General features: G+C 33.9%; 2 protein-coding genes across 2 annotated transcripts; both read right to left on the bottom strand.

Moving 5' to 3' along the window:
- Positions 1-12,715: 12,715 nt before the first annotated feature.
- LOC132800510 (uncharacterized) lies at positions 12,716-13,771 on the bottom strand. The gene is made up of 3 exons (XM_060814409.1): positions 13,604-13,771; positions 13,442-13,522; positions 12,716-12,943 (listed from the first exon to the last, which is right to left on the bottom strand). Exons 1-3 carry the CDS (start codon positions 13,769-13,771, stop codon positions 12,716-12,718), a joined length of 477 nt encoding a protein of 158 aa, XP_060670392.1.
- Positions 13,772-34,103: 20,332 nt separating this feature from the next.
- Positions 34,104-47,879, bottom strand: LOC125419777 (uncharacterized). The gene is made up of 4 exons (XM_048466261.2): positions 47,265-47,879; positions 46,658-47,098; positions 46,385-46,558; positions 34,104-34,436 (listed from the first exon to the last, which is right to left on the bottom strand). Exons 1-4 carry the CDS (start codon positions 47,877-47,879, stop codon positions 34,104-34,106), a joined length of 1,563 nt encoding a protein of 520 aa, XP_048322218.2.
- Between the last annotated feature and the right edge of the window lie 24,210 nt (positions 47,880-72,089).

Genomic DNA, 72,089 nt, shown 5'->3' on the forward strand with positions numbered 1-72,089 from the left:
TATAATTGTGTAATAGATTGGATTACTCACTGAGATGATTAGCATCTCATGTTTTTAAATTCCGTTCCCCTATGCCTAGGTTGGGAGACGTTGATCGTTCGAGGCGAGCCCAACGTTTCAGTTCCTTGCCGAAAGTCCAAGAAGCATTTCCTCCCTTTTTCCTATCCATCTTGTATTGCTTCATTTGTCATTGTATTAATTTCATATTTATTTGTATAATACTCTGTATACAAATTGGACAGATATTTGTTTAATTGCTTACTGATTCCCTGTTATTATTTTAGAGTGTTGTAAATTTATGGAAACAAATTATAGTAAGGTGGGAGAAATAAGGGGATGCTTCTAGAAGTGTTTCTTGTGCAGAAAAATTTTGTGGTAAGTTCAACCTTTACGGGAGGTTCCGTCGGATTTTTCATTGGAGGGTCCAGTAGGGTTTCCCTAGGATCAGGGCTTGTCTAGAGTTCCGGTGAAGGATCTTGGACGAATCCCTGGGTGGAATAATTAATTTAAATAAAATACATTGAATCAAAGATCTAGAATGCATAATAAGAAACAAGAATAATTTTAATAACAATTTTTAAATTGCACACAAAATGTCATAAATAAAATAAGCAAAATCACAACAAAATTTACATAAAAAAATAATCAAGGAAATATCAAATTAAACGGAATGCAATAATTTAGAATGCACATAAATACAAATATTAATTTAGAACTCAATATATACATTGAAAACATTTTAAAAATCCAATAATTAAATTTATAATAAACATCGCCAGATAAAATAAATAAAATCGTAAATAAACTTGTATTAAAGAAATTTGGCATAAAACAAAAATAAACTCAGTATATAAATTATAAAATTTGTTGTTTAAATCAATGAAATAATCAAGGAGATATTTTAATAGATTTTAAATCTCAATTTAAAATAGATAAAAGAATACAATAAAATTCATGTTAAAATCTCAAAATTTAAATAAATAATATCAACATGGTAAAATAAAATTCTAAAACACCAATTTAAAATAATTAATAAAAACATGAATAAATACATTTTAGAAAATACTAATTGTAAATAGGTGATAAAACAAGTTACATACCTTTAATTCAAATACGACTTTAAACTTTAGGATTTGAAATTTATATCTGAAAAATAATACTTAACGCACCACACTATATACCAGTGATGCCCTATGATACCCAGCGTCCCGAGCACCGTCAGGCGGAAGGTTAAAGAGAGAAACTTGCATACGGTCGCTTCGGTGTCCTGACAGTGCCACTACTTAAACTATCAACCCGGCCATGGAGGGGGGGGGGGGGGGGGGAAGGGGGGGCAGCTTATGGCCAATATCAAACTTACCTGCCTTCGGTCCGATGGCAATTCATGGGAGACATTATAACTTGCGCGTTCATCCATATACACAGTATATAACACCAGTACTGTATGAGTGCGTCTAAAACAAATAACCATATTATTTTTAAAAATAACAATTTTTCCAAAACTCACCGTGGGAATCATACTATTTTTCAAATTCACCATCCTACATTTTTTTTAATATCACCAGCATAAATCCATCGATAATGTATAATTTTTCTCATATCATAAAATCAACTAGATAATATTTCAAGTGCATAAATATATATTTTGAGAGCACTATAAATTAAACTAATATTTTTCTTGAAATCTTTAAAATCAAATTATGCCAAAAATATTATTAAAACCACATGAAATTCATATATTCTCAAAATAATGTAAACGCATTTGTTATGCATTATAAGATCAATATCAAATTCAACAATAATTAATTGAAAACCTTAAACCATAATTCCTTTAAAATCTCAAATATATTTTTGGCAACAACACATATATTAAAACCATTATAAGACGGCATTGTAAAATTAAATGGAAATTCCTTCAAATATTAAACATATATTAAAATTCACATGAAAGCATTTCTAATTACATAATATTCCAACAATAAAATTTAACAATTATTAATAAAATTCCATATCCATAAATTCTTGAAATCAAAATATTTTTTTTGATGCACAAATAATTATAATTCATTCAATTTTGGCATCAAGATTCCAAATATAAATGTACTAAATATTCAACACATCAAACATATTTTTCAAATAACCAATTAACACAAAATATATATATTTTAACATCCCAAAATAATTTTGAAGGTGGATCACTCACTTCGAGCATGCAATCCAACCAAGATCCTCTATAGGGTCAATTCTACGGCTCACACGTGCTCCTAAAACAACAATATTACACAACTCAAATAAATTAATATTTTATTCGGGTAAATAATACTCGGTATCCGGGGGAGCTAACGCAAACGGTATCTAAAATTCACAAATAAGGTGTCTATGGAAAGCTAAGGAGACGAGGATCACATTACCGGCCTCCATTGACCCCAATTTCGCTGGTGGTGGTCGGAATTTGCCCGGGAGGTACAGGCCGAACTTCACCTCCTCATAACTCGCGAACCACTTCGAAGTTAAACAATTGGAGACCATATTTGAACTTGGAAGACGCAAAATAGGGGGAAAGGGGTGGAAGATCGGACTGGGCTGGTCGAAAATAGCGAGAATCGCCCGAAAAACAAAATGAGCCGTCGCCGGCTTCAATCGCCGATTTGGGCGCGTCACCGATCGGTTGGCCACCAAACTTGGCACTTGAGCTCGCTGACGATTGGGCTTCACCGGTGGTTGGCACATGTGGCCGTTCGGTGGCCGAAAAAGATGCAGCAGAGAGAGAGAGATATTGACGGGAAGGAGAAGTGAAGAGAGAAGGAGAAGAAGGAAGGAGAAGAAGAAGAAGAAGAGGAAAGAAAGAAGGAGGGGCACATGGGCCTTTTTTTCCCACATGGGGGAAGGAAAAAAAGAAAAGAAAAGAAAAAAAAAGAAAGAAAAAGAAAATAAAAGAAAATAATTAAATAATATTAAAATAATATTATTGTATAGAATAATAATAAAATAATATGGTATTTAATCATGGTTGAAATATGGCATCTCATCGTTGTGACATATGGCATCTTTTATTAAGTCACACGTGACACATTTTTCACATATTTAAAAATAATATTAAAATAATATTGTATTTAAAAATTTTACAAATTCATAACTTTTCAACGAAATTCCATATCAGGTGTACCGCTAGTCCACAGACTCGTGTCGATGAGTAATTTACATTCATACATGAGTCAAAGCTCATATCCCCAAAAATAAAAAGTCAACTTGGTATCCTTGGACAATTTGGACCTCAATTTGTTTTACTCATAACTTTCAAACCGTAGCTCCGTTTTCGACGTACTACTAGTCTATGAACTCGTGCCAACGTGTACTTCGTAACGGGACTCGGTCAATGTGAAATTCCACAGGAAGCAAAAAGTCAACATTTGACCCCTTCTCGATCAATGATGGTCAAACCTAGTCAACCTCGGTCAAATTTGAGAAATTTTCGGTGTGTTTCGGGACAGGGTGTTATAGTGCAGGGGAGTTTCAGAGAATTTGGTCAATGAAATCTTAGACATAATTAAAGGGTCGTCGTTGATCAGTGAGTTTAAAGCCGGTATAGATCCTTCCATTGATGCCTCATAAAGCCTTGTTACTGTATTAGCATCCATTTTGTATACTTCCTTAACGATCACTAAAATATTTTTTTTACCCTTCATCAACAAAAGTTTAATTTATTAAGAGTTGCAAGCCGAAGGAAAGCTAAAGCGAACGAGAAAGACGAATATATATCTATATATATATATATGTAGAACAATATCTTGATGAAATTATCGTATGGATAATCCTCATTATTATTGTATTAAGATATTTTAATAATAGGATAACTACATATATACATATATTAATTTGGTTAAAATTATAATATTTTAGGATAACTATATATACACATATATATATATATATATATATATATATATATTAATTTGGTTCAAATTATAATAATATTTTCTTTCAAAAATGAAAAATACTATATGATAATATTACTGTGGGATCCACGTTGATGTGTCAACTATTTATCAGCATGTGGAGTTAAATTCCCAGGATGGAGCTTATAGTTTTCATTTGAATTTAGTCATTTGAACTGACTTATAAATATGAATCCCATAAGAGAGTTCACCATTACCCTTTTTTGAAATTTTTTTTTTTTTTTATGAAACAAATTTCCTCTTACTGATTTGATGCCTTAGCACGTTATTGACTCTTTATTCTGCTTAATTATAAAATTAATAATTTTTTAATTATTTTTATGGCGGTTGACTTAGTCAATCAACCTATTAATTTTGATAAAAAAATTAATTAATTAGTTTCTAATTATTGATAGTTTCTATTCCGTCCAATTCTTTTCTTTCTTCTTTTATATTATGGTAATCACTATTGGTGAAAACTTTTAGGTTTTAGATTCAAAATGTGGTGGTGAAGTTCACTATTCCCAATTAATCAAAAATAAAAAATAAAAAATTACATGTTCAAAATATTGCACTTGTACAGCATCGTCATTTTACATGCGGTTCTATTTTTCATTTTATTTTAATTTTATTATGTCTAACCAGACGCTGCTGAATTTGTTTGGTATCTTTTGAAAAAATATTCTTAATTTGCAGAACTCGCGATCACTTTAAGTTACTGACTTTAGTTATAAATTAAAAAAAAAAAATGTTTATTATTTTATATTGTATTAATTTTATTCGTTGTTCTAGTTTCCATGAAAAATAAAAAACAAAAAAAAGAAAAAAAAGAAAATATCTGTACATCTAAACAAGCTTCCTGTTTATTGTTTAGAGCATTACTGACTCTTTTAATTTGGTTAATTACGAAATTAATAGCTTGGAATTATATAAAAATTAGTATCTAACTATTGATAGTTTGAAATTACTTATGGCTGTTGAGTTCGTCAATTTTTATATAAATTAGTATCTAACTATTGATCAAGTTTCTATCCAGTTTCTTTCCTTTCTTCCTACATTATTGTCAATTTCTTCTTGCTACATGTTTAATGGAAATTTACGGTGCATCATCCCTCATATCACCATTTCGGTAATTGTTTGATTAATTAAGGTATATTTTCTTAATGATTAGTCGTTTAATGATGATAAGATAATAACATTTGCAAGCATGGTTTAACTATGATTGGTTATTGACTCTAGTTAATATTCATTGTTTATTCTATTTTGTATTAATATTAGTATTTTATGGTGCTATGATTAATGATTTCTACAGATCCTTCGAACATGTCTGAAGATAATTTAATTGATGCAGAAAGAGTGGAGACATATTATATTGGGGACAAACCAAAGTTTGAAAACTAGTTGCCATATCCCATCATAATTCATATATAGTTAGAAAATATTCTGAAAGACACAGTCGAAGTATAGACTTTTTGACTTCTCTAAATTTTGACTTCTAATTACCACAACTAATTAGCCAAATTAAAAGCTAGCTAGTACAAAACATATATAAACACTATCAACTTCACCTTAGCTACTCTGCTTAGTTAACATGTATGTACGTAATTAACATATTAATTGTTTGAACTGTGATTAAATATCCAGGGCCGTCTCAACCACTATTGCCCTAGGCAAAAATTGTTCTAAGGCTTTTTATTAAATATTGCTAATAACTTACATAGATGGTTTATTTTTATACAATGATTGTAGTAGAATCGATAATTACAAACATGAATTCATAAAAAACAAAAAATGCAAAATAAGAGAGAACCATATAAATTTAATAAATAAATAATAACTAAATAAATTAATATGAGCAAAATCAAAATCAAAACAAAAACTAATAACTAATAAGATTATTTAGTTCTAGGGCCATTTGGATTGAAATTTTTTGAAATTTTTAGGTTATTAGAATGTGTGAGCAAGATTATAAAATTTACATATAGAAGTTTTTTTTTATTATTATTATTTTAGCTTATAATTTACATATAAAAGTTGAGTGAAATGGCAAGAGATGAGAGTTAGATGGGAAACTTATGAACAAAGATGTTTTAAACTTTTGTTTTCATATTAATAAAATATTAAACACTTAATATAGATATAGAAAATAATTAAGGAATTTAATAGTTTTATTAAACAATCAAATTTAATAATGAATTTATGTTATTTTCCAAAAATAAAAGATAATTATAATTATAAATAATTGATTAGAGTTAATGTAGCATTTTATGCAAATTCAAATATTTTTACAAACAAAAATTATTCCATATTATATTACCCAAAAAAATTTATATATATATATATATTATAATAATATACAATATTTTTAAATTTCAATAAGGAAAATTTATTTTAGGCCCCAGTAGGCATAGGCTTTAGCCTAAAGCCTTAAGCCGGCCTTGAAAATATCTTGACTTGATGGCACATAAGGAGTAGGACGGAGCGCTGAGATCTTTTGTTTTTTGCTGGTGTGGCAAGTCCCCTGGCACCCAACGTCCAGACTCGAACCCCGCCCTCAGCGTGGGTTATGGCGTGCTCTGCCACTTGCATGTCTTTAATTTGAGACATCGGTTTGATAAAATCAAACATGTGCAATATATATTAGTAACAGTATTAGTAACATATGTTTATGATATCCAGTTCGAGCAAAAAAAAAAATGTTTATGATATCCAGAAGTAGTAGTTCGTTTGGCCCTCATCCTTGTCCATCGACATGATTTGAGCTGGCCTCACAACTTCTTCACAGCCCAAAAGACAAAGCTCAAAATGTATGGATCAAAATGACTAGCCCAACTACTAGAAGTCCAAGTGAAAATTAGTGGGTCATAGATCATCGTTACCCTCTGATCAATAGACAAAGTTGGAACCAAGTACAATCCTTGCATTGAAGGTAAGTGACATAAATGTCAGATCGGCTTTACCCAATCAACCTCGTACTTACCGATGTATCTTTGGCATTTGCTCCATCCACTTTTGCTACTTGCTCTTGCATCTGAGTTCCTTTGATTTCTTTCCATTTATATTTATTGATGATGATGATGATGATAATGCAGGTACAACATTATGATCATGTTTTTGTGTTTGCTGACCTAGTACATGATCTTGAAGAATATTAAGGATTTTGATGCTTTTGAAGTCTTTTGGAAGTTGCCCAATCATTCCAAAGGCTGTCAACCCGCTTTTGTTCAAGCCACTTGCTCCCTTTTTCACTCCAGGTATCGAAACCAAGCATTTTTATAGTTTGCACACGACGATCATATCATTAACATTCTTTTAATGGAGCTCACACCTAGACCTGCAAGTGTGGCTTCCTAACATTAAGATGTGCGAGAGGAAATAGGGAGAGTTATTGTAAATGATAAAAATAAAAAAATAAAAAGTGTGGACATATATGTACGCACCTCAATTTGCTTTAATGAATTAAATATGCCAAAAAAAAAAAAGATTAATTGATTTATACATATCTTCAAGAAGTAGCCATAGATATATAAGGTTTGAAATGTAGCTAGCTCGCATTAATATTAATTTCTGTCAAACTTTAGACACTTAAGATGCCAGTCATCTTAAGAATTAAAGCTTTTATGCTAGACACTTAAGATGCCAGTCATCTTAAGAATTAAAGCTTTTATGCAATTTCCATATAATCATGCAATTAATTTACGATACAATTAATAACAGTTAATGTAACAGTCCAGACCACATGCATACGATATTGTTCTCTTTGGATCTGAAAAATCCTCTTACAATCCAGCCCTCAAGGTTTTAAAAGGCCTCGCAAGGGAAATGTATCTATACCCACTTATATGGCATGCTTTGTTTCTCTTTCCAACCGATATGAGACTTCACAATCCTTCCCCCTTGGGACCCAGCATCCTCGCTGGCACATCGATCCGAATACTGGCTCTGATACCATTTGTAACAACCCAGATCACCCGCATGTGATATTGTCCTCTTTGGGCCTGGGAAATCCTTTTACAACCCAGCCCTCAAGATTTTAAAAGGCCTCATAAGGGAAAGGTACACCCACTTATATGGCAGGCTTTGTTCCCCTTTCCAACCGATGTGGGACTTCACAATTAATATTTTAATATTTTTGTGTGTGTGTGTATGATGTATTTATACAAATTCACATAATTTTATTAATTAATTAAATTTATATGTGTTCAGAACAAAATTTCGGTCCTCTCATAGTTCGATCATTTTTTTGGTTCCGCCCATGGTTTTTAGGGTTATATATGTAATTATAGAATAATTCAAAGAGGTTTAATGTATTTTGCCCTATTTTCTAAGTTTAACAATATACATGTCTATGTATAACCAGTGAATGCTGCTGAATTTGAATTTGATTAGTCATTTATTAAGAAGTTGTTTATGTGGTAAGAGTGAGACGCATAATTTAAGGATAAATTAAAATTTGAAGACAAGTCTCCATCCCATCATATATATAATTTAGAAAGTCAGGGTCGAAGTAAACTTTGACTTGTTATCGTACCAAATTCTATAATAACTTAGATTGCATAAGAGAAAACAAAAGCTGCTAGCTAGTGCTAGCTAGCTAGGCTGAACGAGCATAGGGATTTAAAAAAATAAAATTAAATAAAATAATTTACCACAACTAATTATCCAAATTAACATCAACAATTAAACATGTGTACTAGTATATAGTGCATGGGAACGTTTGAGATGCTTGAGTATCTTCCTAAAAGCCCAATTGACAAAGCGAATTGTATGTTGCAGAATGACAATCCCAACGATTGCAATCCAAGTGTAAAATAGACGGTCGTAGATCCTCGTTACCTAATCCTCATTTTTCAAAGGCACCACCAAGGTCATTCCTTCCATGAAGGTAAGTGCCATAAATGTAATATTACCGGCAATGGAAAGATTCAAAAGCCACATAAAAGGCTTGTACTTAACTAGGAATCCGGTAAGAAGCAAAAATATTTTGCTAATTGCTGAGAGGAAAGCAATGCTATTATAAGCTAAAAATAACATATATCGGTCTTTAAAGATATGGGCTAATACTGAAGTTCTAGCAATACATATTTGATTTGGCCGGGGTCGCAATATGTAACACCCCATCCCGAAGTACGTTGGAATTTTCTCATGTTGACCAAGATTGACTGGGTTTGACCGTCGTTGACCAAGAAGGATCAAACTTTGACTTTTTGACTCGGTAAGAATTCTAGGTTGATCGAGGCACCATTATGAAGTACGCATCGACACGAGTCCGTAGACTAGTAGTACGTCGAAAACAAAACTACGGTTTGAAAGTTATGAGCAAAACAAGTTGATGTCCGAACTATTCGAGGGTGCTGGAGTTGACTTTTTATTTTTGTGAAATTGAGTTTTGACTCATATATGGTTGTGAAGTACTCATTGATACGAGTTTGTAGACTAGCGACACACCCAATTCGGACATATGGTTTTAAAGTTATGGACCTGTAAAGTTTTTCAAATATCGTCTTATTTTAATATTATTTTTAAACATGTGAACAGTATGTACCACGTGTAACGTAGTTAATGGTGCCATGTATCACAATGAGAAAATGCCACCTGTCAGCCACAAGTAAATGTTATATTATATTATTTTTGTTATTATTTTATATATTATATTATTATGATAAAATTTTATTATTTTAATATTATTTATTTATTTATTTTTAATTCTCTTTTTTTTCTTTTTCTTTATTTTTCTTTCTTTCCCCACGTGGGAAAAAAACCTCTCCTTTTTTCCTCTTTTCTTCGCTTTTCTTCTTCTTCCTTCTCTTCCTTCCTTCCCCCCCGCCCCCGCGGCCCCGACGGGATCCACCTTCCTCCTCCCTCATCTCCGGCAAATTGACCACTATGCAAGTGGTAGCAGGCCGCACGCACTGGATAGACCGGCAACCCACAATGGCACGATCTCAACCACTCAATGTCCGGCCGGTGGAGTGGCTAACGCTATGGGATCGGCGTATAACATAGGTAGTCGGCTTCCTCCCTGTTGGCTGGTTTTACGAAGGCTAACAGCCATGCAACCAGTCCCTTCCCACCAATTTGAACCCCTTGATTCCGTTTCCAAGCTCAAATTGGCTTAAACCTCGCTCGTTTATGGGATATTGTGGAGTTCAAAACCGACTGTGACTCCCCGATGGGATTCCAACCATCTCTGGCGGCGGTGGGACAAATTGAAGGTATATTCTTGACATCCTTGTCATAAGCTTCGATTAGGTACCTTATTTGTGAATTATGATTGAGTATTTGAAAGATGTCATTTTTGGATAAAATATTATTATTTTAATATGGTAGTCTAAAAGATGTACTGTTTAATTTTGGATAAAATATTATTACTAAATCTATTGTTGATTTAAATGTTGAGATTTTAATATGTAAATAATGCATTATGTGATTTAAATTCTGTATGAATTTTTATGCATCTTTTATTATTAATTTGGTGTAAATCAATTTTATGGATTTAAAGGAAATATTTAATTAAAAGATATTTAAAATGTATTTATGTGTTTAATAATTATGTATGCTAGGACTTGGTATTCTGGTAATAGGGATTGAAATATTTAATCTGATGTATTTGATGATGGATTACAAGAGAGCATGAAATTTTATGAAACTGGTAAGGGTGTACGATTTGATTATATTTTATAATATTATAAAATATTTTTATCGGTTTTCGATGCACCATACACGTACCGGTGTTCTGTAGTTGTGGATATGATTAGTGCACAGGTGGATGTGGATGTGATTAGCGCGCAGGTTGTAATGTCTCTCATGAGTTGCCATCGGACCGAGGGCAGGCAAGTTTGATATTGGCCATAGCCGCCCCCCCCCCCCCCCCAACTGGCCAGGATGACGGTTTAAGCAGGACGCGGTGGGACGCCAAGCGACCATATGCCGGTTCCTCTCTTTAACCTCCCCGTCAGACGGTGCTTTGGGATGCTGGGCACCATAGGACACCACTGGTATATAGTATGTGCATCAAGTATCTTTCGTATGTATATATTTTATATTTTTTATGGATCACAACGTACGGGGATAGCGATCCGATGTGGTCCATGAAGAGCTAACCTCGTAACTATATTACCTACGAGTTCAAGGGATTGGACGGCCACTCTAGGCAACCATCCAGGACTGTATTGGTAGCAGAGTGCCGACGACAGCTGGAAGCATGGATTGCACAGCATGTTGGAGGGTATCGTTTGAACCCCTGATACAAGTGCATATTTCATAATATATTTTGAATTTAAAATATTATTTGGCCTCGTACTATTCTATCTATTCATAACCTGATTTTCTAACATTATACTTAGTTGCTTTTATTATCATTACTATTATTAATATTATTCTCATTATTAATATTACAATTATTATTTATCAGAATTATGTTTACAATTATTTTCATTATTACTGATATTATCATCATCATTATGATTATTATTATTATTTTTATTATTATTGCCATTATTTATTTTTATTTTTATTATTTTTATTATTTCTATTATTATTATTAGCATATGATATATCCAGACAAGTACCACAGCCTACGGGCAAGAAAGATAGCCATTGGGCAAGTATAATAGTCCTTGGACAAGTGGTAGTCTTTAGGCAGGTGAGATAGTCCTTGGGACAGCTGTGATTATGTGATAGTTTTTGGACAAGTGATTATCTTCGAGTAAATATGACAGATGATATTAGTACTAGTTTTATCATGAAAACGATTGCTATTATTATTGTTGTTGTTGATGTGATGATTGTTTTACTTTTCTTCTTATATTACGCATCGGTATATGTTGTAACACAATATTTGAAATGTAGTTGAAATGTACGGCAATCAGTGGGCGGTGTAGGCGGACGTGAATGATTAAAGGTATAATTGGTTGTTTATTTAGTTGATTATTCCTATTGCATATATATACGTATGTGTTTTATATAAATTGTTATTGAAGTGCTGCCACTGTGGAAATTATTGTAGTAAGGTAGGAGGGATAAGGTGGTACCATATAGGAGTGTAATTTTGTGCAGGTAAATTTTGTGGTAAGTCCTTCCCTTAGTGGAAATGCTGTCGAATTTTCCATTGGAAGGTTCAGTGGTGTTCCCTGGGATCAGGGCTTGTCCAGGGTTTTGGTGAGGGGTCTTGGACGGGTCCTGACAAATAAGTATTGGCATTTATGGTGTAAATGGTGATGTTGGCATCTTGTTGCCACACACCACCGGGCGGGTTAACTGCAATTTGGAATGTCATTGATGCTGTTATAGTAGCTGTTACCATGAGAGATCCACTCCTATCTTTTACCTAATTAACATTGTACTTACCTATGTACCTCATGCATTTTCTCCAACAACTTGCATATGATGATTCCTTTGTAGGATAGTAAATAACATCCTTACCATTATCATCATGTTTTTGTGTGAGATCCTTCATCGGTTGGAAAGGGGAACGAAGCATGGCTTATAAGCGTGTGGATACCTTTTCCTTCAAGACACATTTTAAACCCGTGAGGGGCTAGGAGGGCCTTGGGCCTGAACCCGGTGAACCCAAAGCGGATAATATCTTGATGCGGGTGGTCTGGGCCGTTACAGATGGTATCAGAGCCAGTACCCGGATCGGTGTGCCAGCGAGGATGCTGGGCCCCAAGGGGATAGGATTGTGAGATCCCACATCGGTTGGAAAGGGGAACGAAGCATGTGGATACCTTTTCCCTTTAAGACGCATTTTAAACCCGTGAGGGGCTAGGTAGCTGGGGCTAGGAGGGCCTTAGGCCTGAACTCGGTGAACCCAAAGCGGACAATATCTTGATGCGGGTGGTCTGGGCCGTTACATTTTGTGTTTGGGGATCCAGTGCATCCTGAAGAATATTGAGGATTTTGATGCTTTTGAAGTCCTTCGGAATTTCCTCTATCATTCCAAAGGCTATCAACCCCATTCTGTTCAAGCTACTCACCCCCGTTTTCACTTCAGGTATTGAAACTAACTATTTTATTGTTTGCACACGACAATCATGCCATTAATATTTTATGTCCCATGTCGATCGATCTCTAGCTAGCTAAATATATCTTTTATACAAATAAAAATAAAATTATTTTAAATATAAATGATGAATGGGACTCTTAATTAGCACCTGTCAAATAAACATATGATAATATAAGGCAACAAGTTATATTATTATTTAAATTTCATAGAATATAAGTTCAGTTATTCGATTCCCAACTCACCTATCAATACTTATAATGTAGAGATTTCTTGTCCTAATATATATTTGATTGTCGAATATTTATGTTCATGAATCTTGGTTAGATGTTATTTATACGTATATACTTTATCAAGAATTGATATATTAGTATAAAAACCCTTGCTGTACGTGCAGATTTATACTTTTTGCTTTCAAATTTTTAGTGACCTTTGTTGTGCATAGATTATATATATATATATATATTAATTAATTGCAGAGCCGGTGGATATGTATGTATACCTTAATTTGCTTTAGCATCACAGCCAAGTGCAAAATGGTGTTGCCATATTCCTTATCTTTGGAGTTGATGAGCTCATCATTCTGAATGTCACCCTCTAATATTCATCCAACCAACACTTTTAAAGCCTTCAACTGGTTGTATTGAACACACAGGTGCAACACCGTTTCTCCTTCATTAAGCTTCTCTTGAATCGACTTTGGTTCTACACTGATAAGCATTTCTATCACTTTGACACGTCCTCTCATGGCAACGTAGTGAAGACGGATTTTTCCATCTTCATCTCTAACCAAGCACATATCTTTGTTCACTTCTATTAGTGCCTTCACCATCTATGTGTGGCCCTTGGTGGAAGCCAAGTGAGAAGGTGATCGCTTGAGCAAATCCAGCTCCTCGGTAAGTTTTGGGTTCTGAGCAACAAGTTGTTTGGTGAAATTTAAGTGGCCAAGTGAAGCTAATATGTGAAGAGGAGTTTTGTAACACCCCGTCACAAAGTACATTGGAATTTTTGCATGTTGACCGAGGTTGACCGTTGACCGAGGTTGACCGTTGACCGAGTTGGTTAAAATTTTGACTTTTTGTTTTAGTTAGAATTTTGCATTGGAAGGGGTACTGTTGTAGAGTACACATCGATCCAAGTTCATAGACTAGTAGTACATAAAAAATGAAGCTACCGTTTGAAAGTTACGAAGAAGACAAGTTGAGGTCCAAACTGTCCAAGGGGTGTCGGAGTTGACTTTTTGTTCATGCAAAGTTGAGCTTTGACTCATGCATGGTTGTGAAGTACTCGTCGATATGAGTTCATAGACTAGTGGTACGTCCGATTTGGACATGTGGTTTGAAAGTTATGGCATGCAAAGTTTTAATACATTTTGACTTGAGTGAACAGTATTTGCCACGTGTCGTATTTTAGCCAATCCGTGAGTGAGCAGTGTCACCCATGGGTGGCTTTTATTTTGGCCAAAACACATGTGGGCCAGGGGGAAGAGAGAGAAAGAGGGGATGAGAGAGAGAGAGAGGGGAGAGACCACCACCACTGGCCACCACCATTGACCGCCATCTGGTCAGTTCCCACCTACATGCACCACCCCACCTTGATGCCCACCTGAAAACCGGATGGCCAGCCAAAAATTAAGGCCAACCGACCTCCGACGTGCCCAGATTTGAGGTTTTTCCGATGGTGGTGCCGATTCCTTCAAACCCAGATTTCTTTCCATTCTGACCTCCATTTGCCTTACTGTCAGTCCCATCCGTTCACCCATTCTTTGATCTACCTGTCCTCTAAAAATCATGACCAATGGCCACCGGACGCGCCGTCGGCGGTGATGGTTTCCAATGACCATGGTGGCTTTTCTAAAAACCTTGATTCCGGCGAGTTTCCAATCACACCGCCCATCCTTTTCCATTAATTTCGACCCCTTGAACCGAGATCTGAGGTCGATTTCCTCCAACTCGCAGCAATTTGTGAGATCCGGGGATCCGAAACCTAAAACCTTCCCAATAAGATTCCGGCCACCTCGGGTATAATCTCCAAAAAGTAAGGATCAATCCTTAATCCTCATGTTGTAGGCTTCATTTCGGTATATTATTTGTGAATTTTAATTACCGTTTGTGTTAGCTCCCTCGGATACCGTGTGTTGTTTATCTGAATAAAATATTAATATATTTGATCTTGTGTAATGTTGATATTTTAAGAGCACATGTGAATTGTAGGATCGATCCTATGGAGGATCTTGGTTGAATTGTGGGCTCGAGGTGAGTGACCCACCTTCAAAATTATTTTGGGATGTTAAAATATATATATTTTGTGTTAATTGGTTATTTGAAAAATATGTTTTATGTGTTGAATATTTAGTAAATTTATATTTGGAATTGATGCCAAAATTGAATGAATTATAATTATTTGTGCATCAATAAATATTTTGATTTCAAGAATTTTATGGATATGGGATTTTGTTAATAATTGTTAAATTTTATTGTTGGAATATTGTGTAATTAGAAATGCCTTCATGTGAATTTTAATATATGTTTAATATTTGAAGAAATTTCCATTTAATTTTACAATGCCAAATTATGATGGTTTTAATATATGTGATGTTGCCAAAAATATATGTGAGATTTTAAGGGAATTATGGTTTAAGGTTTTTAATAAATCATTGTTGAGTTTGATGTTGATTTTATGATGCATGATAAATGCGTTCTCATGATTTGAAGGTTGTATGAATTTTCATGTAGTTTTAATATTATTTTTAACATAGTGGTTTTAATGATTCAAGAAAAATATTGGTTTAAATTAAGGTGACTTCAAAATATATATTTATGCACTTGAAATATTATTTGATTGATTTTATGATTTGGAAAAAATTATATATCTATTATTGATGGATTTAGGCTAGTGATATTAAAGAAAAATGTGGGATTGTGAATTTGAAAAGTGGTATGATTCCCACAGTGAGTTTTGGAAAAACGTGTTATTTTAAAAATTATTTAGTAATTGATTTTAGATGCACTCATATAGTACTGGTGTTCTGTACTGTATATGTGAATTAGCGTGCAAGTTGTAATGTCTCCCGTGAGTTGCCATCGGACGAAGGACAGGCAAGTTTAATATTGGTCATAGCCGCCCCCCTCCATAGCCGGGATGACGGTTTAAGCACCGGCGTTGTCGGAATGCCGAAGCGACCGTATGCAAGTTTCTCTCTTTAACCTCCCGCTAGACAGTGCTCGGGACGCTGAGTATCGTAGGGCATCACTGATATATAGTGTGGTGGTTCAAGTATTATTTTTCAGATTTAAAATTCAAATCCTAAAGTTTTAAAGTCGTCTTTGAATTAAATGTATTTAACCTGTTTTATCACCTATTTTTAATTAGTATTTTCTAAAATGTATTTATTCATATTTTATGTCACTTATTTTAAATCAATGTTTTTAAAATGCATCTTGCCATATTTTTATTATATAGATTGGTTGAATATTTCAAAATGAATTTTATAATATTTTTTACCACTTATTGTACATGATTGTTTGTAATTATTTAAATTATATTTTTGACACTGGTTATTTTGATTTATTAAATCAAATTTTACGAATTATATATTGAATTTCACTTTTATGTTATTTTTTTTAATGCAAGTATTTTAAATTATTTTATTATATTTTATTCGTATTTGGATTATTTAATTATTTATTAAATTAATTATTCCTTGATTTTTGGTGTATAAAAGATTGGGTTTTGTGAAAATGTTTTAAAAGGGGAACCTTTCCAACAGAGTGAATGGTGAGGGTTTTGAGGAAAAATATTATGTCCCATTAATTATTATCTATTTATTTATTTATTCTTAATTAATCAAGTGTACTATGATTATTATTACTATTATAATTGTATAATAAATAGGGTCACTCACTGATATGATTAGCATGTCATGTTTTTAAATTTCATTCCCCTAGACTCAGCTTAGTAGATGTTGATTGTCCAGAGGCGAGTTTGATGTCTTGGTTCGCCGCCGAAAGTCCTATAGGCTTTTCCTTCCTTTTCTTTCTATCCTGTATTATTTCTTTTCATCTTTTGTTGTATTAAATTTCATATTCAATTGTATTGATAAAGCTCTGTATACTGTTTTAGACATTTATATTTAATTATGTAATGATTCCTTGCTATTCATTTGAAGTGCTGCAAATTTGTGGAATTAAATTGTAGTAAGGTGGGAAGAATAAAGTGATGTATATAGAAGTGTGTTTTCAGTGCAGGAAATTTATGGTAAGTCCAACCCTTAGGGGAAGGTCTATCGAATTTTCCATTAGAGGGTCCAGTAGGGTTTTCCTAGAATCAGGGCTTGTCTAGAGTTCCCGTGAAGGATCTTGGACGGATCCTGACAGTTTCACCTAAAGAGTTGAGTGATATCTTGCTGAGAATTAGAGGGTCTTCCTTCATTAATGAATTCAAGCTAGCTGTACATCCTTCTGCTGATGCCTCGTAGAGTCTTACCATTCTATCATCTCCATCACGTATTGTTATTTCCATTGTTCTTTTCTTTTGTATACAACTCAATCAGACTGCAACGGTGTATAGTACATATCTAAAACTCCCAAGTTTTCTTCTTCATCAAGAAAAACAGGAAAACAAAATTTATAAAAGACCCCAAAATGTGTGCATATATCATAAAATAAAAGTTAAGGTACTAGCCGGGGGTGGGGGTGTGGTGACAAACAAAGAAAGAAGTTCAAAATATTAAGGATGTTCAAGCGAAGTTGAATGGTGTATCATATACAACAATATTAATATCTACTATATATAAACTTTAGTCTACATATTGGTACCTTAATTAGAATGCTAGCTTCATAACTACATGCGCGCTGTCTGGGGTTTGGAGAACAGTCAATGTGCCCACATAATTGCTTATTAAATCAACTTGATGCATTGCTGATATATATAGATGAAGTTTCTTAGTTGTAGAAGATAAGTCGTGTTTTGCATGGTTTGGATGCTCATGCCATAGAATAAGCATTTTTAAATAGAAAAAAGAAAAAGAAAAAAAAAAGAGTTAATAAGCATATAAGATGCTTAACTTTTCCTTTACGAAAGCACACACATACGTCAATTACTTTGGACTACAATTTGTACCCACTTTAACCAAAACCCATAATTTAAGGAGCACTGTAATATTTCTTCTTTAGGAAAAGATTACAAAACACAATATAATACCCATCCTATGGTCCATATAGAAAAAGGTAAAGTAACAGACCCATGGTCCTGATGGAAAAAAATAATAATAATAGAGCATTTCCAATGATAGATGTGACAGTCCAGACTATTCGCATATGATCCAGCTCTCAAGATTTTAAAAGATCTATCAAGAAAAAGATATCCACATGTTTCTGAGCCATGTTTCGTTATCTTTTACAACCGATGTGGGACTTCACAATAAATATAAATTGTTATCTATATAATAATTGAAAATGATAATATCTATTATAACAAAAAAATTGACAATGATAATATCTAGGTGATATAAATATCTAGTCAATTTAAAATTTGTTCTTCCGTTATACTATACAACAAAGACTATTAGTGATATTAAAGAAAACTTACAATATTTTATAAGGTTCCTGAAAATAAAAATTTACCTTGACCACATCCAAGCCATATCACGTAAATATTTATTTTAAATATTATCATTGTAAAGCAATTTTTCAATACAATGCCAATATTTTTTTTTTATGGCATGCTAAATTTTATAATTCACATATTCTCATTGAAGATGTTCTTAATGTTCATTATAAATGTGTATTACTATAATTTTTTTCATTACTAATTATTCAATTAAATGTAATTACTATTTTGTAATGGAGAAAGTATTATATGTAATAATTAAGTTATATCATCTGTATAAATTTTAATTATCATGTGTAATGTAAATTCAATTATTTTTAATCATGTACAATGTTATATATAATAAAATAAAATATGTAAATCATACATTAAATATTATTACATGTTTGAAGAAGAGTAATTTATGACACTACCTATGTAACGGTTCCATATAAAAGTTCTTTGCTGCAATGTAACTACTCTACTTGTTATTCAAGGCCACCTAGGCGCAAATTTCATTTCCTAACTGAAACTGCACATATTCTTAATACTGTAAATCTTTCCAACTTCCATGTATCTTTATCTTATAGATGTACGTTTTGATCCTTTCAATGTGGTTTGGAGAACCCACATCAGTGTCATCAAAATTCATGAAATCCCATAAGCACTTTTTCTTTTGTTCCTCTTTCCTTTCTTTCCACGTCTAATCCCAAACAAAAGAAATGAGGGATTCCGTAAATATTTTTCTTTTTTTGGTATTAATTACTGCATTGCTCAGTAAGCCTCAAAAGAGAGTACACAAGCAGACCACTTCCTAAAATATCCGCAGATAAGGCCTTTCTGAGGTATTCCGTAAAGTTGTACCTAAAAACCTCATACTAATGATATCTTATGCGAAACAAAGGAAGACAAAAATGTGGAAATAGACACAGAAAAGTGCTCAGTACAAGTGTTTTTTATTTTATATTTTTTTTATTTTATGGGGTAATAAGTTCTCAGTACAAGTTACTAATACTATGAGAACATTTACTATTTTAATTTAGTTTTGAGAATAATCTTACATGAATTCGTCATGTTCAATTCAATTATTTATATTTTGATTTCTGGTTCTGAAAACAATTTCTTTTAACTCAGTTTTTATGGTCTTGTACTCGGATGGTTGATAGCTTCCTCTTTTGTGGCTTTATAATGGAGAAGATTTTTTTTTTAATTTTAATTTTTTTTTAAGTATCAAAATATATTTCTTTGGTAATAGGATTAATATATATATATATATGTATATATAGTGTTTGGCACGCTAAATGGAGAAAGGAAAGTTTGTCCCAAATAGTGTGTGATGTTAGCATTTTCTTGGGATATGTAAATCCCACTTTCGTAAATAGTCTGAAAAAACACCGGATAAGGTTGTTTAAAATTAAAAAATTAAAAATTAAAAAAAAAAAAAAAAAAAAGAGTAACCCAACGGGGAAGCACGGATAATCTACATCCACCGACCGGTAGCAAAGTTATAAGAATCGATGTTCTAGTGAATGTGAATGTTTAAAATATAAAAAATATTTATGAAAATATTTTAAAATTATTAAATATTAATATATTTATAAAGAAAAAATGAAAATTTATAGAAAAATAAAAAATTTTCATTAAAATTTTAATATTAATTTATTTAATATAAGTTAATCATAAAAATTGAAAAAACCATTAAATGTATATCAATTTTTTTTAATTAACAGAATTATAGAAGGTGCAAATGGATATAAATATATTATTATTGATAAAAAAATATATGAAAAAAATAATATATATATATATAGTAAAATTATTTATTAATTAAAATATATAATATAATTATTATAATTATATTATGATATATGAGTATTATCTCAATACCATATAGAGTTCTTTGGTAGTTGAAAACTAATTGTTTTATTTTTTTATTCTCATTTATAGATATGTAATACAAAAAAGTAATAATCAAAATACTATATTTTTTAATAATTAATTTAGGTTAAGATAAAGTATTCTATCTTACAAACTTAATAAAATATCAATAATATTTTTAAATTTTTTTTCTCACAAAACATTAAATTTACTGGATATTTCCGAAAATTTGAATAAAAATTTTTAAAATATTAATTGATATTATGGAAATTTTGACTAAAATATGAAAAAATTAATATGGATATATATATAAATGGACAATTTCGAAAAAAATATCAAAAATTTTTAAAATATTTTAAACTTTTCAATTTGGAACATAATTTTTTTATTGATTTATTGAATAAATAAAAATTTTAAAAAATATATGAAAAAAATTATAGATATTTTAAACTATGATTGACAGCACCCATCTTTTCCCTTTCTCTTTTGAATTTTCCTATCCATGAAATTATATATATATATATATATATATAGTAGTTTTAAAGTACAGACCGATTCACATGCGGACAACATTTAAGTCGATCGGTTTTATTGTATATACTGTGTATATATACACAGCAAAAATTAATTTTTTTCTAAAAAAAATAGACTTAAATGTGATTCACATGCGGACCGATTCATACTGTAATATATATATATATATATAATCAAAATTCTAAATCCTGTTTTATTAAAAATTAATAATAAATCTTTTCATATCTGAGTGTTTTTCCCCTAAATAATAATATATATTTTATTTTATCTTTGTCATCCTCTTTTTGTGGAGCATCATTTTTTATTTATTTATTATTATTTTTTTTTTGCTCCTTCCATTTTTCCTTCTTCTTCTTCTTCATTTTTATTATTTTAAATTTCTTTTATCCTTTTTTTATTTGTTTTTACAGTCAGTTTTTAGTTTAGTGTTTTTTTTTTTTTTTTTTTTGTTTTTGGTGATCTACTTTTCTTTTATTTTCTTTCTTTCATATTTGCTTTTTTCTTTTTTTTTTCTTCGCTTTATAGTTGTTTTTTCTCCCTTTTTTTATTTTTATTTTTTATCTTTTCTTGTTCAACTCGCTTGCATTAGCTTTGAGTTATTTTATTATATTTCTTTTTTTCTTAGCAACATAGCAATTATTTAATTTTTTTTTATGTCTATATACAATTTTGATATTATAATAAGTTAATTAGATAAAAGTTTTAAGAAATTATTAGATAAAGGACTTACCTAGTTTAAATCATTTTGCTTAACTAAATAATCAATATATTATATGATAAATTATATTTATTTTATTAATTATTATGAAAGATAGTCCAATCTATTAGCACCAAAGATAAGGCTTAATTAATTTTTATCCCATTCTATCTTATCTACTCCAATCTGAAATAATAATTGTGTTTTGTCCTAAATATTAAATGGATGCAGTGGTTTTACCACGCGACCAAGTCTAGGAATGCTTATAATGGAGAAGATATGAAGTTGAATGTTAGGATCATGATTTCTATAAATGTTTATTATTTAAATATATATTATTTGGTTCAATTTCCTTTTTTTTTTTTTTTTTTAATAAGTGTGTAGGAAAATTCTTCTATTTCTTAGCTATCATTTTTATTTATTTGATATTAGAGATGGGGATTTGAACTGACTCATTTTTTAGCCATCATTTGCTATGATGTATTTTGTGCTTAATTTTAGGGATAATTATTTAATGTATTTTTCTCTATCTAAAGGAGATAAGTGACTATGATTTAAAGAGAGAGAAAAGAAAAAAAACAAAAAAAATGGAAGAAGAAGAGGACATTGCATTTATTATGAAACCGAACTACTGATTTGATTTTTGGGGGGGCTATGTTCCTGAAGAACCTATTTTACTTTCCGTCTTATTTTTACTTTCTATGTGACTACCAGCTTGGGTGAGTGCAAAAGTTATTCACATGTTGCCTGCTGCCTAATTCTATATTTTCCGAATGTGGAATAGGGATGATTCAATGATAGTAACTTATATAATGCAGAAATATTTTTAAACTATTTGATTTTAGAGTTCTAAAAATATTTGCAGTTAAATGTATTTTAGTGGGAGAATTCGTGACTTCCTAAGAAACTTGAATAAAAAAATTAGCTAAATTATAGACAATATTAATAAAAAATAATTAAATTGAGAACAATATCAGATAATGATAAATTCATAATAAAGATGGGATGTTACATTCTACGTTTTTTATTTACAAATAAATGAGTTTTATAACCTCGTTTTAGAGAGACAAAAGGATGGAACTTCATGGTTTAAAATATGAAAAAGTAAAGTACAAGTTGATTTGTGCCGTAAAGTAAGACTTTAAAAAGTAGAATTACGCTGTAATAATTTTGTTTAGTGGAAGTTAAGATGTTGCTTGGGGAAGTTATTGGTTTTTTTAATTTTTTTTTTATGTATATTGTATGTAATTTGCTAATCTCAAATGTTAATTAGGGATAAATAATAGTTTGTTAGATATTTTAAACAATTATAAACTAAAAAAAATACAATTTAAAGTAATATTCAGTTTTATTTTTTTCTTAAATAGGGATCGTTACTCCATATATTTTGATATTAAAAATCAAATTTTGAAGTAACCAACCAAGAGAAGAAAAGGTTGAGTTCTGCCGTAATTTTGTTTAATAGATATTAACTAATTTGCTTTTGCTTTCAAAGTAGATGATGGAGAAAACTGCAACTTTGGTCAAGAGCAGTAGATATAAATTTGTCAAGGTGGCGTTAAACTATTCGCGGGAGCATTTATTATTGACCAGTACTAATAATTCTGAGGCCCATGTGTTTTCTTTTCTAATTTATTTAACTTAATATTCGGACTGAGGCCAATGTTTGTTAGGAAAAAATATTATTAGGCAAACCAGTAGAGATAAAAAGTGCATGGTACAGGGATTATGAGAATAATCACTTTAATGTTCCATATTTTTTACGGTCAATAGCTTCCTCTTTTATGGCTTTTACTGTGGGTAAAAGAATATTTGAAGTCGTTTTAGAGAGCATGAAAGTAGAACTTCATGGTTTAAAATATAAAAACAGGAAAAGTGCGAGCAGATAAAACAAGTTGATTTGTGCTGTAAAGCAAAAAATGAAAAAGTTGATCCCTGCTGTAGTTTTTGTTAATGAATTAGATACTGTTTGTTAATATATTTAATTTTTGTTTCTATCCATTAAATTGAGTATAGTTTGTTTACTTTAATTTTCTTTTGGATGATGTAGCTCAAGATAACCTAAGCCTTTTAATTTTTTGTAACATGTTGCGAGACACAGATCTCCTGTAAAATGTTGTAAGATGTTGAGAAATTTAGGTTATTCTAAGCTCCGTCTGGAGAAAAATGCTAGAAAAAAATATAAATATAATGCAAGCCTACCTCCCATCAGCTTAAGTTTTCGGGATCAGTAATATTTCAATATGATATCAGAGCCAGAAATCCAAGAGGTCTTGAGTTCGAAACTCAACAACTCCATCCAAAAAAAAAAAAAACAAATGTAAGGACCCAGAAAAAAAGCCTAAAAAAGACGGACCTACATTTGAGAGGGAGTGTTAGAGAAAAAAAATATAAATGAAATGAAAGCTCATCTCCCATCAGCTTAAGCTTTTGGGATCAGTGGTATTTCAACATGTTAGAGGAAAAAATATAAATGAAATGAAAGTCCACCTCCCATCAGTTCAAGCTTTTGGGATCAGTGGTATTTCAACATGGTATCAGAGCATTTTGTTGTGCAAAACTATATTTCCATGGAACCCCAAAACAAGAAATCATCTCATACACAAGATAAGCCACAGTTACCTGCAATCAATCAAACAGAACCCATTCTCACAGTTCAATCATTTCACCAATGCACTAGCCTAGTTTCTGTAAAGCTGGGATCAGTGGTATTTCAACATGTTCGAGAAAAAAATATAAATAAAATGAAAGCCCACCTCCCATCAGTTTAAGCTTTTGGGATCAGTGGTATTTCAATATAGTATCAGAGCATTTTGCTGTGCAAAACTATATTTCCATGGAACCCCAAAACAAGAAATCATCTCATACACAAGATAAGCCACAGTTACCTGCAATCAATCAAATAGAACCCATTCTCACAATTCAATCATTTGACCAATGCACTAGCCTAGTTTCTGTAAAGCTGAGTGTATCTAATTTTCTGCTTTGGCGGTCTCAAATATTACCATTAGTTCGAAGCCTTGGTATAAGCCATCAACTTAGCAATGTTGAACCACAAGATGAATTTTTTCAAAATGAAGAAGAGATCATTGTGATAAACCCAAATTACAATACATGGGTTAACAATGATGGACTACTCACTACATGGCTCCTAAGCACCATGACTAATGAAATTTTAAGTTTGAATGTAGGGATTGACGATGCTCATTCTCTCTGGAAATCCATTGAAGAGCCGCTCATGCTTTTAGGATTAATGGTAATTCAATATCGTATCAGAGCTAGATATCTAAGAGGTCCTGAGTTCAAAACTCAACAACTCCACCCAAAATAAAAAAATAAAACAAATGTGGACCCAAAAAGAAGTCCAAAAGAGGCGGACCTACATTTGAGAGAAGTCCAAAAGAGGCGGGCCTACATTTGATGGGGAGTGTTAGATAAAATATAAATGAAATAAAAGTCCACCTTCCATCAGCTTAAGCTTTTAGGATTAGTGGTATTTCAACATGAAGAAGTTGATGAGTATTGATATTATTCAAACAAGGCTTGCTTAACTTTTACAAGAAATGCATACATATATAAAGTACACGCTAGGATGGAATATTAATTGATTTCCTAAAACAGACGAGCTAAGGTAAAATAATGTTGCAGAGAAAACAATGAAAACGATTTATTTTATTTCTAAGAATACTGATTGACACTATCATTTCTTTCCATAGTTACTGGTTAACTCCATTAACCGTTCATTAATAACTTTTGCTGTCATTGCTTTGCTAGTGTTTATCAAAGGGTGAGCTGCATAATTGATTACTAGTTGTTGCCTTTGCTGTCATTGCTTTGCTAGTGTTTAGCAAGGGGTGAGTTGCATAATTGAGATTGATCAGCTGCATGATTGAGATTGGGCTAAGAATGAGCTTGAGATTGAGCTATTCTATCATGCCCCCTCAAGCTAGTGGGTGGAATGGAATGAACCCCAAGCTTACCTAAAAAATTGTGGAACAAGTCACTGGTCAATGGTTTTATCTGGATGTCTGCAATATGAAGGTGAGAAGGAAGAAAACGTGTGACAAGCTATCCTGTGGCAACCCGTTCCCTAACAAAGTGATAATCAATTTGGACATGCTTGGTACAACCATGGAGAACTGGATTCACTGTCATATGCAAAGCACTGAGATTGTCACAAAGAAACTGTGGAGGTTTAAGAAAAGGAACACCAATATCTCGTAAGAGGAATGTGATCCACATGAGTTCTGCAGTTGTTGAGGCCATTGCTCAATATTGTACTTCTGTAATTGATCGAGATGCAAGATTGGGATTGCTTTGAAGTTTTCTTCTTGTAATCATTGGATGACCATTGAGATTTCTGAATTTGTTTGATTGATATTGGTTGGAGAGACCTGTAAATCAATTGTTAGACTATCTTGAATACCTCTGGGATCATGAACTGAGATAAGAGGAAGATATGATTGTTTTTCATATTGGCTTGGCTATTCTGGTTGTGATTGACTGGTATGGTTTTGTTCAATGTTGGATGTAGAAGGATTAACATCTCTTTGTTGATATGAGATGCTGATTTCCAAAGAATCAGTGATAGAATGAGGACTTGTTTGTTCATTCTGTTCCTCATGCATGCTACTGGTGCTGTCGAGTTCACCAGTTCCTGGCTTATTCTACTCTTCATGCTTGCTGCTGCTGATGCTATCGGGTTCAACATTTCCTGGCTCAGTCTACTTTTCATGCTTGCTGCTGCTGGTGATGTCAGTACTGTTCATGTGGTTACTGTTTACGTCGAAACTGATCACGCAAGCACCAGTTTCTGAGTCTTTTTGTCCTTTATTTTTACTGCTGGTGCTATTGGTTTCAATAACTTCTGTATTGTTTTAATGTGATTCCGGAATGTTGTTGTTGTAAGTGGTGTCTAGAAATGAATTTCTGTTTAAAGGTATATAATTTTCATGTTTTGGAAAGCTCACAAGTTCAAGAGATTCCTGCAAAACAGTGTTAGTAATTTTGCAAAAAGGAAAACTTGATTCATCAAAACCACATGTTTGGAAATATAAACCTTTTTTGTTTATGGATAATAGCACCTATAACCTTTATGTTGAGGGCTATATCTTAAGAAAACACATGGATATGATTTCTTAGAAAATTTATGGTCACCATGATTTCTTAAGTATGGAAAGCATTTACATCCAAAGACACGTAAATGACCATAATCAGGGTGTCGTCTATATAAATGGAAGAAAGGTGAATCCTTTTGTAAAGGTTTAGAAGGTAGACGGTTGATAAGATATACAGTCGTTTGGAAAGCTTCAACCCATAGTTTTAGTGGTACATTAGCATGAAAAATCATGGTCAGTCCCATTTCAACTATGTGTCTGTGCTTTCTTTCTACTAATCCATTCTGCTCAGGTGTACCTGGATAAGAGATGTGATGGACAATTCCTTGTTCTTGCAAATGAGTTTAGAATTTTGTGGAAGTGAATTCACCTCCTTCATCACTTTGAAAGATTTTTATATGGTGATCAAACTGTTTTTCCACAATTCCTTGAAATTTGATAAAACAGTCATAGAAATCTGATTTTTTATGTAAAGGATATAACCAAGTGAATCTAGAAAATTCGTCAATAAAAATAGCATAAAACCAAAAATGTTGTGTAGACATTATAGGGGCTGGTCCCCATAAATCACAATGTATCTTATATAAAGGCATAGGTGAGAAACTATTTGAAATGCCAAAGGGAAGTTTGCAATTCTTTCCCATTTGGCAATTGTCACAAACATGAAATTTATTTTTCCAAATAGAAATACTAATATTATTTTTTTGAATGTAAATCCTTCAAGATGTTAGAGTTTGGATGCCCCATTCGTTGATGCCAAAGTTCTGAAGAAGCTTTAGTTGCATTCAAAGCTTAATGGCTTCCTTCATCCAACACATATAACTTTCCCTTTTTATGGTCCGTGGCTAGTATTTTTTTATTGCAGTCCTTAATAACAAAGCCAGAAGATGAGAATTCAAAAATGCATTTGTTATCTTGAGTCATTTGACTTATAGATAACAAATTTTTCTTTAACTGAGGAACAACCAAAATATTATTTAATTTAAGAGATCCATTTTTTGTTTTAATTTTTGTATTAGCAGTATGTGAAATTTTTAAACAATTTCCATTACCAACGAAAATTCCATCAATACTATTTTAAGGAATCAAATTAGAGACCTTACCTGCATTATTAGTCATATGTGAGGTTGCACCAGAGTTTACATAGAAATTTGGATCTGTATTGTCAGCTATATTTAATGCAGCAAGTGCTTTTGGAACCTCCTTGTTGGTATAGGAATAATCAAACCTATGCCAATAGTCTATTGCACTATGATTCGGTTTGTCACAAGTTTGGCATATGAGTTTTCCTTTAGTTTTTGCCTTTTGTTGTTTTTCCTGGTCTGTAGTAGGTTCACGTGGTTTGTGTTCAGTTTGTTTTTGTCCAACAGCTTCATTGAACCTACCAGCAGGAGTAAAACACCTTGCTCTTGAGTTGAAACGACCACCTCTGCCTCCTTGTCCATGTCCACGTTGACTGAAGAAAGCTTGATTGTGATCGAGCTCATACTTTTGTTCATCAGTTCCTATTAATTGCTCATGATTCTGAAGGGCTAAGGAAAACTGATGAAAAGATGGAAATGGAGGTTTTGAAAGCATGGCTATTTTGAATTCCTTATAATTTGGACCAAGTCCTCGGGCAAAGGAAAATACCTTATCAATGTCAGAAACAAGTACATTTATAGCAGCAAGATTATCACAAACCTGCTTGAATTTTTGTGTATATTCTTCAATGGATGATGATCCCTTTTTAAGAGATGCAAGCTTATCCTTTAGAAGACGGTCATTGTAAGATCCCATATCGGTTGAAAAGGGGAATGACGCATGCCTTATAAGAGGGTGTGAATACCTTTCCCTTGAGAGGCCTTTTAAAATAGTGCGGGTTGGGCCCAAAGCGGACAATATCTCATGCAGGTGGACTGGGCTGTTACAATTAGTATCAAAGCCAAGCCCGGATCGGTGTGCCAGCGAAGACGCTGGGTTCCAAGGGGGGTGGATTGTGAGATCCCACATCGGCTGGAAAGGGGGAACGAAGGATGCCTTATAAGAGGGTGTGGATACATTTCCCTTGAGAGGCCTTTTAAAACCGTGCGGGAGCGGACAATATCTCATGTGGGTGGACTGGACTGTTACAATGTCTTGCTTTTTTGTAGAAGGCAGCATCTGTTCTTCAATGGATTTCTAGAAAGAATGAGCATCGTCAATCCCTACATTCAAACTTAAAATTTCATTAGCCATGGTGCTTAGGAGCCATGGAGTGAGTAGTCCATCATTTTTAACCCATGTATTGTAATTTGGGTTTATCACAATGATCTCTTCTTCATTTTAAAGAAATTCTTCTAGTGGTCTAGCATTGGTAAGGTGATGGCTTATACCAAGGCTTCAAACCAGTGGTAATATTTAAGACCGCTAAAGCAGAAAATTAGATACACTCAGCTTTACAGAAACTAGGCTGGTGCATTGGTGAAAGGATTGAATTGTGAGAATGGGCTCTGTTTGATTGATTGTAGGTAGCTGTGGCTTATCTTGTGTTTGAGAGGATTTCTTGTTTTGGGTTCCCATGGAAATATAGTTTTGCATAGCACAATGAAAAACCATTGATCCCAAAAGCTTAAGCTGATGGGAGATGGGCTTTCATTTCATTTATATTTGTTTCTCTAACACTCCCCCTCAAATGTAGGCCTGCCTTTTTTGGGCTTTTTTCTGGGTCCTTACATTTGTTTTTTTTTTTTTTTTTGGGTGGAGTTGTTGAGTTTCAAACTTAGGACCTCTTGGAAGCTTTTGGGATCAATGGTATTTCAACATGGTATCAGAGCTAGAGATCCAAAAGATCTTGGTTCAAAACGCAACAACTCCACCACCGAAAAAAACAAAAAAACAAAAAAACAAATGTAAGGACCCAGAGAAGCCCAAAAAAAGCGAGCCTACATTTGAGGGGAAGTGTTAGAGAAAAATATAAATATAATAAAAGCCTATCTCCCATCAGCTTAAGCTTTTGGGATTAGTGGTATTTCAACAAAAAATGTTATATATATATATATATATATATACAGTCCGTCTATGGTGCGGACAGTCCTCATTCGGACCACAGTATTGGTGACGGTTTTTCATAGTATTGGTGATGATTTTCTAAGAAACCGTCATTAATACTATGAAAAACCATCATTAATACTGCGGTCCTCATGCAGACGGTCCTCACCATAGAATTTCCGTATATATATATATATATATATAATTAGGACTGCTATTGTGAACAAAGTCCGATATCACATGGTGGGCAACAATTATCTATATTAAATTTGCACGACTTATGTAATTTGAGAATTGTGATTGATTGTCACCTACCAAGTGATGGACGACTTTCCCAACATGCATAAGCATTTTTGTATATTTTATTGTGTAAGTTAAAGCTTGATATATATAATCAATCTGAATTCTAACATCTTAGACTTTTTAAAGATGATAATTTAAAATGATACAAAAAATGATTACAAGTGAAGAGAAATGTTGATAAAGCTTAATATATATATATATATATATATGTATAATAAACCTACATCTTAACACAAAAATTATACTAAAGTACCAAATAAATATATATATATATATGGAAATATGTACCGAATTATTTCATGACCTTTAGAATATTCCTTTCAATGGAAAAAAGAAAAAAGGAAAAAAGAAGATAGATTCAGGATTGAATGAGTCCAATGGCAATAAGAAAAGTCTTTACTCCAAAGTTAATATACAGATGACAAATCATGAGTTTAAGTGTGAGATCCTACATCGGTTGGAAAGAGGAATGAAACACTCCGTATAAGTGGATGTGGATACCTTTCCCTTGCGAGGCCTTTTAAAACCTTGAGGGCTGGATTGTAAGAGGATTCCTTAGGCCCAAAGAGGACAATATCGCATGCGGGTGGTCTAGGCTATCACAGATGGTATCAGAGCTGGACCTGGATCGGTGTGCCAGCGAGAACGCTGGGCCCCAAAGGGGGAGGACTGTGAGATCCCACATCGGTTGGAAAGGGGAACGAAACACTCTGTATAAGTGGGTGTTGATACCTTTTCCTTGCAAGGCCTTTTAAAACCTTGAGGACTAGGTTGTAAGAGGATTCTTTAGGCCCAAAGAGGACCATATCGCATGCGGGTGGTCTGGGCTGTCACATTAAGAGGCTACTCATACCACTTTTTTTAGCCAAATGAGGGAAACAAGTAATTTATTAGGCCTAAAAAATGGATTTTAAACAATTATAGGAACAATGATTTTAGTGATGATGACATTTGTTGGGACAAGCAATCTTATTGGCCAGGGAATGTTTGGCTAAAATTTTTTGTTTGACTAAATAATCAACAATGGCTCCCTTTGATCTTCAGTAACTAGATCATCATCTTTAGTTGGCTCCCCTTCGTATCTTTAAATTCTGCTACCTCATTTTCAGCATAGTCTCGAGATTGCCCACGTAGTTGACATGCTTCCAGAGTAGACATTCATTAAATTTATGTCTAGGTTAATTGCATTTGAAGCACATTAGGGGCTGGCCTCGATATAGGGATTGATTTATTTAGGATGTTGGAAAGATGGTCTAATATTTGGTCTAGGCTGTTGGTCAGCTGGTTTGATATTTAAGTTTGGCAGTTTTGGTTTGTCATTGTAGAAATCTAAAAGACGTTTCCATTTTATGGGAGCTCGAGGAGTGCTTCTTTGTAGCTGTCTTTCAGCTTTGGTGGCAACGTTAATGGCATCATCCAAATTGTTCATTTTAGCCAGTTTAAGCCTATCTTTAATTGGCAAACTCAAGCCAATGAGGTATTTAGTTACTAGCTGTTCTTTATTCTCATTCAGATTATTTATAGCACTAAGGCTGCAGAACTTAGTAGTATAAGATTCCACACTTTTGCTACCTTGCTTGTAGTTGTGGTACTTTTGGAATACGATTCTGCTATAGTCTCGAGGTAAGAGCTTGGCCCTTAGCAATTTTCTCATCTTAGGCTAAGTCTGAATTACATTTTCCCTTTCTCTCAGCCTATTACAATCTAGTTGATCCCACCATGCTGTAGCTCCTCCTTCGAATCTATGGGTAGCCACTTTAACCTTCTTCTCCTCTGAGACATAGGTAGATTTAAAGAAGGCCTCAACGGTAGCCAGTCAATCTAGAAATTCCTTAATGCCCAATTGTCTATCAAAATATTGAATATCCATCTTGTATTTAAATTCAGAGTGTTGGTTGTTAGCATTTTACCTGTGTGGTTCCCTATACGTGGTTGATAAAAGGTCTGACCACCATTCACATCCAGTTCTTCTTTGGAGCTCGAATCAGGAATGAATTGTCTCTAATTTCATCATTGCCATGGAATCTAAGCAAAAGATGGTGGTTGTGAAGTTGGGATTTGGTGGCAATTTGGAGTTGGGGTCTTAGCTAGATCTAGACCTTGCTAAGTGGTTTGTGGTGAAGTTTGATGGTTCTACAATGTCAGGGAGTGAGTGTGAAGGTTGATTTGAGCTTGCAACCCATTGGCCATCGAAAACATAGTTGTCCCATTGGTGATAATGGAATAGAGCTGTTGAATCTCTCCTATGAGGGATTCTAGTTGCTTTTCCACTCCTGCCAAGTGTTTAATGCCGAAAGTCATTAGAAGCACTAGAATTGCCTTTATTGAAGCAAGCCATTGGAGAATCCAAAATAATGCTCTAATATCAATTGAAGTAGGAAGTAAAAAAGGAATAGCACTTGAATTTCAACAATTTAGGTTAGGAAAGAAGAATCGAACTCTCAATTAGTCCAATTCATAGAAAACAGAAGCTGATAGAGCTTATAACAAGTGAAAATGGTAGAAAGTTCAACACTACCTCAAGCTTAAGGACAAAAAGGTTTTACATAAACTTTTGAAAGACAAAAAGAACTGTTCTAAACAACGGTTACTGAGTTGCACAAGTAGCAAGACTTAACCAATCAGAAAGAAAATTAACAACATAGATGCGTGACATGGCATGAGAAACGGTAAAAATTATAGACACGCAGCTATAGTCCTTTTTATTTACCAAGCATTCGAAACGATCACTAACAAAACAAATTAATCAAAATAAAGAAAAGACACATGGCCCAATGACATCCAAACTAGTCCAACGGTAACTCATTGAACCCTAAACCCCCTAAATTGAGGAAGATAATAGACCAAAGCTTGAGTTGCAAAGGAATTCTTTATGCTTGTAGGATTTTTTTGATGATGGCACTCATCATTTACATACTCAAGGTCAAAATTTCTTCATATTTCGTCTAATTAATCGAAGTCAATGAACAAGTACAATGAGGGTAATCAATCCAATCTATAAAGAAAATGATTTAGGAAGCATATGCAGCACAGTTTTTATATAATAAAGGGGTATCATCAGGGCCAAACCTTTGAGGAAAGTGGGTGCTAATTATGTCAAAGTGGTACACATGGCTATTGTCAAAAGCAGCATACAAATCTCGTTCTTCAAAGGGATTTCGTTAAGGACCAAAAGGATTACAGTAAGTGATGCAAGGAATGAGGTGCTGTTACATATTAGAAAACAACCATAGTTGTATTCAATGCTATGGGCTAACGCTAAGGTTCTAGCATAACATATATCACCTACATCATCATACTCTCTGTTGCCGCCACAATCAAATCCATCGATGGTGGCGTTTATGTTTTGCTGCCACACGCCACCTGGCAGGTTGATTGCCATATGGAATGTCATCGTTGCAATCACGGTAGCCACCACCATGATTGATCTTTCCAGCTAATCACCTTTGTATTGTATCAAGTGCCTAATAATCCATCTGAGCAGCCAATGGCTTGCTTTTGCTAGTATTTCTTAGGAAACAGATCATCATGATGACCAACATTAGATACTAGCACTGTTGGTGGGAGACTAATATTGCCTTTGTTATTGCTTTGTTCTCTGAGTTCCGTATGATGATCCATAAAGGTACTTTGTATTAATTTTGAGGCTTCTAAAGTCTTTTGGAAAGTGCTGGAGCATGTTGAAGGCTTTCATACCGCTATTGTTCAAGGTGTCTACTCCAGCTTTTACTCCAGTTATATAGAAACCAAGTATATTATGGTCTGCGGCACATAGTTGCAACATTTTATAATCCAAATATGTGATAAACTAAGGCTTAAAATAAATCAACAACACGTTGTTAGTAACTAGCTACTTAAATATTGAATTTTTATTAGAAAAAGAAAAAACAAATTAAATGAACAATTTCATATTTCTTTTCAAGTATTCACGATGTTTATATATATATGTATAAGGTAAATATAAATATTTATTCATGCATCAATTTGGTTTAGCATCACAGCTAGATGCAAAATGGTATTCCCGCAGTTCAGATCTTTCATGTTGAGGAACTCCCGATTCCCATAACTAACCGATTCCGCAAAGCAATTTTGTAATGGTTATATCGAACACACAAGTGCAGAACTGTCTCTCCTTCATCAAGCTTCTCAAAAACAGACTCGGGCTGCGCGTTAATAAGGAGTTTAATGCCATCGACATGCCCTCTCATGGCTGCGTAATGAAGGGCTATTCGCTCCTCTTGATCTCTAAGCAAGCATATAGACTTGGACTCATTTTCTTGCAACAATACTTGGACTAACTCAGCGTGCCCTGCAGCTGAAGCCAAGTGAAGAGGAGAGCGTTTGAGGGAGTTCAAGAGCAAGTTTGGGGGCTTGGAAGTTATAAGAAAGAAGTGCTTTACAGAAATCAAGGTGGCCTAGCAGAGCTACTATGTGCAGGGGAGTTTCAGAGAATTTGGTCAATGAAATCTTAGAAAGAATTAAAGGGTCGTCGTGGATCAGTGAATTTAAAGCGGATACAGATCGTTCCATTGATGCCTCATAAAGCCTTGTTCCCTTACAATCCATCAAATGCAAATGTTAACAAAGAGTTGCGAATGCCGAAGGAAAGTTGAAGAGAATGAAACAAGAGAGGAAGGAGAAAGACAATTTTCTTTGAGTCTGTACTTCCATCAACTATTTGTTTATTTATTTTAATTAGAGTGAGAACAGTATTCTAACCTAAAACAAAGTGGTCAATTTTACTAGCTATATAGTCTATTTTATTTTTGCACATAAATTACATATTCTCTTGAAAAAATGAAAAATACTCTGGGTGATCAGCACGTCGGAATCCATATGAGTGCTATTCGATTAGCTTGTGGAGTTGGATTTCCTATACAAGATTATAATTTTAACAAAGTTAAAAACTAATTCGAATCTTGATAATTAATATATAAATAAAATTGATTCAATTAATAAATTATTTATTTTTATAATTTATAATATGATAGTATAAATGAGGAAAGAAATCATTATAAATAATAAAAAAAATAATTGATACATAAATATGGATAGTCATCGATGATGACAGATTTCTTATTTCCGGAATTTAATGACTTAGCATCTATACAATTATTGTTATGGTAGTTGACTTGGTCAAGATTAATTTATTAATTAGTTTCTATCCGGTACAGTCCTTTTTTTTTTTTTTAATTTTTGATTTTAGCTGAAATGGTCCAGTTCTTTCCTTTCTCCCTGTATATTTTGTACTCTTGAAGTACATGGTCAGTTACTGCGCCAGCATAAACATCGGTGATCTCTTGCATTTTTATTTTATTTTTGGGAAATTGAGAAAGTTGCACCACAAAATTTGTAAGGATTTGGACATTACACTTCATTTTTTTTCTTTTTTTGCTTTTTTCCTGGTAGTTTGCATCCAAATTCATATTTTTCTTGCACGTTGGTCCGATCGTTAAAAGTCAAACGGATTTAATCACGTGTAAATAACGTGAGTTGAAACCAAGGGTAGATAACGTCATTTTGCCCTCCCCCCTCCTATTTTCTCATTCAACCTCACAGCCAGCCATCAGCACAAAATCAAAAATTCGAATTCTCACCCTACAGCTTGATGAACATCATGTTAGAAATTTTATGGATCTAAATATACATAATAAATTCCATAAATCATAAATTACTAACCTTCAAACACAGCCATTGATAAATTAGATCTTTAATCCTGCAAAATAGAAACAACGTAAAGTAGTGCCTATGGACACACTACTCTCAGATTTCTGAAAACCCTAATCTCCAAATACTGTATGGTATTCTTAATGTCTGCTTGCCCTAGACCCTTTAAATAGTTTCTACAAGTCAGACTTATCCATTAATTTTGACACATATAAAATAATAATAATTTGATAATATGGATAAGTCAATAGGCTTATAAAGAGAGTGGGTCCTCCAGTCCAATGGGCCAACTGGAGTCTTATAGAGAGTGTGTGACCAAGGACCCTACTACAAAATAATAAAATAAGCCAGTCCCATTAGTGGCATAAATAGGCCCTGTAAGTGAGTAATTGATTATGCCAAATCTACAAATATTAATTTATTTAACATTCTCCCACTTGGACTGTATAATCATCATCATATAAAATTCAAACTCACTTACTGTATAATCTCCCAAACCATAATGTCATTTCATCCAAATATATAGTATACCGACAGGGCACAACAATATACTAGACTAGGTAGTAGAGATTCTCTCAGTAAATCTCCCAAAACATTATACCATTTCAACTTAGTACTTTGCATGCCATAAACTCAGTCTAGGTAGTAAAGATTTACCTAACCATGTACAATCCCCCAACACACAAAACCATTTCATTCAAGCGCATTGCGTATCGACAGGATACAACAATATACCCAAACTGAGTAGTAGAGATTCACCATGGCACCTGTGGATCAACATACACATATACATAGACTAATAGTCTCAACAGGCCTGTAAATACAAGGAGCAATAATATGTGTAATAAATCATCTCATTAATAAATAATGATCCACATACATCAATGTATTAAAATATTCAAAGAAATAAATAATACTCAACATGGATATTACTACAGAAAACATAACAAACTCCCACTGACCCACAGCAGTCTCAATTGCCTAACAATCCCATACGGGATACATGCTCCTCAAATATGCCTACAGGTAAAGCCTTGGTCAGTGGATCTGCTACCATGCTATAAGTCGGCGTGTGAACAACAGTAATGAGGCCTTCTTCAACTTTCTCCTTTATCACAAAATATTTCACATCAATATACTTCGCACCAGGAGTACCTTTTAAATTATTGGAAAAAGACACCGCTGCAGTATTATCACAATACATCATAATAGGCCTCTCAATGGAGTCAACTACTCCTAAATCACGGATAAAATTTCGTAGCCAAACTGCATGATGGGTAGCCTTATAACACGCCACATATTCTGCCTCCATAGTCGAGGATGCTGTCACTGACTGCTTGGCACTCCGCCAAGACACAGCACCTCCTGCCATGATAAATATATAACCAGTGGTAAATTTCTTATCATCTTATAACCCAATACTTCAAGAGAGTTGGTGCGACGATATGTCAACATATGATCTTTAGTACCCTGAAGATACCTAAAGACCTTTTTAACTGCTTGGTAATGAATAGGACCAGGATTGCTCATAAATCTACCAAGCACACCCACAGCAAAAGCTATATCAGGCCGTGTACAAATTTGAGCATACATCAAACTATCCACTGCTGAAGAATAGCGAACATTCTTCATTGCCATCCTTTCTCCATCATTCTTGGGACACTGATCTTTAGAAAACTTTTCACCTTTCGTAACCGGTACACTTCCAGGAGAACAATTATGCATATCAAATCTCTTAAGGATTCTATCAATATAAGCTCTCTGAGACAATTGCAACACATAATTAGTCATATCTCGAACAATCTTGATGTCCAAAACAAAAGAAGCCTCACCAAGATCTTTCATATCAAAATGGTTGCACAACATCTGCTTTGTCTCAGCTAATAGGTCAGTGTCATTAGTAGCCAAAAGTATGTCATCAATATACAACACCAGAAATATAAAATTACTCCCACTGACCTTCATATATATGCATCTATCAACAACCTTCTTCTTAAAGTCATTTTTGGTGACAACCTCATCAAACTTAAGATACCATTGTCTTGAAGCTTGCTTAAGACCATAAATAGATTTCTTAAGCTTACAAACCAAATTACCATTCCCTGTTTGTTGGAAACCAACTGGTTGAACCATATATACATCCTCATATAAATCACCATTCAGAAAAGCAGTCTTGACATCCATCTGATGCAACTCCAAGTCATAATGCGCCACAATCACCATAATGATTCTAAAAGAATCCTTTGTGGATATAGGAGAGAAAGTCTCTGTATAATCAATTCCTTCCTTCTGGCTAAACCCTTTAGCTACATGTCTAGCCTTATACCTCTCCACTTGACCATTGAAGTCATTTTTAGTCTTAAAGACCCATTTACACCCAATAGACTTGCTACCCTCTAGTAACTCAACCAAATCCCAAACTCCATTTGATGCCATGGATTTCATTTCATCTTCCATTGCATCCAACCATAAATTTGAGTTTGAACTGCTTATGGCCTCCTCATAAATGACTGGATCTAAATCATCACTTATGTCAAACTCATGCTCCTGCAAGTAAACCTCATTGTCATCAGGAATAGCTGATCTCCTAGTCCTTTGTGACCTCCTCAAAGGTACATCAGCATCTGCAATAGCTGGAATATCCCGCTCTTCAACAACGAGTTCATTCTAACCAACTACTGGTTCGTCAACTACTGGATCAACAATATCTCTATCAGGAACAACTATACTGGGAATGAAAACACTTTCTTCTCTAAATTGAGGCACCCTTGTTCCATTATTATCATCAAATCCAAAATCATCTTCAAAATAAATGGCCCTGTCTGATTCCATGATCCTGGTGGTGTGAGAAGGACAAAAGAATCTTGAACCCCTAGATCCTATACAATAGCCAACAAAATATCCACTAATGGTTTTAGGATCCAACTTCTTAATTTGGGGATTATAAATCCTTACTTCAGCTTTGCAACCCCATATTTGAAAATGGTGCAAATTAGGCTTTCTTCCTTACCACAACTTAAAAGGTGTCTTCGGAACGGACTTACTTGGAACTTGATTCAAAATATAAGCCGCCGTCCTTAAAGCCTCTCCCCACAAATAAGCTGGCAAACTAAAATTTACCAACATAGACCGCACCATATCCAACAAAGTCTTATTCCTTCTCTCAGCTATGCCATTTTGCTGAGGTGTACCAAGCATCGTATATTGCGCATCAATGCCACACTCACGCAAATAAATAGCAAAAGACCCTGGGTTCCTTCCAGTCTCATCATATCTACCATAAAACTCACCACCTCTATCAGACCTTACAGCTTTTATTTTCTTATTCTTTTGAAGCTTCATCTTTACCTTAAACTCTTTAAAGGCAACTAAAGAATCTGACTTCTCACGAATAAGCTCAACATGTCCATAACGAGAGTAATCATCAATGAAGGTAATAAAATATCTATAACCACCCAAAGCAGTTGGTGTAAAAGGTCCACATATGTTAGTGTGGATTAACTCCAAAACATCTCTACACCTAGCTAACTTATCCTTTCTTACCTTGGCAGTTAACTTCCCTTTCACACATTCAATACAAGTCAACAGATCAGAGAAATCAAGATTAGGAAGTATCCCATCCTTCACTAACCTTTCCATTCTGTGCCTAGAAATATGTCCCAAACGTTTATGCCATAACATTGAGGAATTGTCATTAACTCTTGGGCGTTTGGAAGCAACAATAGGAGCAATAACAGAATTAACAGAGAAATTGAGACCATTATTAAATAAATCAAGCTTATATAAATTGCCACATAAAGTTTCAAAACCAACAACTTTACCATTCTTAAATAATTCAACTTTGTTATTTCCAAATAAAAAACTATAACCTTGACTATCCAAAACAGAAATAGATAACAAGTTTCTTCTTATTGAAGGTACATAAGAAACTTCTTGCAACTCCAAAGCATATCCAGTAGCAAGCTTCAACTTGATTGCTCCCACAATGTTCACCTTCACTCTTGAGCTATCTCCCATATAAATATGCTGCTCAAGATTGGTTGGGCCCCTTCGGCTTATCATCCCCTGCAATGAATTAGTAACATGAATTGTTGCTCCAGTATCTAACCACCAAGAATTTATATGCACATCGATAATATTGGTCTCAATCATTAAAATATTACCTTTCTTCTTTTGCTTTCCCTTTAAGGTCCAACAGTCTATCTTCTTGTGTTCAACTTTATTACAGTATCCACACCTTCCATTGAAGTACTCTTTCCTTTCTCTAATATGAAAAACACCATCCCTCGGCCCTTTAGGCTTCATACCAGAAAACTTCTTCCTATTGGGGTTAAAACCCTGCCCAGGGTTGAAACCTTGTCCTGGCTTGAATCCTTGTCCCTTCTTTTGGAAAAACTTCTTGGACTTATTTACCTGATGTGAAACCATAGCAACAGACCTAGACTTACTTAATTTAATATCATCCTCTTCCTTGACAAGGATAGCAGTCAATTCCTCCAAGTTACAACCTTCTTTCTTAGTATTCAAACTCAACCTTATATTATCAAACTGTGATGGAAGACTCCTCATTATAGAATAGGTCAAGAACTCCTCGTTAAGAACTCCTCTCCAATGTCCATCTTAAGGTCTTTCAGCTTATTATAATAAGAGTAAAGTAGCATAATATGACCCCTTACTCCTTTAATACCATCATACTTGGTATTATTTAATAGGTCCAAATAATGATGCTTCTCATTCATATCAAACTTGATAAACTTCTTTCCTATCTCCTCAAGAAGTCCCTTTGCAGTATCCACTTTAGGAATACTAGCATATATGGCCTTATCCATGTAATTCTCCATCATCATCATACAATACTTATTAGAGTGCTTCCAATCCTCATAAAGTTTCTTAGCTGCTGTAGCACTTTCATCAGTTGGTATCTCTGGTGGATCTATCTCCAAAGCCAAATCCAATTTCATGAAGATCAAATTCATAACTAAGGTTTTCTTCCATTTCTGATAATTTGTCCCATCCAATTTCATCATGGCAGTCATGGGCGGAAGGTTTGGGGTGCTATTAGCTATAAAAATAGTAAACAACAAGACATTCAAAAAATTTAAGACAATTCAATTACTATTTTCCAGCCCCTCAACACAAAAACACAAACATAAATATCGCTTAGGGTCTTTGTAGCACTAAAGATACCATTACGTGGGTCAGGGACAGTCAACCAAATAACCACAATCAAATGCATTGAACTGAATCACCGACAGGGCAACTCAGAACCTGCAATACATGGCATTTAATTAACTTCCACTGCCATTCCAGGAGTCATACAAAGCAACTAAAACTACCGTCAGGGTAGCCTAGTTACCCGTATAGATCCTAGTTAATAAGTGGGAGAATAATAACATATTGGCAATTTCATGATATAGGTAAATAAAAGATAACCCATCCACTATGCCAACACACATTACATTGGTACACATAATGTAGACAAAATAAGTCTCACGACAGGTGAGTACCTAAAATCCCACACTATTATACCAACTAGGCACAAAGCCTCTTTGGGTAAGCTCACACAATCCAATTTTCCAATCACAAATATTTAATTTAATTTAATAAAATTGGAATGTGATAATTAAACAAATAAATAAATAAATTGAACAATTGAATCATTAAATTAATTAATAAATAAACAACAAATAAATCAATAATAAAAAATAAAATATAAAAAAAAATAAAAGAGAATAAAAATAAATAAGTTTTTTTTTTTTTTTGTAATTTAGGTTGCTGATGTCAGCAAAAGGGATGTTGACGTTAGCGTCTTCTCCACTGAGCCGGGTTGCACTTCCTGGTTAACGGGTCGCACGACCCGCTTCCCCAACCCAGCCGGAAAACAACAAAAATGCCCACCGTTTTCTTCAATTCCGGTGTCTATAGATTCCTTTCAGTGTGGAAAATATTATTCATGGATCAATTTGGCCTAAATACCCAAAAATTTTAACACCCAATCATAATGAAATTCGACCGCCGAAGTCCATTTTTTTTTTTAAACCCAAATTAACTCAAAAATATTCCATTTGATCCAGAAAAGAAATTCCACAAAGAACCCAGGTCACAATTCGAACTAAAAACAAAAAATTCACATAATTTGCACAAACTCAATATAAACTCGATATTGCGCAAGAGAAAAGAAATTAATCAATAAAATTCAAAATTAAAATTTGGATCTCCAGACAATCAATAGCCGCAAACACAAATGAATATCACATATTGGATTTCAAGAAACATGTATGTAATAATAGAATCACGAGGACAAGAGAATAATTATAAAATAAATATCATGTCATCAATATACACGATCATAGTTCAGTGGCTGCATATCAATATAACAACAAATTTCAACAAAATTTATTATGCATATTAACCATCTGCTCTGATACCAATTGTTAGAAATTTTATGGATCTAAATATATATAATAAATTCCATAAATCATAAATTATTAACCTCCAAACGCAGCTATTGATAAATTAGATCTTTAATCCTGCAAAATAGAAACAACGTAAAGTAGTGCCTATGGACACACTACTCTCAAACCACTCTCAGATTTTTGAAAACCCTAATCTCCAAATACTGTATGGTATTCTTAATGTCTGCTTGCCCTAGACCCTTTAAATAGTCTCTGCAAGTCTGACTTATCCATTAATTTTGATACATATAAAATAATAATAATTCGATAATATAATTATACTAGAAAAAATATGGATAAGTCAATAGGTTTATAAAAAGAGTTGATCCTCCAGTCCAATGGGTCAACTGGAGTCTTATAGAGAGTATATGATTAAGAGCCCTACTACAAAATAATAAAATAAATCAGTCCCCTGTAAGTGAGTAATTGATTATGCCAAGTCTACAAATATTAATTTATTCAACACATCATAGTCCCTCTATGCATTTATGCGGCCATTTGCAAGCATCAAGGTCAGCTATTGAAGCTTCTGGGGAGTCAAGTAGAGTGGTAAGTTTCTGCAATGCTTCCGATGCTGATTTTTGATTGCGAGCACTAGATTTGGCCAACAATGGATCAGTTTGCAAAGAACAAAACTTTTAATTGCAGCAATGGCAATGTGTTCAAGTGGAAGCATTTGTGGAAATTGTTGGCAAAGATGTTTGGGTTGGAAAGCATGAGTACAAGCACCTCATTCCATCCAAAGTACAAAATCAAACTCGTAGCTCTGAATCTTCTTTTGCTTCTTCTTCCTCATGCTTCTCGATTATCCACCATATTCCTAAGCTAGAAATTTTTTTTTAAATTAAAAAATAATGAAATAGAAAAGGGTACTAATTAGTACTTAATAATTACAATTATAACATTGGCTTGCGCGATTCAAAATCAAAAAATATGAGTACAGGCACAACCAAGCAAACATGAAGAAATTTACTACTTTTTTTTTTTTTTTCTTTTTGTTCCCTCTCTTCTCGCTGAAAACAACTTCTATACGGTAGAGAGAGAGAGAGAGAGAGAGAGAGATCCAAAACTCAACAGAAAGAGGAATTTCGTTCTCAGAGACAAGCATGGCTTTCAAAAGATGAAAAGAAAATTTAAAAAAAAAAAAAGGTCAAACCCTCATTAAAACATTACTACTGCCCTTGATGACGATGGAGTAATTTGTCGGCGAAATTTACCTGATAGTGGACAGGAGCTCATCATAGCCATCTGTAGACAAAGCGGATTGAGTAAAAACCTTAACTTCTGGGTTTCAGTCTTAGATGCAAAGATAATCCCAAGCTAGCTTAGGAATGATGGCAATCTAGAGGAAGAAGAGGTTAAGAGATTTATGATTTAGTGCTGATGGGCCGGAAGATGTAAAGGCTGAGTTTTTATTATTATTATTATTATTATTATTATTTATTTTTTTTTGGGATAAAAACATGGCCAAAGGTTGAATGAGCAAATGGGAGAGGAGGTGCAAAATGACATTATCTACCCCTGGCTTGGACTCACATGATTGGCACGTGATCAAATCTGTTTGACTTTAAACATATGAAGCAACGGTGCAAAAAAAATATGAGTTTGGGTTGCAAACTGTGGGAAAACAAATTTTTAGGATGCGATATGCCGATCTCCATAAAGTTTGGGATGCAACCTTATCAATTTCCCTTCGTATTTTTTTATGAAATATTCTGTTTGATAAATGTAGATTTTCTAAATTTAATAATGTCTAACCAGTGGAGAAAAATCAGGATTTTTCAAATTTTGATTAGTGTTAAAAAATTTAGTTGATTAGAATTTTAAATAGCCAAATCACCCAAATCAAAATAGGAAAATAATTGTATCGACAAATAAATATTAAATTGGGGAAAAATTTGTTTTTGTGTTAAATATTGAAAAAAAATTAAACGATTAAATTGAAGAAAAAATTAAATAGAGAAATTCTTACTCGGCAAAATAGGAAGAAGAATTTCTGCACATTTAGGTGGGGAAAAATTTTTAATGAACGGAATTTTTAAGTGGAAAACGGAAAAAAAAAATATATATATATATATCCTAACCAATTAGTTTTTGCCATTTGTTGAAATTTTAATAGAGGGACTTTGTAGAAAAAGATGATTTAGAGACCACCTGATTTTTCTCCCAAACACCAGCGCGAATTTCATTGGTCAATCGTTTGAAAAAATATAACTAATTTGCAGTGCAACTTTAGGTTATTGAAATTAGTAAAAAGAATTGTTTATTATTCTATGTTCTATTAATCTTATTTGTTGCTCTGGTTTCCCCAAAAAAAATAGAAAAAAAAAAAAGCAAAAAAATGGAAATATCTTTTTTCTTTTCTTCTTTTAAAAAATTTCTGTGGATCTAAACAAGCTTCAGGTTCATTGTTTGACTCTTTTATAATTTGGTTAATCATAAAATTAGGAGTTTGAAATTATATATGGTAGTCGACTTAGTCAATCTGTACAAAGTAATCAGTATGTGAGCATTGATAGTTTGAATTTTTTATGGCAGTTGACTTAGTCAATCGATTAGTTTCTATTCAGTTTCTTCGGTTCTTCCTATTATGTTATCGTCAATTTCTTCTTGCTGCATGATCAATGGAAGTTTTCCGCGCGTTCGTTATGGATGAGTAAAAACCAATCCATACCATTCAAACCATGCAAACCGAACTAAATCGAACTAATTGATTGAATTTGGATTGATTTTTCTTACATTAATTGATTTGGTTTAGTTATAAATTTTAAAGAAACTCAATGACTTAATTTGGGTTGTAAGTTAAAAAGTCTTTTTTTTTAACAATCCAATTCAAATCAAATTAAATTAGTTGCACAGCAAGAGCAGAACATTTACCTATAACATTTACTTATTACAACTTATTATTATATATATTTATATTAGCTTGAATTTAATATATAAAGTTTTAAATATTCAATTGTAAGATGTAATGTAAAAATGTAAAAAGTCATTAGAAGATTTAAGTATGAAACTACTTTAATTATTTAAGCCTAAAAATCTATGCTAATAACATTTTATAGTTTAAACTCAGTATTTTATAAATACAAACCAAGATTTAAGCCGACAACCCAATCTAAATTAAACCCAGTTAATTTGGTTTGTTTTGATTTTTTTTTGGTTGGATTGACATTAGAACGTAATTCATTGTTCGATTTTTTTTTAAAATATTATTATTATTATTTTTTTTTTTACCAAACACCTTACCAATCTGGACTGTATTTATCCCTATATATGCATATCATCACTCATCTCTCGCTTTCTATAATTGTTTGACTAACTAAGTTAGTTTTTCTAAATTTAATGATTGATCATTTGATGATAAGATAATTAAATTTGCAAGTGCGATTTAATTATGATTGATTATTGAATCTAGGTTAATATTAATTATTTATTCTGTTTTGTACTAATATTAGTATTATGTGGTGCTATAGTACCATGAAAAAGATTAATATGATTTCAACAGATCCTTTGAAGAACATGTCCGAAGATAATTAATTGATGCGGAGAAAGTTAAACCATATAATTAGGGATAAACAAAGGTCAGAAGACTAGTTACCATATCCCGTTATAATTTATATATAATTAAAAAATATTCTGAGAAAACACAGTCGAAGTATAAACATTTGTTCTCAATACCAAATTTTATAATAGTTAAGTTGATTACATGGAGAGAATAAAAGTGTTAGCTAGCCAGGCTGAAAATCAATTAAAAACTATTTATCGCAACTGGTTTAACAAAATTAAGGGCTGGCAACAAAACATATATAGCATTATTAACTTCACCTTAGCTACTCTGTTTAATTAACATGTATGCACGTAATAAAACAGATTAATTATTAGAACTGTAAATGTCTTGACAAGGTGACACATAGGCGACGCTGAGACTGCATGCGTTTAATTTGATACCGCGTGTGATAATAAAATCAAACATGTGCAGCAGTAGTAGCAGCAGCAGCAGCAGTATTAGTAACATAGTATTTGTGATATGCGGAAGTAGTACGTCTGGGCACCATCCATGTCCATCGAATACAAGATTTGAGCTTGCGTCGCAACTTCTTCACAGCCCAAAAGACAAAGCGTATTGTATGGAGCAGGATGACGAGCCCAATTATTCCAATCCAGGTGTAAAATAGACGTTTATAGATCCTCATTACCTCTTTGTCAATAGTCAAAGTTGTCACCATGTACATTCCCTCCATGAAGGTAAGTGCCATGAACGTCAGATCTCCAACAATGGCTAAATTCAAAAGCCACATAAAAGGCCTGTACTTTAGAGAAATCCGGTAAGAAGCAAAAACATGATGCTGAGCGATGCGAGGAAAGCGATGCTATTATAAGCCAAAAATAACCTAAAAGTGTCTTCCCAGATATAAGCTAATACAGCAGTTCCAGCAATACAAGTAGAATCTCCGCCGCCTCCACAATACTCGGCGTAAATGGGTGGTGTTGGTATCTTGCTGCCAGACACCACCAGGCGGGTTAACTGCAGTTTGGAACGTCATAGTTGCGATCACAGTAGCCATGATCATGAGCGCTCTACTTCTATCTTTTATCCAATCAACATCGTACTTACGGATGTACCTATGCCATTTGCTCCACCAACTTGTGCTAATTGTTGTTGCAGCTGATGACTCCTTTGATTTCTTACCCTTTATATTTATTGATGATGATAACGATGCAGGTACAAGATTATTATGATCATGTATTTGTGTTTGGAGACCCAGTTCATCCTGAAGAATATTTAGGATTTTGATGCTTTTGAAGTCTTTTGGAAGTTGTTCTATCGTTCCAAAGGCTGTAAACCCGCTCTTGTTCAAGCTACTCGCTCCCTTTTTCACTTCAGGTATGGAAACCAAGTATTTTATTGTCTGCACACAACAATCATGCCATTAATATTTTATTTACGGACCAGGATCAATCAAATTCTAAAGGACCTTAACTTCCTAATTAATTAACTTTAAACCAACGTGTGCATCCTTATCAAATTTAATGATACAAAGTTCGCGAATATTTGTATATTCGGTTTTAACGTACCTCGATTTGCTTTAGCATCACAGCTGAGTGCAAAATGGTGTTGCCAAAATTTTCATCGTGGGAATTGAGGAACTCGTTATTTTCATAACCTACAGATTCAACCAACACCTGTAGAGCCTCCAGTTGGTCATATTGAACACATAAGTGTAAAACCGTTTCTCCTTCATTAAGCTTCTCAAAAACTGACTCAGGTTGCGAGTCGATGAGAAGTTTAATAACTTCAACACGTCCTCTCATGGCTGCATAATGGAGAGGAATTTTTCCATCCCTATCTCTACGTAAGCACATGTCCTCGTTTTCTTGGAGCAGCGCTCGGACAATGTCTGTGTGGTCTTCAGCAGAAGCCAAATGAAGGGGTGCCCGTTTGAGCAAGTCCAACTCAGCACCAAGTTTCGGTCCTTGGGGTTTGAGAGAAAGAAGTTTTTTGGTGAAATTAAGGTGGCCAAGCAAAGTTGATATGTGAAGAGGAGTTTCAGTGTAACGGGTAAGTGATATCTTATTGAGAATTGAACGATCTTTTTGGAACAACGAATCCAAGATGTTTGTAGATCCTTCCATGGAAGCCTCGTATAGTCTTATCATTGTTTCATCGTCATCATGACTTGTTATATCCATTGTTTTTTTTGTACAAAAACTTACTGCAATAATGGAAGGCTTCGTCCAATTAGCTCTTAAATTCTGCTTCATCAACAAAAACAGGAAAAGAAATCATGTTAGAGATGACTCTTACTATTATAATTTTAGCATTGTCTTCATATAATATGAAGTAAAAACTAAGCTGAAAATAGGACGTCAAGGAAGTTGAGTATTTCTAATCTATATTAATTTCTACAATTTTGATTTGTTATATATAGATATATAAGAAAAATTCTATGATCAACGTCAATCACCATGGTGTGGGTGTTACATATTTTGTCCGTCTATCCACATGTGGTAGGGTATTTAAAAAAATGCAGAAAAAATCCAGAATATCTACACCTTAACAAAAATGGTGAGGGCCCAATTTATAGATGCCCATTATAGAACCTCTCTCTCTCTCTCTCTCTCTCTCTATATATATATATATGTATACATATCTATAAATTAATACACACAAGTACCTGCGAAAATATATAATAATCAGCTGGCTATAGGTTAGAGAATACACACAGCTTATTAGAGAAATTGAACGTTTGATTGTTGATATTTACAGATGAAGTTCGTATATCCGTTGTTAATCAATTGATGACCGGCCCAAAAGAATTCTAGCTAGAAAGCGATCATATATAACTAGTCATGGTCGTTGCATTGGCATCGTGCTTTTCTTCTTTCAACCCGTGTTCGTACCTTCCATACGGTAGGCTTGAATGATTCCTGTTACAATTTTGTCGTCTAGATGCTGTGGAACAAAAAATAAAAACCTAGGCCAAAAGCCAAGGATACGGATGCCCATACGTTTATAATTTCGACAAAATTTTTATTTTCTAAGTATATGTATAGGAATATCTTTTCATTCATATATTATAGGATTCTGCAAAAGTTCTAGGAGAATACATTAAACAAATGGAATGTAATACTAATATATATATATATATATATATGAGAATTTTCTCGTAGGTGAACGTTTTGCAATACGTCGCGGGATGCTAACATGCTGTGGGACATTGAGGAATTCAAGTTATCCTTAACTTCGTCTTCCAAGAAAAATAGGACTATATATATAATAATCAGGGCTACTACTGTGGGCAAAATGTCAAGACCCGTCCAAGATCTCTCATTGGAACCTTAGACAAGTTCTGATCCCAGCAAAATTCTACTAAACCCTCCAATGCAAAATCCTACAGAGCCTCCTTTAAAGGTTGGACTTACCACAGATTTTCTGCACTGAAAACACAATTTTATATACATCACTTTATTTTTCCTATCTTACTACAATTTAATTCTACAAATTTGCAGCACTTCAAATGAATAATAGACAATCAATGCATAATTAATAATAAATATCCAAGACAGTATACAGAGCTTTACCACGATACGATTAAATATGAAAGTTATACAACAAAGGATGGAAAGAAATATTACAAATAAAAATAAATGAAAAAAAGAGAAATCCTCAAAATATCCGGAGCGAGCAAGAAGGTCAAGCTCGCTCCGGATCAATGTCTACCAATCCTTTCACCTAGGGGAATGGATTTAAAAATATGAGATGCTAATCATCTAAGTGAGTGACCCTATCTATTATACAATTATAATAGTAATAATAATCATAGTACACTTGATTAATTAAAAATAAATAATAATTAATTGAAAATAATATTTTCCAACAAAACCCTCACCATTCACTCAGTTTGAAAGGTTCCCCTTTTAAAACATTTTTACAAAACCTAATATTTTATACCCCAAAAATCAAGGAATAATTAATTAAATAAATAATCAAATAATCCAAATACGAATAAAAAACAATAAAATAAATTTAAAATACTTGCATTAGATAAATGTAACATAAAAGCGAAATTTAATATATAATTCATAAAATTTGATTTAATAATTTAATATAAATAGAGTCAATAACAGAATTTAAATAATTACAAACAAACCATGTAAAATAAATGGTAAAAATATTATAAAATTCATTTTGAAATATTTAATCAATCTATATAATAAAAATATGGCAAGATGTATTTTAAAAACATTAATTTAAAATAATTGACATAAAATATGAATAAATACATTTTAGAAAATACTAATTGGAAATAGGTAATAAAACAAATTAAATACGTTTAATTTAAATACAACTTTAAAACTTTAGGATTTGAAATTTATATCTGAAAAATACTTGACACACTACACTATATACCAGTGATTCCCTATGATACCCAGCGTCCCGAGCACCGTCCGGTGGGAAGTTAAAGAAAAAAACTTGCATACGATCACTTCAGCGCCACTGATTAAATCGTCATCCCGGTCATGGAGGGGGGTGGCTGGCCAATATCAAACTTGTCTGCCCTCGGTCCGATGGCAACTCACAGGAAACAATACAATCTGCGCGCTTATCTACATATACAGTATAGAACACTACTACTGTATGAGTGCATCTAAAATCAATGACTAAATTTATTATTAAAATACCAAGTTTTCCAAAAATTCGCCGTGAGAATTATTCCATTTTTCAAATTCATAATCCCACATTTTTCTTAAATATCACCAGCATGCATCCATCGATAATATATAATTTTTTCCATATCATAAAATCAACCAAATAATATTTTAAGTACATAAATATGTATTTTGAAAGCGCCATAACTTAACCAATATTTTTCTTGAAATCTTTAAATTCAAACCATGCCAAAAACAATATTTAAACCACATGAAATTCATATATTCTTAAAATCATGTAAACGCATTTATTATGCATCATAAAATGAACATCAAACTCAACAATAATTTATCAAAAACCTTAAACCATAACTCCTTTAAATTAAAATCCCAAATATATTTTTGGCAACAACACATATATTAAAACCATCATAAATTGGCATTGTAAAATTAAATGGAAAATCCTTCAAATATTAAATGTATATTAAAATTCACACAAAAGCATTTCTAATTACACCATATTCCAACAATAAAATTTAACAGTTATTAACAAAATCTCATATCCATAAAATTTTTGAAATCAAAATATTTCTTGATGCAGAAATAATTATAATTCATTCAATTTTGGCATCAAAATTCCAAATATAAATTTACTAAATATTCAACACATAAAACATATTCTTCAAATAACCAATTAACAAAAAATATATATATTTTAACATCCCAAAATAATTTTGAAGGTGGGTCACTCACCTTAAGCACATATATCAATTGAGATCCTCTGCAGGATCAACTCCGCTACCCATACATGCACCTAAAATATCTACAATACACAAAACTAATTATATTAATATTTTAATCAGACAACTCCTAAATGGGTATCCGGGGAGCGAATACAAACAACAACCAAAATTTATGAATGATATACCGAATCGAAGCTTATGAAACGAGGATTATGGATCTGGTCTTACTTGCCAGAGATCGGATCTGTGGTGGTCGGAATCTCGTCGGAAAGCTCTCAGATTTTAGGCTCTTGATTCTCACAATCCATTAAAAATTGAGGAAAGTGGACACCAGATTTGGGTTCAGGAGATCGAAATTAGTGGGGAATGGTAGGAGGTGTTATTGAAAACTCACTGGAGATGGGTTTTCTAGCGAGCCGCCGTGGTCACTAGATTATCGACAGGGCGTCTAGCGGCCATTGGCCGTAAAAATTGGTGGAGAGGTAGATCTGGTAATGGGTAATCTAACGAGATAGGCAATGAGGCAAACAGAGGTATGGTTTGGGAGGAATCTACGGTGGAAGGTATCAGCGCTGCCGTCGGAAATCACCCCGATCCAGATGCATCGGTAGTCGGTTGGCCGTGAAATTTTAGGGGTTGGCCCGTTTTCAGGTGGGCTTGAAGGTGATCCAGTGCATGTACTGTTCTGGTAGTCAGACGGCGATCGGATAGTGGTGGCCAATGGTGGTTTCTCTCACCTCAGTTTCTCTCCTCTTTCACTCTCCTCGCTCCCATGCCCTACCATCCATTTTGGCCAATTAAAATGCCACCCGTGGGTGCCACTATGCACTCACGGGATTCGCTAAAAACTTGACATGTGGCGATACTGTTTACATACACACAGATCAGTAAATAGTAACCACTGTCTCGGAGAAATTTTTTGAATCCGTAACTTTCAAACCACATGTCCAAATTAAGCGTGCTACTAGTCTATGAACTCATATTGATGAGTACTTCACAATCATACATGATTCAAAGCTCAATTCTATAAGAATAAAAAGTCAACTCCGACACCTTCGGATAGTTCGGACCTTAATTTGTTTTGCTCATAACTTTTAAACCGTAGATTTTTTTTCAACGTGCTACTAGTCTACGAGCTCATATCAATGTGTACTTCACAATGATGCCTTGGTCAACTTAAAATTTTATCCAAATCAAAAAGTCAAAGTTGGACCCTCTCGGTCAATGTCAGTCAAACTCAATCAACCTCGGTCAACGTGCAAAAATTTCAGTAAAATTTGGGACGGGGTGGTACACAAAGTCGGGTACCACATGGTGTGCAACAATAATTTATGGTTGTTAAATCTGCACAATTTATGTAATTTGATGATTGTGTATAGTTGTCGCTTGTCATGTAATGAACGACTTCCTCCATATGCATAAACATTGTGTAAATTTAACCATTCTAATGTTAACAAAGTTTGATATATAGAATAAACCAAAATTCTAATAGTTTTAATTTTTGAGATAAATAATAATTTAATATGGTACCAAAATAACTTGTAAATGATGAAAAATATTGACAAAGCTTGAAATATATATATACATATATATATATATATAATAAATTTACACCTTAAGACAAAAACTATACCAAAGTACCAAATATATAACAAATTATTTAATGACCGTTAGAATATTTCTTTCAATGAAAAAAAGAGGATAGATTAAGTTGAACGAATCTAATGGCAATAAGAAAAGTCCTTACTCTAAAATTAAATAGAGTTGACAAGTCATTAGTTTAAGAGGTTGTTCATACCATTATTTTCGACCAAATTATGAGAGAAACAAATAATTTGCTAAGCCCAAAAAAGGATTTTAGGGACAAAAATTTTGGGAACAATGATTTAGTCACGATGACTTTTGTTGGGACAAGCATTTTTATGGGGCCAAGGAATGTTTGGCTAAATGTCAGGACCTATCCAAAATCCCTCATCGGAACTCTAGACAAGCCCTGATCCCAGGGAAACCCTATCGGACCTTCTAATGGAAATTCCGGCAGAACCTCCCCAAAGGGTTGGACTTACCGCAAATTTCCTGCACTGAAAACACACTTCTATATACACCACCTTATTCCTTCCACGTTACTACAATTTAATTCCACAAATTTACAGCATTTCAAATGAATAATAAGAAATTAGTGCATAATTAATAAACAAATATCCAAGACAGTATACAGAGCTTCATAGAATACAATTAAGTATTGAAGTTATTCAACAAGGATGGAAGAAATATTACAATAGAAATAAATGAAAATAAAGAGAACTCCTCGAAATACAACAGCAACGAAGATTAAGCTCGCTCCGGATGAACGTCTACCAATCCTTGTACCTAAGGAAATGAAATTTAAAAATGTGAGATGCTAATCATCTCAAGGATTAACCCAATCTACTATACAACAGCAACGAAGATTAAGCTCGCTCCGGATGAACGTCTACCAATCCTTGTACCTAAGGAAATGAAATTTAAAAATGTGAGATGCTAATCATCTCAAGGATTAACCCAATCTACTATACAATTATAATAGTAATAATAATTATAGTACACTTGATTAATTAAGAATAAATAAATAATTAATTAATCAAAAATAATATTTTTTTTCAAAACCCTCATCATTCACTCCGTTGGAAAGGTTCCCCTTTTAAAACATTTTCGCAAAATCCAATATTTTATGTCCCAAAAATCAAGAAATATTTAATTTAATAAAACTTTAAATAGTCCAAATACAAATAAAATATAATAAAATAAATTTAGAATACTTGCATTAAAGAAATATAACATAAAAGTGAAATTCAATATATAATTCATAAAATTTGATTTAATAAATCAAAATAAACAGTATCAAAAAAATATAATTTAAATAATTATAAACAATCCTGTAAAATAAGTGGTAAAAATATTATAAAAATTCATTTTTAAAATGTTCAACCAATCTATATAATAAAAATACGGCACGATGTATTTTAAAAACATTGATTTAAAATAAGTGACATAAAATATGAATAATTATATTTTAGAAAATACTAATTGGAAATAGATGATCAAACAAATTAAATACATTTAATTTAAATACGATTTTAAAACCTTTAGGATTTGAAATTTATATCTGGAAAATAATACTTAACGCATCACACTATATACCAGTGATGCTCTACGATACCCAGCGTCTCGAGCACCGTCCGGTAGGAGGTTAAAGAGAGAAACTTGCATACGGTCGCTTCAGCATCCCGATAGTGCCGCTGCTTAAACCATCAACCCGGCCATGGAGGGAGGCGGCTTATGTGCACTATATAAAACTTGCCTGCCCTCAGTCCGATGGCAACTCATGGGAGACATTATAACTTGCGCGCTCATCCACATATACAGTACAGAACACCAGTACTGTATGAGTACGTCTAAAACAAATAACCAATTTTATTATTAAAATACGCAATTTTTTCTAAAATTCACTGTGGGAATTATACCATTTTTCAAACTCACATTCCCACATTTTTATTTAATATTTCCACCATAAATCCACCGATAATAATATACAAATAATTCTCCCAAAATCATAAAATCAATCAAATAATATTCCAAGGGCATAAATATATAATTTGAAACCACCAAACTTAAACCAATATTTTTCTTGAAATATTTAAAATCAAATCATGCCCAAAAATAATATTAAAATCCAAATACAATGAATTAAATGAAAACACCTTGCTCATGCGTAATAAATACAATTAAATCACAATAATAATAATCAAGAATTCCTTAACAAACCAAACTTTCATTTAGCATCAATAAGCATATATATATATATGTCAGGACCCGTCCAGAATTCCTTCCCCGGAACCCTAGACAAGCCCTGATCCCAGGGAAATACCACCGAACCTTCCAACGGAAAATCCGGCAGCACCTCCCCTAAGGGTAGGACTAACCAAAAATTACCTGCACTAAAAACACACTTCTAAAAACATCCCCTTATTCCTCCCACAATACTACAGATTGATTCCACAAATTTCAGCACTTCAAAAGAAAACAACAGCAGCAACCCAGTGCATAAAGAACAACGACACGTCCAATACAGTATACAGAGCATTATACAGATAAATGTGAAATTTATAAAATGATAGATAAGAATGTAATACAAGATAGAGAGGAAAAAGGGAAGAAAAACTTTTTGAACCTTCGGCAACGAACTGAGACGTTGGGCTCACCCCGGACAATCAACGTCTCCAACCTAAACCTAGGGGAACGGAATTTAAGAGGGTGAGATGCTAATCATCTCAATGAGTGACCCTATCTACTGTACACCTTTAATATTAATAATATAAAAATAAAGGAATTTAATTAATCAATACCGAATAATTAAATAAATAAACAAATAAATAATTGAAGTAATACTTTCTCTCAAAACCCTCACTATTCACTCCGTTGGAAATGTTCCCCTTTTAAAACATTTTCACAAAACCCGATGTACGTACTTCCCGAAAACCAATGAACCAAATAATTTAATAAACAACAAATAAATAAATAAATACCCCAAATATAAATATAAATAAACTATAATAAATTATCGTAAATAATTTTTTGAACACCTTTGGGGTTTAAAACATTATTCGCAATTTACACTGACGCACCACACCATATACCGGTGATGCCCTCCGATACCGAGCGTCCTGAGCACCGACTGGCGGGGGGTTAAAGAGAGAAACCTGCAACGGCACTTCGGCGTCCCGACAGTACCGCTGCTGAAACCATCACCCGGCCAAGGAGGGGGGCGGCTATGCACAACAACAAACTTGCCTGCCCACGGTCCAATGGCAACTCACGGGTGAAGTAATAACCGCGCGCTAAACCACACAATAACCGCGCGCTACCACGTGTCCATACACCATACACCAGAATACCAATACTGTATGAGTGCGTCTAAAAATAAACATTAATAACCAACCGTACCGTTTTCCAAAATTACCGTGGGAAATACATTAAATTCTCACACTTACCATCCCACATATTTTTATTTAATAAACCGGTACGAAACACTGATAACCAACAAACCACAATTTCCTCGAAGTATGAGATGCAACCATAAAACACTGCGGGCATAATTTATAAATTTAAACAAATATTTTCGTAAAATATTTAACCCAATTATGCCTGAAAAATCATATTTGAAACCACGTACAATTAATACCGAAACATACTTTGCTCATGCATAATAAATAAATTAAACCACAATAAAATTCATAATTAAATCACACCACATGAGCATAATTTAAATATCAATTTAAATACCAATAGACATAATTAATTGCCCGAAAATAATATAAAATCCAGACACAATTAATTTCTGAAAAATACTTGCTTATGTGTAATAAATACTATTTAATCACAATAAAATAATAATTGGGAATTTTCTAATGACCCCAAAATTTAATTTAGCACCAATGGGTAAATATATATATAAAATAATATTTTTTCCTGATTGTATTTAAAATACACCACATGAGCACAAATTACAGATATCAAATTAATACCACATAAATACAATTAATTACCCCAAAAATATTTTTAAAGGTGGGTCACTCACCTGGAGCACGCAATTAAACCACGATCCACTATGGGATCAATTCCATGACTCACAGGTGCTTCTAGAACAAAATTCACAGACAGTCAAATAAAATAATATTTTAATCGGGTAAATAATACCCAGTACCCGGGGGTCAAACACAAACTTTAACCAAAATAGGCGAATAATATACCGAATTGAAGCTCGTGGAACGAGGAGCGCATTACCGGTCTCCATCGACCCCAATTCCGCCGGAGGTGGCCGGAATTTGGCCGGAAAGCTTCGGCCGGTTTTGATCTTGAGGGATCTTTCAAACGGTGGGGATTTTGGACAATCTAACCCCGGAAATGGACTCATAGGGGTCGAAAATGGTGGACTAGAGGTATGGATCGGGCTGGGTTGGTCGGAAACGGCGAGAATCGCCGGAAAAATTTCACCTCGCCGCCGCGACTTCGCCGGCCCGATCTGGGCGCGTCCGGCGGCGGCTGGCCGGGAGATTTGGTGGCTGAGTTCGCGAGGTGGCGGGCTACACCGATGGCCGGTGCGTGTGGCATTCCGACAACTGAAATCCGATCAAAATGCCGGTCAACAGAGAGAGGGTGAGAGAGTCAAAGGAGAGAGAAAGGGAGAAAAAAATTTCTGCATTTTGTTTTGACGGGCTCGGCGAAGAAGAAGGAAAGGAAGGGAAAAGAAAAAAAGAAAAAAAGAAAGAAAAAGGTGTTTTCCCACGTGGGGAAAAGAAAAGAAAAAGAAAAAGAAAAAGAAAAGAAAAAGGAAAAGAAAAAGAAATAAAATAAAAATAATTAAATAAAAAATATTATTATTTAAAATAATAATAAAAATAATTTGATTTTACACATGGTTGACATGTGGCTTCTCAACATGGTGACACATGTCACCTTCATTAAGTCACACGTGGCACATCGTTACGCGTTTAAAAATAATATTAAAATAATACGATATTTGAAAAACTTTACAGGTCCATAACTTTCAAACCACATGTCCAAATCGGACGTGCCGCTAGTCTACGGACTCGTATCGACGAGCACTTCACAACCATGCATGAGTCAAAGCTCAACCTTGCATGAATAAAAAGTCAACTCCGGCACCCCTTGGACAGTTTGGACCTTAACTTGTTTTGCTCATAACTTTCAAACCGTAGCTCCATCTTCGACGTGCTACCAGTCTACGAACTTGTGCAAACATGTACTTCGTAACGGTACCCTGTTCAACTCAAAATTCCAATTGGAGCAAAAAGTCAACTTTTGACCCGCTCGGTCAACGGTCAACCTCGGTCAACGTGCCATATTCCGGTGCAATTTGGGACGGGGTGTTACATATATATATATAAAATAAAATTTTACCACAATTATAATTAAATTCCACCACATGAGCATATTTCTAAATATTAAATTAACAGAGAATAAATATAATTAATCACCTCAAAATAGTTTTAAAGGCGGGTCACTCACCTCAAGTACGTGTATCAATCGAGATCCTCTATAGGATCAACTCCACTACCTACACGTGCACCTAAAATATCCACAATACACAAAACTAATTATTTTAATATTTTAATCAGGTAACTCCCAAATGGGTACCCGGGGAGCGAACACAAACGACAACCAAAATTTACGAGTAATATACCAAATCGAAACTTGTGAAACGAAGATTACGAATCTGGTCCTACTTTCCGAAGATCGGACCCGAGATGACCGGAATCTCGTTGGAAAGCTCTCGGATTTTAGACCCTCGATTCTCATAATCTGTTAAGAATTGAGAAAAGTGGACACCAGATTTGGGTTTAGAGGGTCGGAATTAGTGGGAAAGGATGGGCGGTGCAGGTGGAAACTCACCGGAAAGTTGATTTCCCGGCGAGCCGCCGTGGTCATCGTCACCGCCGGCGGCGCATCCGGTGGCCACTGGTCGTGATTTTTTGTGGAAAGGTAGATCAGGGAATGGGTGACTCAAGGGATCGGCGGTGAGGTAAACGGAGGCCGAAATAGGGAGAAATCTAGGTTTGAAGAAATCGGCACCGCCACGGGAAAAAGTCTTGATCCGGGCACATCGGCGGTTGGTTGGCCGTAATTTTTGGCTGGCCAGCAGGTTTTCAAGTGGGATTCAAGGTGGGATGGTGCGTGTATGGAAAGGGTGGCCGAAAAATGGCTAATCGGCGGTGGCCGGTTGGGTTTCTCTTTCTAGCTCTCTCTCTCTCTCTCTCCTCCCCTCTCTTTTCACACGGCTCCCATGCGGGTTGAGCCAATAAGAAGCCATCCCGTGGGTGCCACTGTGCACTTAAACGACTGGCTGAGGGCTTGACACATGGTCTCCAATTTTATACACTAATAAAATAATATAAAATAATATGGTATACGAAGAATTTTACGAGTCGTATCAACGAGTACTTTACAACCACACAAAAGTCAAAACAAAATTCTACAACCATAAAAAGTCAATTCCGGTACTTTTGGACAGTTTGGATCTCGACTTATTTTGCCCATAACTTTTAAACGGTAATGCCGATTCGGATGTGTTACTAGTCTACGAACTCTGGGCATCATGTATTTCGCTACGGTACCATGGTCAACTAGAAATTTTATCTGGAACAAAAAGTTAACCTTTTGACCAACTCGATTAACAGTCAACCTCAGTTAATATGCAAGAATTCGGATGTAGTTTGGGATGGACTGTTATACTAAAATTTTTGTTTGACTAAATAATCAACAAAGACACTTCAAGACTTTTCAAAGAATCCTCCTTGTTTGTGTGTATTATTTATTTTTAAGAGAGATTCTTTCTTCCACATACACTTTTGACATATGTAGAAATTCTGACAGACTTTTCTCCATTGGATGGAAAAATTACATTATGTTTCATTATGTGTATTATTTATTTATTTTTTAATGGAGATTCTTTTGTCGAGGTAGACTTTTGACATATGCAGAAATTCTGATAGAGTTTTCTCCAGTGGAAAAATTAGGTTCATGTTTCGTTGTACTTCATTCTCATCCGTGAAATAGATGTGAATTACATGAACAATTAATTAATATTATATTATACGCATGAAATATGTATATTACTTTTCTCCCTTTGGAAAATTATGATATTTATTTTGCATTTATTGCATTTTATTAGCCTTTAGTTTTATAATTTTTTGTTTCAACCTACACTTTTAAAATGTTGAACTTTAAACTTTTAAATTTCAATTTATTATATTTTCGCTTGATTAGTGTTTTATTTTTTAATAAAGTGTAATGGCTTATCAATATGGCATATTCAATTTGTTGCAATTTAGATCATTTAATTTTATCTTATAATGACTTAAAATTCTAAATATTTGCATTTTATGGTAAGTACCTTCAGCCGTTACATACCTTTAGCCAAAAAAAATAAAATGGATCAACTTACAATAAATTAAAATTTAAGGCCTTAATTAAACTGCAATGTTTTAAGTTTGAGGAATACAAATGAAAATTTTATTTTTAATTAGAGGATGTAAAATGTAATAAACTTTAAACAATATCTTAATATTTTAATTAATTTTAATTAGTTTGACATGGGTGATTTGATTGATTGGATATTGATGACTATTAATTTTACCAGTTATATATTTTCTTTTGCTCAAATCTAATGACTTATATACCACGTCATTGACTCTTATTTGACTTCAATCTATATATAATTACTTTCTCTATATCTTATCAAAAAAAAAAAAAATCTTTCTAATTAACTATTGATAGTTTTTATCAAAAAAAAAGAAATTATATTGGTAGTTTATTAATTCTGCTTATTATTTCTCTTTTAAATTTTTTTATTATAATTAAAAAATGTTTATTCTATATATTTTATATTAATATTTTGCAGTGCTTTATATATACCATGAATGAAAGATTAATAATGATCAGATCCATCAAAGGACAAGTTAATTTTATATAAAAAATAATAATAAAATAAATTGAAGTTAATTAATTGACGCAGAGGATTTATGAGACATAATTAGGAATAAATCAAAATTTGATCATTAATCCCCATCCCATCATATATAACGAATCAGAAAATGCTCTGAGAAGTCACAATCGAAGTAGACTTGACTTTTTATTACCAAATTTAATGACTATTTTTTTTTTTTGGGTAACCAAATTTAATAAGTACTTAATTGCATATAACTAGGGAAGATAAAACAGTAATTAAAAATTAATTACCAGAACTAATTAACAAAATTAACATCTATTACGAAGTACCTATAAACACTATTAACTTCACCTTACGGATAGCTAGCTACTCTGTTTAACACACATACAATCCGATTGATCAATCAAACCTGTGTAAGTAGCAGAAGTATGTAAGTTTGGAGCCCAATATCATCCGTGTCCATCGATGATATTTGAGCTTGCTTAGCAACTTCTTCACAGCCCATAAGACAAAGCGAATTGTGTGGAACCGAACGACGAGTACAACCAAAGCAATCCAACTGCAAATTATTTTATTGTAGACGGCTATTACTCTTTTTTGGTAAAATGTAGACGGCTATTACTCATCCTCTATAGGTCAGAAGACAACATGATCACTAGCTCCTTGTATACAGTTAAGCGTGGTAAATGTGACAGCAAGAAAAATGGCTAAATTCAAAAGCTACATACAAGGCCTATACTTGACAGGGAATCCGATAGTAATATGAAATATTACGGTGAGCTATATATGCAAGGAAAGAGGTGGTATGAAAAGCTGATAAAGTTGAAAATAATATGGCTGGAATAATTATATTTCATTATCGTAGTGGTATCATATAAAAATTACAGATAGACTTCCACATACAGATAGGTTTACATATTTATCTTAACTAAATCTGTTAAGATATTTTATCATTCCCCCGCAAGCGAAATGGGGATGCCTTCAAATTGAGCTTGGACCGTAGCATCAAGAACTATGAGGATGGAAGAACTTTGGTTAAGACATTTGCAATTTGTTCAAAACTAGACACATAATGAACCTCTAATTTCTTTTAAATTACTCTATCACGAATAAAACGAACATCAATTTCTATATGTTTCATCCGTTGATGATGAACTAGATTTTCAGCAAGATAACTGTCAGGACTCATCCAAAATTCCTCATCGGAACCCTAGACAAGCCCTCATCCCAGGGAAACCCTATCGGATCTTCCAATGGAAAATCTGGCAAAACCTCCCCTAAGGGTTGGACTTACCACAAATTTTCTGCACTGAAAACACACTTCTATATACATCCCCTTATTCCTCCCACATTACTACAATATAATTCCACAAATTTGCAGCACTTCAAAATAATAATAGGGAATCAGTGCATAATTAATAACTAAATGTCCAATACAGTATACAGAGCATTATATAAATAAACATAAAATTTATTCAATGTCAGATAAAGAAGCAATACAAGATGGAGAGGAAAAAGGGAAGAAATGCTTCTTGGATTTTCGGCAATGAACTGAGACGTTAGGCGGGCCCCGGACGATCAATGTCTCCCAATCCTTGTACCTAGTGGAACGGAATTTAAAAATATGAGATGTTAATCATCTCAGTGAGTGACCCTATCTACTGTACAATTATAAAGCAACGATAATTATAGTTCATTTGATTAATTAAGAATAAATATATAAATAAATAATAATTAATTGAAGATAATATTTTCTCTCAAAACCCTCACGATTCACTCGGTTGGAAAAGTTCCCCTTTTAAAACATTTTCGCAAAACCCAATCTTTTATGCTCCGAAAATCAAGGAATAATTAATCAAATAACTTTCAAATAAAATACAAAAATTTAAGGATCCAAATTTATAATGGAAATATAGAATAAGACATCATTAGATACAATAATTAAAATCATAATTAAACTTGTATTAAAGAAATTTGGCATAAGAACAAAAATGAACCCAATATATAAATTATAAAATTTATTAATTAAATCAATGAAATGATCAAAGAAACATTTTAAATCAATTTAAACATCAATATAAAACAAATGATAAAAATATAATAGAATTTATTTTAAAACACCAATCGATTTAAATGATAAAATCAAGGCAAATAACTTTTAAACATTAATGAGAATAGGTAATAAAATCATGATATCAATTTCATAAAATTTGTGTAAAGCTTTAAATTTAAATAAATAATAAAAACAACATTAAATACATTCTAATTTAAATACTGATTTAAAACTTTGGGAATTGAAATTTATATCAAAAAAAATAATTACTTGACGCACCACACTATATATCAGTGATGTTGCACGATACCCAGCGTCCCGAGCCCCGTGTAACGGGAGGTTAAAGAGAGAAACTTGCATACGGTCGCTTCGGCGTCCCGACACCGCCGCTGCTTAAATCGTCATCCCGGCCATGGAGGGGGGCGGCTTATGGCCAATATCAAACTTGCCTACCCTCAGTCCAATGGCAACTCACGGGAAACATTATAATTTGTATGCTCATCCACATACACAGTACAGAACACCAGTACTGTATGAGTGCCTCTAAAACAAGTAACCAATTTTATTATTAAAAAACCAAAATTTCCAAAATTCACCATGGGAATTATACCATTTTTCAAATTCACCTTCTCACATTTTTCTTAAATAACACCAGCATAAATCCACCGATAATAATATACAATTAATTTTTTCCCAAATCATAAAATCAATCAAATAATATTCGAAGGGCATAATTATATGATTTGAAACCACCAAACTTAAACCAATACTTTTCTTGAAATATTTAAAATCACAGTCCGTCTATGGTGCGGACCACAGTATTGGTGACGGTTTTTCATAGTATTGGTGACGATTATCTAAGAAACCATCGTTAATACTATAAAAAACCGTCACTAATACTGCGGTCCTCATGCGGACCGTTCCCACCATAGAATTTCCGTTCAAAATCAAATCATGCCCAAAAATAATATTAAAACCCAAATACAATTAATTAAATGAAAACACCTTGCTCATGCGTAATAAATACAATTAATTCACAATTTCTTTTAATTTCCAAATATATTTTTGACACCCAAACATATATTAAAACAACATACATTGGCAATATAATTTAGATGGAAATTCTCTTAATATCAAATGCATAAACGTATTTACCGAATATTTAATTATGAAATATTTCGACAATGAAATTTGATAATAATTAGCAAAATCTCAAATTCCTTAAAACCAAAATATTTTATAATGCACAAATATTTAATTCCATTCAATTTTGGCATCAAAATTCCAAATATAAATTTACTAAATATTCAACACATCAAACATATTTTTGAAATAACCAAATAACACAAAATATATATATTTTAACATCCCAAAATAATTTTGAAGATGGGTCACTCACCTGGAGCACGTAATTAATCCAAGATCTTCCATTGGATCAATTCCACGATGCACACGTGCTCCTAAAACAACAATATTACACAACTCAAATAAATTAATATTTTATTCGGGTAAATAATATCCGGCACCCGAGGAACTAACACCAACGTTAACCAAAATTGACGAGTAATATACCGAATTGAAGCTTGTGGAATGAGGATTACAAATCCGGTCTTACTTCCTAGAGATCGGACCCAAGGTGGTCGGAATCTTGCTGGAAAGCTTTCAGAATTCAACTCCTCGATTCTCTCAATCCGTTGTGAATTAAGAAAAGTGGACATCGGATTTAGGTTCAGAGGGTCAGAATTAGTGGGAGAGGAGGGGCAGTGCAGCTGGAAACTCGCCGAAAAGTCGATTTCCCGGCGAGCCCCCATGGTCATGGGAATCCGCCACCGCCGGCAGTGCGTCCGGTGGCCACTGGCCGTGATTTTTGGTGGAAAGGTAGATCTGGTGATGGATAACTCAACGGGACCAGCGGTGACACAAACAGAGGTCGGAATAGGGAGAAATCTGGATTTGAAGTGATCGGCACCGCTGCCAGAAAAAGCCTCGATCCGGGCGCGTCGGCGGTCGGTTGGCTGTGATTTTTGGCTGGCCAGCTGGTTTTCAGGTGGGCTTCAAGATGGGGTGGCACGTGTACTATTCCAACAGCCGAAAATAGGTGAATGGCGGTGGCCAGTTGGTTTCTCTCTCTAGCTATCTCTTTCTCTCTCTCTCCTCCCTTCTTTCTCTTTCCTCTCCCCGGCTCCCATGTTTTGCCAAAATAAAAGCCACCCGTGGGTGACACTGTTCACTCATGGGATTGGCTGAAATTGTAACACATGGTATACACTGTTCACTTAAGCCAAATATATTAAAATATTACGGTATTTGGAAAACTTCGCATGTCCATAATTTTTTAACCAGATGTCCAATTTAAGCGTGCCGCTAGTCTATGAACTCTTATCGACGAGTACTTCATAACCATGCATGAGTCAAAGCTCAACTTTGCATGAACAAAAAGTCAACTCGGGCACCCCTTGGACAGTTTGGACCTCAACTTGTTTCGCTCATAACTTTCAAACCATAGCTCTGTTTTCAACGTGCTACTAGTCTATGAACTCATGACAACATGTACTTTTTAACGGTACCTCGATCAATGTGAGATTCCATCAAGAGAAAAAAACTCAACATTTGACCCTTTCTCAGTCAACGACAGTCAAACCTGGTCAACCTTGGTCAAATTGTAACAGCCCAGACCACCCGCATCAGGATATTGTCCTCTTTGGCCCAGGGTTCACACCCTCTCTCCCCTCTAGCCTCAAGGTTTTGCTCACAAAACGCGTCCTGAAGGGAGAGGTATCCACAGCCTTATAAAGACCGCTTCGTGCCCCTCTCCAACCGATGTGGGATGTTACAATCCTCCCCCCTTGGGGCCCAGCGTCCTCGCTGGCACACCGATCCGGGTACTGGCTCTGATACCACTGTAACAGCCCAGACCACCCGCATCAGGATATTGTCCTCTTTGGCCCAGGGTTCACACCCTCTCTCCCCCCTGGCCTCAAGGTTTTGCTCACAAAACGCGTCCTGAAGGGAGAGGTATCCACAGCCTTATAAAGACCGCTTCGTGCCCCTCTCCAACCGATGTGGGATGTTACACAAATTTTAGAAATTTTTGATGTACTTTGGGACAGGGTGTTACAATAACCAGCCCCCACATTGTCACACCAAATAATTGGAACTCTGTTTAACTCAACCTGTAACTCATTGAGTGAGGACTGTAACCAAAGAACTTTTGCGGCACCATTAGTCAGAGATCTATATTCTGATTTAGTACTAGAACAAGCAACAACATGTTACTTCTTTGAGGACCAAAAAACTAAATTATCATCAACATCTGAGGCCTAATCCGCATCTGTATAACCTGAGATTGTAATATCAGAAGAGGGTCGAATTTGAATTCCAAAGGTTTTAGTACCTTGTAAATAATGAAGGACCCGTTTACATGCACTCCAATGCATATCTATAGGTTTGCGCATAAACTGGCTCAATTTGTTTACTATGAAAGCAAGTTCCAGTCTTGTAATTGTCAAGTATTGAAGAGCTCCAATGGTGCTTCTGTACATAAAAAATATTCTTGAAAGCACCACCGACAGTTTTATTGAGTTGAATGCCTGTGCTAGCAGGAGTTGGACTAATGGAACAATCAACCATACCAATTCATTGTAGGAGATCCTCAATATATTGAGTTTGTGACAAATGCATGCCATTAACATCTCTGACAACTTTTATGCCCAGAAAATAGGATACTGAACCAAGATCTGTAAGAGAGAAAGTTTTGTTTAATTGAAAAATAAACTTGTTGACAAGAGATAAAAAAGAATCGGTTATCAAAATGTCATCCACTTATAGTAGTAGCCAAATACATCCAACATCACAATGAAGAAGAACAAGGAAGAATCAACTTTAGAATGCTTAAAACCCCATTGTAAAAGTGTACCTTTGAGTTTATCAAACCAAGAACATGGTGCCTGTTTGATACCATAAAGTGATTTATGGAGTTTACACACAAAGTTAGGATGAGTTGCATCGGAAAATCCCATTGGCTGCTTCATGTAGACCTCTTCGTGTAACTCACCATTTAAGAAAGCATTATTAATATCAAGTTGTCTTACTGGCCAACCTCTTGAAACTGTAATGGACAGTACCACCCGAATGATTGTTGGTTTGATTACAGGACTGAAGGTGTCTGTATAATCAACTACAGCAGCTTGATGAAAACCTTTTGCCATAAGCCGTGCCTTATATCGCTGTATAGAGCCATTAGGATTCCTTTTAAGCCGAAATACCCATTTATTTCCAAGCATGTTCATTTTGGGATCATAAGGCACAAGAGACCATGTTTTATTTTTTGACAAAGCATCAAGTTCATTCTGCATTACAAGTTTCCATGGAGGTGACTGAATGGCTTGAGCAACAGTGACAGGTTCAGTGTCAAGAAAATTTTCTATGGAACATGTAAATGTTTTCTTTTTGGAGATACCATGCTTGGATTGGGTGACCATCGGATGTGTGGATTTTGACAAAGTAGCGGGAGGATCAAGGAACAGTTGAGTGTCTTACATGCTAGTTGTGATGTCCACAGGTTGTCTCTGGTGCAAGCTAGAAGTTGCAGGAATTGGTATTTGTGTTGCTGGAGCACTATCATGTGGGTTGGATTCTCGTGAAGGAGATGACATGGTGCTAGGATGTGATATGGTCTCTATTTGTTGAGCATTATTAAGAGCATGTGACATGTCAAATAATAATGGATGAGAATGACTTACATTGGGAGTTGGTGTTGAATTGTCCTGCACTAAAACACTTAAGGAAGGAAAAGAATGGCTAGAGTTAGAATTGATGTGGGCCCCCACTTTTTATCAAAATAAGGAAATACTTTTTCATTAAATATTACATGTGGAGTAATATAGATTTTACCCGTAGTAATACTTTCACATGTATATCCTTTATGATTTTGACTATAACCAATAAAAATACATCTTTCAGAGTGATAAGAAAATTTATTATTTTGATAAGGTCTGATAAAAGGATAGTACTCACATCCAAATATTTTTAAAAAAGAATAATCAAAGGATTGTCGAAATAATTTTTCAAGTGGGGACTTAAAATTTAGAATTTTTATTGGTAATTTATTGATTAAGAAAACAACCATAGAACATGCATCCCACCAATATGTGAGAGGCATGGAACTATGTGCCAATAGAGACAAGGCAGTTTCAGTTATATGGCGATATTTTCTTTAAATTTTACCATTTTGATTGTGAGTGTGTGGGCAAGGGTGTTGGAAATGAATCCCAAAAGTATTTTAAAGAATTTTTAATGCCCCAAACTCACCCTGTAACAGTCCAGTCCAGACCACTCGCATGCAGATATTGTCCTCTTTAGGCTTGGGAAATCCTCTTACAACCCAGCCCTCAATGGTTTAAAACGCATCTCAGTGGTTATGGGGAATCCTCTTCCAACCCCTACCTGCCAGTCCCACTGGCCCAGGCCTCCCAGGCCCAACCGAGATATTGTCCGCTTTGGAAGTTAAGTGGTGAGCCCAATCTTACCCCCTCACGGTTTTACTTTCCCTCTTGGGAACGTGTCTGCAAGGGAAAGGTATCCACACGCTTATAAGCCATACTTCGTTCCCCTTTCCAACCAATGTGAGATCTCACAATCCTCCCTCCTTAGGGCCCAGCGTCCCCGCTGGCACACCGATCCGGGTACTGGCTCTGATACCATCTGTAACAGCCCAGCCCAGACCACCCACATGCAATATTGTCCTCTTTGGGCCTGGAGTACAACCCAACCCTCAAGGGTTTAAAACGCATCTGCAAGGGAAAGGTATCCACACGCTTATAAGCCATGCTTCATTCCCCTTTCCAACCGATGTGAGCATCTGTAACAGCCCAACCCAAAGCACCCGCATGCAGATATTATCTTCTTTGGGTCTGGGGAATCCTCTTACAACCCAGCCCTCAAGGGTTTAAAACGCGTCTCAGTGGTTAGGGGGAATCATCTTCCAACCCCTACCTACCAGTCCCACTGGCTCGGGCCTCCCAGGCCCAACCGACATATTGTCCGCTTTGGAAGCTAGGTGGTAGGCTCAATCCTACCCCTCACGGTTTTACTTTCCCTCATGGGAACGCGTCTTCAAGGGAAAGGTATTCACATGCTTATAAGCCATGCTTCGTTCCCCTTTCCAACCGATGTGGGATCTCACACACCCCCTCAATCAAACTGAAAAGTTTTAATGGTAGTTTGAAAAGTATTTTCAACCATAGTTTTAAATTGTAAAAATATTTTTGAGGCTTCAGATTTTAATTTCATGGGATAAATCCAAGAAGAACGAGAATAATCATCTTCAAAAAGAATATAGTGCCCATATCCCTCATTTGACAAAACAGGGGCTGGTTCCCACACATCTGAGAATACCAGATCAAAAGGTGCATGACTTTTAGAATTGGATACTAATGAAAATAAATGATGCATTTTTCCTAAAGGGCAGGAATCACAAAATTCTTTATTATTTGAAATTGAGAATTTTTTACACTGAGAAGCAATAGATTTAAGAATAGGTAAAGTAGGATGACCTAGATGATAATGCCATAACTTCTTGGAAGATAAATTTGCAGAAAAACAAGTAAGCTGATCAACTTTATTGTCCACAGTGGCAAGAGAAATAGATTTTTTTGACTGCACGTTAGGCAAGGACACCTGATACAAACAATCTTTAAGGATTCCTTGTAGCAACACCTCCTTCGTAACCCGTTCCTTTACAAACACAAAATATGAGTTAAATTCTATAATCGTATTATTATCATATGTCAAATGTGCAATACTTAATGAATTTCTTTTGATTTGAGGCACATGCAAAATATTTTTAAGTATCAAATTATTAGAGGATTTGACAAGAGAAGACCCAGTATGATGAATTCTCAACCTTCGTCCATTACCTACTGCCAATTTGTCAGTTCCTCCATATTTAGATCTCTGATGAATGTTAGTAGAATCTGCTGTTACATGATTTGTTGCACCACTGTCCATAAGCCATTCAGGATTGGCTGCCTTAGAAGATTAACAATATGCATAATTGTTGCTATTATTATTTGATGACGGAGGGACAAAGTCTCGATCAAACCTATGCCAACACTTAGCAACAACATGACCTGGCACCCTACACAATTGACAATAGACCCTAGAGCCACCTCCAGAACCACGGCCTCTACCTCTGCTGCCACATCCTCCGCAAGCTCCTCTTCCATGGCTTGATGACCTTTCATCCCAACTTGCTTTGTTTAACCCAACATAGTGGTTGTTATTCCTAGAAGTAGCAATATTGGCCGAAAAAATAGATTCTGAAGCAATTTGCTGTTGAAGCCGAATTTCCTGGCTTAATAATATGGCCTGAACATCTTCAATCTCGACTGATCCACTGATTGAATTTATATTTGCAACTACTAGATCGTATTCAATTGGTAGCCCTTGAAGGACATGCATCACAAAATCATCAGTGGAAATTGAATAACTTGCCATGGTTAGATTGTCTGATATCTCTTTCATTTTAGATAGATATTCAGTCATGGTAAGTGATCCCTTTCTCATATATTGAAGTTGCAATTTTAATTGCATTAGTTTTTCCTTGAATTGATTTCCAAAAAGTTTATTTAGAGAGTTCCAAAGCTGAAAAGAGGTTACTGGTTTTGTAATCTGAGTTTGAACTTGAGGTGACACAGATGAAAGCATCCATCCCAAAAGTGCTTGATCCAAGCATCTCCACAACAAGTATTCTGGGATGATTTGTGTAGTTTGATTGGTGCCTTCTGTAGCTGCAATCTCCATTGATGGCTCACAGAAAGCTCCATTAATAAAACCTTAAAGGTTGCTTCCTATTATGGCTGGCAACATCTGAATTTTCTATAGTATATAATTATCATTCTGAAGCTGAAAGGGAAAATTGTAATTTGGCAGAGAAACTTCATTAAGTTGTGGGAGTTTAGGAGATGAAATTGTAAGCTGAGACATTTTTGCAAGCTCTGATACCATGATAAAGTTGAAAATAATATGGCTGGAATAATTGTATTTCATTAACGTAGTGGTATTTATACAAGAGTCAAAGACTATGTGATAAGTCATATAAAAATTACAGATAGACTTGCACATATAGATAGGTTTACATATTTATCTTAACTAAATCTGTTAAGATATTTTATTGAAAGCTAGGAAAAACACAGGTATAAACACCTTCCATGCGATTGGCCAACACTGCGGTTCCAACAAGGTCATGAATAGAGAGTTGCTACCGTAAATAGTGTTTGGAGATATTCTTCTTGCCAAACACCACCAGACGGGTTAAGTGCAGTTTGTAATGTTATTGTTGGGATCATAGTAGCTACTATCATCAGTTTATTAACAATTAATGAATCTAACGAAACCATATTTTTGAGATTGTATTAACTTTTCAGATTTTCAAACAAAGACAAAGAATCACATTTGTGAAAATTTTATGATTGTGTTTATGGTGAAGATTAGAAGCACATCAACGAAATAGTTAGTCAGTTATGAAACAGATGAAGTTTTTTATTCTATTTTAAATTATTTTTTAAATAAGGGAAAATCTTCCTAAACATATTGATTTTGGTCGTTTAAGTTAAGCTAGTTTGATCTAAAGAAAATATCTATTTTCTTACCTGTAAATCAAATATCAATTTTTTTTTTTGAACCAATCATTTTCCATATAATAAGACATAAAATTATAAATATATTTTTATTAATTACTTTTGCAAATGTTGCTATTGACTATATGCATATAGGTTTCCATAATCATCGGACCATATTTAATTGTGATGTGGATTTCAAATAATATAAAAAATAATTTCGTTGATTAATATGATTTTTTTAAAAAAACAAAATGCATTCATTTGGATAATAATGAATAAAACCATTGAAAATCTTCGAACCTGTAAATACTGCAGAATTTGATTTGTCTATCTGTTGAAAAAAATATAATTAATTTGCAGTGCATGACTTTAGGTTATTGACTTTAGTTAAGAATTTGTTTATTATTCTATATTGTTTAAATCATATTTGTTGGCTGGTTTCGGTCAAAAATAGAAAACAAAGCAAATATCTATAAATCTGAACATGCTAATTGACATAGTCAGTTTATATATTAATCAGTATTTTTTTTCTTTATTCTCATATTTCAAACCCACAATCTTTCAAATGTAGGTGTAAGAGCCAAAATTTATTAGTTTTTCATCTAATTTCTTCCTTTCTTCCCCTTATGTTATCGTCAATTTCTTCTTGCTACATGTGTTAATGGTAATTGCTATGGTACATCATCTCTCATCTCTAGTTTTTCTGTTTTCTAAATTTAATGATTGGTTGTTTGATGATATATAAGATAATTAAATATGCAGCGCGACCTAAGTAGATATGATTGGTTATTGACTCTGTCAATATTTTGTTTATTCTGTTTTGTA

The sequence above is a fragment of the Ziziphus jujuba genome, chromosome 1, assembly GCF_031755915.1.
Source record: "Ziziphus jujuba cultivar Dongzao chromosome 1, ASM3175591v1".
NCBI lineage: Eukaryota > Viridiplantae > Streptophyta > Magnoliopsida > Rosales > Rhamnaceae > Ziziphus > Ziziphus jujuba.

Excerpts from the sequence above, each read along its gene's own strand:
- LOC132800510 (XM_060814409.1), bottom strand. The coding sequence starts at position 13,771 with ATGGTGAAGGCACTAATAGAAGTGAACAAAGATATGTGCTTGGTTAGA. Across the intron at positions 13,523-13,603 it reads AGCTTAATGAAGGAGAAACG|AATGATGAGCTCATCAACTC; the intron begins GTGTTGCACCTG and ends GGTGACATTCAG. Across the intron at positions 12,944-13,441 it reads TGATGCTAAAGCAAATTAAG|TTAGTTTCAATACCTGAAGT; the intron begins GTATACATACAT and ends ACAATAAAATAG.
- LOC125419777 (XM_048466261.2), bottom strand. The coding sequence starts at position 47,879 with ATGGATATAACAAGTCATGATGACGATGAAACAATGATAAGACTATAC. Across the intron at positions 47,099-47,264 it reads TGATGCTAAAGCAAATCGAG|ACAATAAAATACTTGGTTTC; the intron begins GTACGTTAAAAC and ends TGTTGTGTGCAG. Across the intron at positions 46,559-46,657 it reads ACACCACCCATTTACGCCGA|CATCGCTTTCCTCGCATCGC; the intron begins GTATTGTGGAGG and ends GGCTTATAATAG.